The sequence below is a fragment of the Astyanax mexicanus genome, chromosome 25, assembly GCF_023375975.1.
Source record: "Astyanax mexicanus isolate ESR-SI-001 chromosome 25, AstMex3_surface, whole genome shotgun sequence".
Classification (NCBI taxonomy): domain Eukaryota; kingdom Metazoa; phylum Chordata; class Actinopteri; order Characiformes; family Acestrorhamphidae; genus Astyanax; species Astyanax mexicanus.
Genome location: NC_064432.1, coordinates 4,279,376 through 4,351,049, shown reverse-complemented (window position 1 = coordinate 4,351,049; position 71,674 = coordinate 4,279,376). Strand labels below are relative to the sequence as shown.

General features: G+C 38.8%; 4 protein-coding genes across 7 annotated transcripts; 2 read left to right on the top strand and 2 right to left on the bottom strand.

The window, feature by feature from the left end:
• The first annotated feature begins 8,589 nt into the window (after nt 1-8,589).
• Nucleotides 8,590-12,282, top strand: helt (helt bHLH transcription factor). The gene is made up of 4 exons (XM_007232801.4): nt 8,590-8,912; nt 10,138-10,242; nt 10,629-10,728; nt 11,621-12,282. Exons 1-4 carry the CDS (start codon nt 8,670-8,672, stop codon nt 12,157-12,159), a joined length of 987 nt encoding a protein of 328 aa, XP_007232863.3. The 5' UTR covers nt 8,590-8,669; the 3' UTR covers nt 12,160-12,282.
• A 5,157-nt stretch (nt 12,283-17,439) lies between these two features.
• si:ch211-197n1.2 (EF-hand calcium-binding domain-containing protein 6) lies at nt 17,440-53,756 on the bottom strand. 2 transcript variants are annotated; one of them, XM_007232792.3, is made up of 19 exons: nt 53,667-53,756; nt 52,254-52,535; nt 50,209-50,303; nt 48,603-48,703; nt 48,185-48,262; nt 47,945-48,073; nt 47,665-47,802; nt 46,545-46,690; nt 46,098-46,237; nt 45,173-45,369; nt 43,065-43,172; nt 42,570-42,635; nt 41,017-41,127; nt 26,330-26,450; nt 26,065-26,189; nt 19,720-19,963; nt 18,765-18,937; nt 18,458-18,623; nt 17,440-18,078 (listed from the first exon to the last, which is right to left on the bottom strand). In XM_007232792.3, exons 2-19 carry the CDS (start codon nt 52,522-52,524, stop codon nt 17,809-17,811), a joined length of 2,679 nt encoding a protein of 892 aa, XP_007232854.3. In that variant the 5' UTR covers nt 52,525-52,535; nt 53,667-53,756; the 3' UTR covers nt 17,440-17,808. The 2 variants fall into 2 exon arrangements, with proteins under 2 accessions (XP_007232854.3, XP_007232855.3); XM_007232793.4 differs by lacking the exon at nt 53,667-53,756 and having other exon boundaries at nt 52,254-52,737.
• Nucleotides 53,757-57,242: 3,486 nt separating this feature from the next.
• Nucleotides 57,243-60,740, top strand: slc25a4 (solute carrier family 25 member 4). Its single transcript, XM_007232796.4, has 4 exons — nt 57,243-57,429; nt 58,828-59,314; nt 59,514-59,654; nt 60,125-60,740. Exons 1-4 carry the CDS (start codon nt 57,319-57,321, stop codon nt 60,280-60,282), a joined length of 897 nt encoding a protein of 298 aa, XP_007232858.1. The 5' UTR covers nt 57,243-57,318; the 3' UTR covers nt 60,283-60,740.
• A 987-nt stretch (nt 60,741-61,727) lies between these two features.
• On the bottom strand, nt 61,728-71,392 carry cfap97 (cilia and flagella associated protein 97). 3 transcript variants are annotated; one of them, XM_007232794.4, is made up of 5 exons: nt 71,151-71,392; nt 68,792-69,822; nt 67,813-68,123; nt 63,192-63,318; nt 61,728-62,724 (listed from the first exon to the last, which is right to left on the bottom strand). In XM_007232794.4, the coding sequence occupies exons 2-5, from the start codon at nt 69,783-69,785 to the stop codon at nt 62,624-62,626; spliced, it is 1,533 nt and encodes a 510-aa protein (XP_007232856.2). In that variant the 5' UTR covers nt 69,786-69,822; nt 71,151-71,392; the 3' UTR covers nt 61,728-62,623. The 3 variants fall into 3 exon arrangements, with proteins under 3 accessions (XP_007232856.2, XP_007232857.2, XP_022537397.1); XM_007232795.4 differs by having other exon boundaries at nt 67,813-68,120; nt 71,151-71,390; XM_022681676.2 differs by lacking the exon at nt 71,151-71,392 and adding an exon at nt 70,496-70,659.
• Nucleotides 71,393-71,674: the final 282 nt, after the last annotated feature.

Here is a 71,674-nt window from a genome sequence, read left to right as displayed (position 1 = left end):
CAAGTGACAAGTGACAGTCATCAATTCATGCAGGAGGAGGAGAGGACGCTGGCGTGTACTGGTCGCCGCTTCTCCACACTTCCTATGGATTTAGTTTTATTGTTTTACCTTAGTACAAGTTAAATTAAATTAGATGAGCTGTACTCTTCACGCATTTGTTTCTTCAAGACTGGATTACTGCAATGCACTTTTTATTGGGCTCCCAAACAAGAGCCTTCAGAGATTACAGTATATTCAGAACAGTGCTGCTCGAATCCTGAAGAGAGTACGGAAACATGAACATATTACACCTGTTCTTCAATCACTTCACTGGCTTCCTGTCTCTGTCAGAATCGAATACAAGGTCTCCCTCCTTGCCTACCAGTGCATACATGGCAATGCTCCCCCATACCTGAAAGAACTTCTCACACCGCAAACCTCATCACGATCCCTTCGCTCTGCAAATTCAAACCGTCTCCTCCTCCCCAGAACTAAGCTCAGTACCATGGGTGATAGGGCTTTTTGCTCTGCCGCACCTCGCTTGTGGAATGTGCTACCTGATGAGTTGAGAGCTCCTCAGTCAATAGATAGTTTTAAAAAAGGACTAAAAACATTTCTTTTTAGAAGAACTTACCATTTTTAATTAATTGGTGGTTTTATAGTGTTTTTTTTTTTTTTTTTTTTTTTGAGATTTGTGTCCAAATGTAAAGTGCACTACAAATAAAATGTATTATTATTATTATTAGATATGGGATAATTAATGTGGGAGAACTACTTTTGTACGCGCAAACCTTTTAATTCCTAAAGAAATTATTAATTACATTTTACATTACCTTTATTAAATATATGAGACAACAATAATAATAAAGAGCAAGCGAATATATAAAGATGAAATAGCTATATGACCGAATTTCTAAATACATTACAAAAAACTCTTTAAATAAAATACAATACGAATAAATACATAACATGAAACAAAAATCTTTTGATTTATACTCAGGAATTATGTGGAACCTATTTGTAAACACAACTGTTTATACAAAAGTTTGTATACAAGTACAAATACATATATGTGCATATAACTAACTAACTATATAAATAAATAAATAAATAAATAAATAAACACACCCATAAAATTCTAGAGATGCATGTAAACGTAGATGTATTTAATATTTTTTTTGATTATTATTTACGTGTGTTTATTTATTTATTCTAGTTATTATTAAACATATATTTTTCTCGTTTATTTGTTGTCCCTGTTATTATTATCTAAATACATAAATACACCAATCACACTTACTGATTTCATTTCAAAAACAACACAGCAGTCTCTCTTCACTGATTGGTCTCTTTCTAGCGGGGATTCCTGCGGTGCCCTGGCGCCCTCTATCAGATACTACAGCACCATGCAGCCTCGTAGCCACTTACATCACTGACATCACAACAGTGAATCATTCAAGCCTGTTTTTAAGTCTGTAGGTTACATAGAGTATATATAGATTGGAGAGTTAATGGTACATTCTAAAACTATCATTTACAACTAAATATAACTATAATTAACTAAATAAAAGTAAGTTTAGTCAGGTCAGTTGTAATGGATCCTATTCAAATGTATGTTTATTTGTTATATGTAATACAACTAAAATAAATCACTTTTCTTATGTCATATTCAACGGTAGTGTCTTGTTTGAAAATGTTTTCCCATCACTGCTTCAGAGCCAGATTTGATGCTGGAGAGACTGTGTCCATTTGTTTGTTTCCCTCAGTCGGGTCACTGTGGGTCACCGCATCTCACAGGACGACGGACCGCCCGGAGACAGACATGCTGCTGAACATCAGTGGAGAATTGGCTGAAGTGACCATAGAACACACAATACTGGACCTACTCACTCTATACACCCTGTTTACTAACATAATTCTACAACCACAAAGCAGAAAAAGTGGGGAAAGTATAAAATAGAGCAAATTTAAAAGAATATAATGTTTCTAATATTTAATTTAACTTTAATTTGATTGTAGACCCCAAATATGAACGCAAGATATTTCATGTTTTATTTGGATATCTTCATTACCTTTATTAATAAACTCCCATTTCTGCATTTCTGGCCTGGGATCAGGCAATAAAAAGCTGAAAAATAAGTGGTGCTAATAATGATCAGCTACAAACGGAGCAACATGACTGGGTGTTAAAATTATATATTTTTTATATATATTCTCTTAGAAGCAAATATGGAGCTGGAATTTCAGAAATTATTCTGTAAGTGTAATTGAGAAGACTATGCATTGTAGATAGTGGATGTCCCTGGAGAAATCGCTTTGTTTAAGGGTCAAGTTTGACATTCAGTATTGGATGCTGGTGATCTCCGGGCCCTCAGGCAGCACTGCATTAAAAATAGGCTGTATTGACTTTGTACTGGAAATCAATGCATGAGCTCAAGAACATTTTCAGAAACCACTGTCTGTATACAAGTTAAAGCTGCATCATGCAAAAAAGAAGCCATGTATCAACACCATCCAGAAAAGTTGCTTGAAGATCACAAGATGTACTGATAACAGTCTTGATGGGCCTTTTCATCTGTGGGCAAGAGATCATGGCATCTCTTTTTCCAAAAAAAAAAAAAAAAGATCTGGAACAATTTGTTGGACCACAATACTGGACATGATTAACGTGAGGACAGTAAAGTCTCGCAGTGGAATTTGTGAATGTAACTCTGTGTTAAAGCTTGACAAAAGTTTAAAGTTTGCCAAAGTAACTTACCCTTGCCCATGTGGTTCTATCAGCTATTGCAGGTGTACAGCTTAGGCTTGTGCCCTTGCCCTTTTTTACACACTGAAATTTCTCCTTATTCATTTAACAATCATAAGTTAATTATATATTTTTTTTATGGCGTTAAGCTGATGCTCTTGTCCAGAGCAATTTACAAGGTTATTCCTATTACAGATGTAAGCCATTGTAGTGTTAGGAGTCTTGCCCAAGGACTCTGATTGGTGTAGTGCAGCATTCAGTCACCCAGGACGAGAATTGAACCGCTCGAGGTAAACTCGAGGTTCTTGTCATTGGTGTGTCTTACCAGCATATGAGCAGTTATTATTTTAAGTTCAGTTTTTTTTTCAGTTAAATTTGCAGTTATTCTCTATGTGTTCCAGATCTCCCCTGACCTCCACAGTTCCCTTTAATTGTAATTTCTAAATTATAAAGCACCAACTAGAAATCTCCATTCAGTCTTTTTCTGCCATGTGGTAATCTGAGCCTTTACCATGCTTTGGCTAACCAGACGGGGTCTGAAGTTTCTTGTAAGCCCCAAAACACCCATACCATAAAACAATATTTACATTTTATTATTTCAGTCCAGACAATATTAACCCTCTGACCTCCACAGGTCAATATCCGTACATTTTCTGCTGTTTTTTATTGTCTTTTGGCATTAAAAAGATTTTCTGATTTTTTTTATTTATATCAGTTTGATTTGGCTCAGCATGTGGAGTTAAGTTATATTTTAGTTATTTAAGTTTTAGTCATTATTATATAAAACTGTGGGCTGTAGGGTTTATGTAGTTGTACATTTACTGAACACTTTAATATGAATCAATAGTTAATGTGGCATTATATAAGTACGTGCTACTGTAAATGTAAACGGTAACGTTTGACCAGCGTTGCGAATACTTCCATATCATACTTTCCTTATTAAACTATAATTTAGTTGGATTTTAAGTAGTAAATAAGGGTAATGTTCCACACGGTGGCGCTGTGGGCTCAATAATTACACTCTAACTCAGGGAGATTACGCTGAGGGAAATTACGCTTTAAAAAGCAAAATTTAGAGGTTGCATATCTTTACCGTTATCGTAATCAATTTAGTATTAGAATAAAAAAACAAAATATTTTTTTTCAGGTTTTCAGGGTTTTTTTTTTTTTTTACTTTTTTTGTACGTAAACCAAAAAAACTCAATGCCTAATGAACTCAGTGCCACATTTTGATTGTTTTTGGATTGTTTTTTGTTGTTGAAAATCAGTATTCATTGTTACATTGTATATGTGTCATGTTATTTAGTGATATTTAACATGAAATTTTATACAATGGATTTTTAGTAAAATCGTTGAATAAAAAACTAAATATCAAATATGGGAATTCAAAATATTGATATGGATATTAATGAATGAATCCTTTAAACACTGTGTGTAGACCCACATTTTTACAATTTACAATTCTTCACTCTCATAACTAGACTACTGTACATATTATAGCATCCACTTCATGAACTCTAAAAAGGGGGGGCGATAAAATCTTAATCGCGCTAATCTCAACAGTTACCAAAAACTGAAATAATAATAATAAATAAATAATAAACCCATGGGGTTAAACATGCAAGCTGCAAGCACCAACTTATGAGCAAAATAAAGTGAGAAAAACATAAAAATAGCAACAATTACAATTATTTACGGGATTTATTTGCGGCTATTTGCTTTATAAATACGTAATAACAAACAACATTAATAACAGCAGTAGTAACAGTAGTTAATAGTGGTTAGGTCGATTCTAATAGTTTTTGTATTAAAAGTAATAACAATAGCAACAACAGCAAAAGCATGAAAACAATAGTATAGTAATACGACTTTTACTAGTATACTTCTACATAATATGTACTTATTTATATTATTTAACACATTTTCACGCAGAGTCTAAATTACAGTGCAGATTGTTTATTAATATTATTATATTATTATTTATTTGTTCAGTTTGCAACTAAACTTAAAGCAACTTAAGAAATGAATAAACCTTTTAACTGAAAGTACAGGCTCATTGGGAACTAAAAGAACCGTTTAAATGCATGTTATTTTTTGCCAAGTTATATTGCTAAACTTGTTTATGATTATTGGTAGAACTCCTTCAGCACTGCAAATGGCTTATACCATTGTATTATTATGAGATCATGATTTTTTTTTTTTTACTGTATGGAACCGTGCCTTTGCTTAGAGTAATGGTTAACCTGGCTGCTTTATCGTGTGTATTATGAAGGAATAAATGAATGTTTATATATTATAAACGAGATTATAGCCCGTAGTATTATTTATAAGCACATATAGACAAATAAGTATATACGTTTACAAACACACATTGTTTTAAAGCCTGGCTATACAGTAGCTCCGCCCACTCTCTGAGAAAGCCGCATAGGGTCACTGTGAGAAAGTTGTAAAGCCCTAATCAGACTGACATGCATGACTGTGCTCAGCTCCTCACACACTCTCACACTCTCAGGTAGCCTCTCCTTCTTTTGTGCTCTATTCACACTGCTAGACCCTTCGCAAGCTCGTGCGCGTGCATCATGTGTGTGTGTGTTTCTGTGTGCGAGTGTGTGTGTGTGTGTTCAAGCACTCCAGCTTTCCAGCGCTGCACTGTGTCAGTTCAATAAAAGTTTATGATTAAAAAGGTTTAGTGCATGTCTCAGGCCTTATTGATGCTCTGTTTAAACCGGTTTCATTTCCATGCAGCTAATTAATCCTTTTTTTAATTTAAGAAAAATTAAGAAAATGTGAACGGACCTAATTATGTAGCATAAACGTGCTAATTAATCGTCTTCTAAGCCTGTGAAAACAGGTTTCTAAATCTGTGAAAACAGTCCTACAACCCAGGGTAAAACGCGCGCTGACGCTCGTGCTGAAGCGCATTTTACGCACGGAAATATCACCAGCAAAACGTGTATTCAGCTGATTATTTCGTTTAATATTCAACAGTGCTGAACTCTGAGAGTCATGCCCGTGCACTGTGCTGAACATCCACGCACTTATCTAGTCAGACACACGCACAAAAGCGCACCGGATTTGGAGACGCGTTTGGAGACGCGTTTGGAGACGCGCGGGGACACTTTGCATTTGCGGCTTATTAATGCGAAAACACAATTAAATATGCACATATCATATATCATACGATTCAGAACGAGCCCGGGAAGACTTTGCATAGGCTTGAATCCGCATCTAATGCAGTGGTAAGACAGTAGATGCGCTTATTTGACCGGAGAGAGCCGTGCGTAATGGTTGCATGCTTAAACGCTCGCTCCCCACTTCTTAAACAGCAGACAGTCATTTTCCGAGTCAGAAGAGCACTCAAATGTTTTTCAAACTCAGTTGTACGTCTTCTCAAGGCCGTCTGCAACCAAATCCAACAATGATAGTAATGGGATTTTATGCTCTACACCCTTTTCTTTCCCCCTCGCTCTCCGTGCGCTCCACAAGCTCTTTTATTATCCCCCACTTTTTTAAAGCTTTCATTTTTCCTTTCTTCTCTTATTCTCTCTTTCTTTCTCTCCCTCTCTTTCTCTCTCTCTCTCTTTCTATCTCACATCGTGTTGCTACTTTAAAAGCCCCCATGCTCAGATTAAAAAAAAAAAAGAAAACGACACAGGAGCACCGAGAGCGCGTAAAGCGCGCGCGCAGTGAGAGCCCCCTTTTTGCGCTTTGTTTAAAGAAAAAACAGCCAATTGTTGCACGAAAATGTATTCAAGTATGAAAATAATGCCCTTTGTCGGGGCAACCAACACTCCAGCAACGACCCCCACCCCCCCACACCCGCGTGGCACGGCCCCTTTTGTGCGGAGCGCGCGCGCAATTGTCTCGTTCGCTCTGATGACGCTGAGCGTCGAAACGCGCCGTTAATTGGATCAGAAAGCCTCGCGCCCCCCACAACACGCTCGCCCCCTCCACCCAGCCAACCCCACCCTTTGGAAAGAGTGAGAGAGAGAGTGGGAAAAGTTTGTTAAGTCTGAACCCCCTTGAAATTAGGCAAATGAATAGCGTCGCGCGCAGGTGACGGGGAGACTGGAGGAAGGAGAATAATGCGCGCGCCGGGGGGAGGCCCCAGCTGCGCGCGCGCCCGCTTTTCTCACTCTTCTGGCGTTTGTTTTTTCACGAGCCAAACTCAAAGCACTGAATGGGACTGGTTTTGTTCTTATAATAGGATACAAATTGAGCCGTGCGTGGCTAAAACGGGATCCAGCGGTGGGGTAGCGTGAGCCTCCAGCATGCGCTCGCGCGCGCTTTGGGTGCCAGGGGGTCCGCGCAGGGCCGCGTACCACGCATGCACAAGCGTGCACAAACAGTCACAGGTTTTGGTTCCCAGAACGTTCTAGCAACGTTAGTTTTTGGTCTAAGAAACGTTCTTGTCTTTTGGTTCGCAAGTTAATGTTGCTTGTGCGTTACAGCCCCTAACAGCATGTTCCCGTAGCTGTGATATATCTGGCAACCCTTCAGAATGTTTATTAGAATGGTTTTCCAAAAATAATTCCCCAACAAAGCATTTGGAAACACAATATCTAACGTTCCTTGTTACTACATTACAGAAAGTTCTCCCAAAGATAACAGAGTGGGAACCATAATCTAACGTTCCAGGAACTGTGGTGACTTTAAAAAAAAAATAAATAAACAGTTCTACAAAACCAAAATCTACCGTTCGAGGATCTTCTGTGTTATTTTTTCATGCAAATAGAATGCTGTTATAACTGCATGAAATGGCCCCAAAAATAACAATTTTGGAATCAAAATTTAAAAAATAGACTGTTGTCATAACTTTGTGGAATGATTTTACAATAATAAGCACAGGGGAAACAAAATCTAACGTTGTACGAACGTCTTTGGCTTTTGTTGAACGAATATAAAAGAACATGATACCTTTGTAAAATGTTTCCAGTAAAAAAACATAGAGCACTCAAAATCTAACTTTCTGTAAATGTATGTGACTTTTTTTATGGATAACAGACTTTCCACTTTTTGGAAGGATTTCCCAAAAAGAATCATAGGGGACCGAAGTTTAACGTTGTATAAACATATGCGACTTTTTAGCAATAGCAGACTTTTTCATAACTTTCTGAAATGGTTCCTGAAAAAAAAAACTAATGTTCAAACGTCTTTGACTATTTTTAAATAACAAAAATCATATAGTTTATCGAACTGCAATAACTTTTAAACAAAAGAATATACAGTATTGTCATCACTTTACAGAATGGGTCCCAACAATAAGCATGGGAGAACTAAAATCTAACGTTTTTTGAAGTGCGGTGGCTTTTTAAAAACAAAAATAAAACGTTGCCATAACTCTATGAAACGGTTTGCCAAAACATCCATAAAGAAACCCAATGTTTTGTGATAGCTGGGTATACACACGCAAGCATGCACATGCATGCACACACCTGCCCTATACAAAACAGTGCTGCACACACTGCCGATTAGCGCGGAGTCGCGTGAGAACTTGAGAAGGGAGGGGAGGGAGACGTTCCAGCTCGCTCTGGCGCTCGCGCTCGGCGGAACAGCCTATTATCAGCTTTGCTTAATTACGTTAACGGGAGAAGACAGGGGTCTTAAACCGCAGACAAGGTTCTAAGACCCCTTGTTTTTTTTAACTAGGTGGTGTTGAGGGGACGGTATGGGAGGGTGGTTGAGTTTGGTTGGGTGCGCGCAGTTGGGCGCGCGCACCGGTTCAAAACTTTCCCATCCGCGCTAAAGGACGCTTTTCAGCACGATCACGTGTGTTTTCCAAAAGCCACGTGGGTTAACAAAACAGGTCTGATCTGACAGCACCCCCTCAACCCTTCAACCGACGACCCCCTTCAGGTTTGCACACTGTTGCTTTAACCGAGCCTAAGCGCGCGCAGCATCATCGCCTTTAATCCTCCCTTTGGAATAATTTGTGGGGCCATGGATGCGCGAGACGTCCCCCTCCTCAAATATACATACACACACACCCGCACACACACTCTTCACGCACTTTATAAGGCGAGCCAGGCGCAGACAGATTCAGTCTAGTGCTGAGAGACAGAAACATACACACACTCTAACACACACTGATACACACACACTTTCAAAGCTGGACCACGTGAACCTGAAGCGTTTTGCGCTCGTGCATCAAGCCATGACTTCCAAGAAGATGATGAAGGATGGAAAGGTAAGCGCGCTCTACGCAGAGCTTTTAGAGATTTTGTCAATTTTTATGAGTTTCTTTGCCTGTTGGATTTCTAATACGGAACTTTTAAGAACCTTAAAGCCCATAGAACCTAATACACTACTTGTGTTAATGTATTGGCAACAAGTATGGACTTTGTTATTTGGTATATTGGTATGAATTTGATTAAGCGCAGTTTATGAAATCCCACCAGGTTATTGTACTAATATAACTGTGACAAAATAACTTGTTTTATTGATCCTAATCATAACTGTGGGCTATAGGCTACATGGATTTACGGACCGATTAAGATGTCTGAAGAACTTCAGGTCCCTAGACGCGAATGTATTGTTTAATGGACAATGACACATTTGGTTCTATAGAGAAGATTTATTGAGAGCTTGTTATTAGGGATACACCAAATATTCGGCAACTGAAATGATAAATAATTCGACCGAAAACGGCAAACAAATTTGTTGTTCATTGTTGTAAAAGTATTTTAAGTCATATTCTTGCTTTTTATTCTTTATAATAGTTTTTTTATTTGAAAAGCAGGAAAATATATTTAGGCTATTTTATTTTTTATTCTATACGGTAGTCGGCCAAATGTTTAATTTTGTTCGGTTCAGCTGCGGTTACGTTTGGGTTCCTCGTAGAAACTTTTAGAGTCTTTTGAATTACTTTTGGTTTCAAGCGACCGAATGGGGTTATTTTGTAGAGATTATCACAGTAGACCTATTTTGGCTATTTTGGCTTTTTTTTTTAATAATCATTGATTTTAGATATCTGAAGCTTGGTTCTAATTCCACGTTTTGCTACACGTAGAACTTTAAGTTGATTCCCTTAATAACTTTTTAACTAAATTCTCATGGTCCAGAATTTTTTTCTAACGATTGGGTATCTACAGATCCTTTCAGTTGAGTTTTCCAAAATTATTATTTAAAGTGATTCAACGGAAGAACTAAAAAAACATGATTCATTGTACTTGATGCAATGGATTAAAAAAAGAAACACATTTGGTTCCTGAAGAAATCTTTTAGTTAGATACCAAAAGGAGTTCTTTGGAGAGATGAAACGTACTGGACATTCTGGAGAATTAGTGCGCGCGTGGTTTCTCTCGCGCAGAGCGCACCATACCCATTAATGTGATAAGGTAATGATGTGATGGTGGGTGGACCCTGCCTCTCTCTCGTGTGTAACCTGTTCGCTGCGCTCGTTGTGTTTCCAGAGGACCCCCGTGTCTCACAAAGTGATCGAGAAGCGCAGGAGAGACCGCATCAACCGCTGCCTGCACGAGCTCGGCAAGACCGTGCCCATGGCGCTTGCCAAACAGGTGCGTTAAAACCGCGCGCGCTGGTGGCGGGGGGACTGGGGCACTCAGATCAGTATATCTTTAAATTAAAGCAGAAGTGCAAGAGATTTAGACCTGTTTATTTACTATTTGTTTAAGCTGTTGTTTATGCTTATAGTTATTTATTTATAATATATTGTGTATAAATGCTATAATATAAAGTTTTATATGTATTTAATCTAACTTAGGAATATATAGTAATGATATAATGTAACAAAATAAAATAAACGCAAAAGTTATAACTGTATAATAGTCTATAACATTACGTAACGTATTGCAACAAAACGTTTAGTGATTTAATTAATACAAATATATATAAACAATATACTTATAATATAATAATAATAATAATTTATGTACTTGTTTAGAACTGTGGGAAGCTGGAGAAGGCGGAGATCCTGGAGATGACGGTGCAGTATCTGCGCGCGCTGCACGCGGCGGACTTTCCTCGCGGAGGGAGAGAGAAAGGTAAATAAAAAAAAAAGTTTAGATAGTTTAAGACATATATTTTTTGTTTCTGGTCTTACTGTTATATGGTTCTACAAACATAATCAAGTGTTAATTAACATTTTAGTATTTCAAATTTTCAAGCGCTCAGTTTCTAACTGGATGCAAAAAACTTTTTTTGGGGGGGGTTGCATTACTTTTTTTTACATTTTTACTATGAAACTTGAACAACTTGAACAATTTAAACAACTTTTATTATTCGTTGCCTCGTAGATAAGTGTTAAAGTGATAAAATTCTGACATTGAATCAACTTTCATTTAAAGGCTTTGAGTGGTGGCGGCTCCTCTACACTCTTATAAACCATGCTTTAATGTTATATGTCCTCCTTGTACAGTACAGAATATATTTAGTGTAGAGTTTAATACAAATAAGAATGTATATGAAAGAATTATGTTGAATCATTGTTGAATCAACTTAAAATCGATAAATCAATACTGACGTCGGAGATTAACTTTGTTTCAACACGTGGTGTGAGACGGAAAAATGAACTGCCATTCAACTGTTACTATCTGGGTTGTAATTAAATAAATGTAATGGGTCCAACAGCACTTTCAATTTATAATTTTAAGACCAAATTTTAATTCAGTTTATTTTACGGTATCAATTACATAAAAAATCTATTGGAAACAGTCATACATCCTGCAAATAGTGATCATATAACTGCGTCCAACGGCATTATCTAGTGGTTCATTAAGTTTTCTCCAACTTGTGAGGCAGTGGAGCTCTATTTTCTATTTGGGGTAGTCCTCACTCTGCTATTTTTACAGCACTGAATCCAATCAAATCCTCACAGCAATGTTACAAAATGTAGTATAGGTTCCTGATCGCTGGTATACTTCTTTATCCTTGCAGGTGAGCTGCTCGCGGAGTTCGCCAGCTATTTCCACTACGGCTACCGTGAGTGCATGAAGAACTTGGTGCACTACCTCACCACCGTGGAACGCGCCGAGACGAAGGATGCCAAATACGCCCGCGTTCTCGCGTTCCTGCAGTCGCGCGTGCTCTCCGAGCCCGTCTTCGGCGCCCTGGCGAGCGTATCCTCTCCAGAACGCGCTCCCCACCACCACCATCCATGCCCAGAGTACCAAAGCGAATACCAAACCTCGCCGGGACACTTCGCGTGGCACGGACACCCGCATGCCCTTGCCTACACGCCGGTGCCCCTGTCCACGAGCGCGCAACACGAGCAGCAACACCAACAGCAACACCACCCCCACCCTCACCATCACCAACAGCACCAACAGCAACACCATCAGCAGCAACAGCAACACCAACAGCAGCAGCACGCGGGCTTCTTCGCACCCACACAGGGACTCGAACATCACTACCTCAACCTCATCGGGCACGCAAGTGCTCTTGGGCTCCATGCCACGCCCCATGCTGCTCTGTAGAACTGTGTTGTTTGTTTGTTTGTTTGATTGATTAATTTATACATGTATGTGTCTGTGTATTCATTACGCCTGTAAATGATCTAATCTAGATTCTTAAAAGAAATAAACTTTTCTTTTATAAAATACTGTGGTTTGACTGTAGATTCTGACCAAACCCTGATCTCAGCCAACCCAGTATCACGCCCCTGTGTGAAATACACACGTTGGTCCACTAGGGGCAGCGTATCAGTGTCACGTTTTTGTGTGCCTGAAGCGTGTATTTCACACAGGGGCGTGATACTGGGTTGTCTCAGCCATGGTTTTATCAGACATCACTGTGGCAAGGTGTTCACTAAACTCGAAAGTACTAAAGCAATTTAAATCTCCAGACAAAAAAAATGTTGTAACTTTTGCAATGAATTTGATATTTTATGTTTCTTTGTTGAACTATCTATCAGTGGATCTTGCAGAGGGACATCTTTTTTTAAGCGTGCAAAATTGCATGTCATTGTGACCTCAATATTATCCAACACACATGTGTTTAGAATATGAATGTTTCTTATGTTTCAAAAAGCTGAACCAACCTGGCCCATCATAGAACACCTGTGCATACAAAATGAGAACAGAACATCTTGTCAAATACTCCCCAAAGAGAAAGGGGGGGGGGGGGGGGTAAAGCAGGTTTTATTGGCAGATTACCTTTTAAAAAAAAGGGTTCTCAAGCTGCTTAAGTTGGGATCAATTGATCAAGCTAATCAACCAATATGACCAAGCTTTGGTTAAGCATTGCCAATACAGCCAAAATCATGCTCATGTGGGGCTCACTTGGGTGGAAAGTGGGCTAGGTGGGTTCCAGTTGGGTATGGGCTCTGGGTGGGTCTAGAGTTTGGGGTTGTTGTTTTTTTTTAGCCCCTTAGCCCCTCAAACCAGTGGTTTTGCTTTGGCTTTCTAGCAATCAAGCAGTTTTTGTAATCAGTACATGATTACAAGTCAGTACATGATTACAAGGTCTGATTAGTCACTGAGTCTTGTTACAAGAGGGTGTTAAATGCTTTCCCATCTGCCTTATAAAAAGGCTCTCTCTTTTGGGTAGTGTACCTCTTGGTGAGAGATAGGCAACTGGTAGACATGCCTCTACCATGCACTCAAAAGTTTTAGCCATACCTTAAAAGGGGGTGCATCATCACAGTGAGCACTTTAATCCTTGCAGCCGTGCGTTGCTTTTAATTGCAGGACTCCAGCTTGCAATGTCCAGCAGGATAATGCTCACCCATACACAGCAAGTATTTTTCAGGAATGGTTTTGCCTTATTACAACACTTTTTTAATCTACCTGGTTGCCAGGTGTTACATACATCATCATTACATTCACACATACAATCTATCAATCCATTCTAACATCTCTAACAACTTCTTGGCTTTGGTGCAAAATTGTGTTGTGTTCTCAACAAGTAAACATTATGAACTGAGGGAACGCCCACCTGAAAACCCTTTGCTACTGTCTTTTATTCATCTCCTGCTTTGTGAACATCAGTTATTGTAATGTTCAGACTCCTGGGTAGCTACTTAGAGGAGCCCAAGGCTGCTGAGCTGCTGGAATAATCAAAGGAGTCATGAAATTTATGAAGTATTTATAAAGATTTGAAAACAACGAATATACAGTACATGTATAAATATCATCTTCTGCAATTAATCCAGGTTCTGTTTAAGAATTGGCAATGGTTGGGTTTGAGTATGGAAGCCAGCAGCTGTAACAGTGGGTCACCCCTAGTGATATATGGAACAAGTAACAGTCTGTCTGGTCATCAGATTTATTGCCAATCAACCATTAACAGGTTCAGCTGAGATGCCATATGGACCTAACTAACTATGGACCTAGACTTGAAAGTAGTTACCTGAGAGCTTAAATCTCTTGAGATGTTCAAGCTGTCGTTTTTACCATGTCTTAATCCTTCCAGTCGTGTTCGGTTTAATCTGACCAATTTACAACATAAAACACACATCAACCTTGTTACACCTGTGGTGTTCCAGGTCAAAAGTGACCGACAAAGGAAATGAACGGGAAAGTCCAACTTCCAACTCTTTTAACCAGAGGCCATTGAGAGAATTATACTGAAGATGACAAACCTGGAGGGGAAGCATGTTTTTGGGGACACCTGGATAGAAATCCACCTGCTAGATCTCCATGCCTACATAGGTCTGTTGATTTTAGCAGGACTATATGACTTTGTGTTGAGTTTGGTCTTTGGTTTCGAATATATTTTTTAAATTACCCGGTTATTTTGTAATATATTTTCAGTGCCTATTTGTATTTTCGCTTAAATTATTTTAAGTGTAATTCTAAGAAATCATATTACTAAACACTATTTTAAGACATTGACATGTTTTAGTGCTAATTTAAGGGCAGTTAAAAAAGACTTAAGTAAAATATAAAGTGAGGGGCTGGAGATGAACACGACAGAGGGTTAAAAGATCAGTTCTCAAACAGTTAATCAATCACAAGAGCAATATGTCCCCCATGGGTGCCTGATCATATCATTAATTAACCTAATTATTATCAGCATTTAACAAACAAAAACAACAACCTGATTGATAGCCTGATTCAACGTTCTTCCATCTCTGTCATTGTCGCCGCTTCTTACTCAGCCCACCCCAGGATGCTGGAGATGCTGGTTAGTTGGCCTAACACTCCTGGATTGACAATAAGCTCCTTTCCCAGAGGATTCAGCCGAACACAATGTAAGCGGCCCCTCCTCCTATGACATAGCCTTTTCCACCTATATTTAAATATAATGCAAATAATAAAAAGGGATTGGTCAACACTGACCGGTGGTAGAAGGAAGTGTGTTTAGCTTGAGGAGAGAGTAAGACAATGTTTGCTGAGGTCTTTGCCCTTGCCAACACCTACCAGGCCAAGTTAAACAAGTCAACACCCGCTTCCCTTCACAGTACACAGCAGCTTTATTAGGCTGACGCCGTTGAAAAAGGCTCTTTATCAAGGCGCTAAGGTTAAATTCTGGCTAATTTTAGTTTTTTAATTTTTTCCCATTCTTGAAGATGGATGACCAAAAGTTCTGGCAAATGGCAGCAGTCCCCTACGGAGCACATTACGACCCTAAAGTTTGGAGAAGATAAGTTCTGCTCTTTTCTATAGATGTATTTAGGCAAATGAGGCGGCCCATTCTCCACTGTGGTCAGGATTAGAGGTGGAAAAGCCAAGAGGAGTTGGCCACCAGGGTGGAAATGCAGGGTTTGTAGAAAGCCCCCCGCTATTTGCATATAATTTTACCAAGTTGCAGTCAGCCGTGACGCTGATTGTTTCTGAGATGTTGGTGGTTCTGCCTCTTCCTTTCTGACGGTATGGACTAAAACCCTCTCAGGCCTGCACAATGAGAGGAGAGAAAAAAGGCTTGGCTACACCCATCTCCTCCCTCCGTCTAGCCTGTTTATTTTTTTTTTACCTCTCGAACGCCCCAAACATCGTTCAGTGCTTGTTAGGAAGAAGAAAGTTACCACACTCTGTATCACACTCTTTACAGATGTTGCATGTGTTGGGTCGAAAAAGTGAGTTTAGAGAATTGTTTTTAGGAAAATTGGTTGGTGTGTAAGGCACTTTAGCTTTCACAAGAGAATCGATTCAAATCAAACACATCAAGGAAGGGAGCAAAAAGAAAGGGGTTAAAAAGTGATTCTTGCGGATGGGGGTGTCCCATTGAGGTTCTTTGGGTTCCTTGGGCTTCATCCTTGAGTGGCTCCAAAGGAAAATAATCAGGCGTATGAAATCAAAGCTGCTGAGTAAAGTGACTGAACTGAGCTTGAAGTCATGGCGTCACACAAGCTCCTCAAGCCCCACAAGCTTCACAAGCTCAACAAGAGTCCCAACCATTGGTCTAAATGGATTGTAAAGAATCGTGGCGATCCCTTGACAGGTCCTCCTCTACATCCTGAGAGGGTCTCCACATGCATGCCCACCCCACCTTTACATAGGGGCAAAGATAGGGCCGATACACAGGTGTCTGTCAATCAAAGAACTAAAAGAATCGATGAATAGATGATTGGACCGATAACACAAGGCCGCCTGCCAGGCAGGCAGTCAAACGAGAGGAACGGTGGGTCGACAAAGAGGGCATGCAGATGGAAAGAAAACCCATAATGCCATGAAAGGCGGGCGCTGTGAAAGAAGACCAACAAGCCAATATTGGTTTAAATCCCACAAGAGAACAGTGCGCCAAGTCGAGGGGAAAAAAAAGCTGAGAAAAATTAGAGTGTTTTAGCTTCAATAGGCTCTATGAATAATAACTAATGAAGCCCTGCTAAACGCACCCCTTGGAGTCGGCCCTTTCTCATGGAAACTGTGTTAAAACTGCTATAAAGAGCAGCCAAGACAAAGTAGCCTCCAAGGACACTCTAAGGTAGGCATCTGTGAAGTCTATACATCGCAATACACGAGGTTCTTCAGGTTCTTTATGATATATTTAACCTATACCATTCAGTTAATAAGCAAAATTAGCTCTTGTGCAGAAGCTAGCTTGTGAAGTCCCACAGCTTTATATTTAGGGGTCCACGTAACTGATGTTAAAAAAGGTGAAGGAATGTGTGTTAAAGGGTCTAAAGGTTTAGAATAGACATCTGCACCAGCAGTATGTAAATTATTGCCCTCTAGTGAATGTTTGAAACAATACAAGGAATAAAAAGGACAATTTGGCAATAAAAAAACATCTCACTAATTTTGAGGCACCATGTGAAATGTATATATATATCATATATTTACACTCTATTAGGACATAGTTTAATCTGAAATCAAGAGAAATAATAAGAGTCTGGATGGTGGATGTTCACCACCCAACCTGAACTTCTCGACTCATCCCAAAAGTGTTGAATGGTGCACAATCATCTTTGAAAACCCATTTCCATTAGCCCATGCCTGCATTATCCCTTGCTGGGTGTGTGCATTTGCCTATCTGTATCAGCAAGCATTAAGTGTTTTCATCTGAAGTAGTGTTCAAAGACATTTAGGCATATAGTGGACCACACAAACGAACTCCTTCGTACCATATATACTGACATAAAAAAAATAAAATAAAAAAGCAAAGAGCATTGCAATGTACCTTTCCCTTCCACTCCTCCATGATGGCATCACATTCTGCTTGAGGATGCCCCACAGGTGCTCAATCAGGAACTTCATCCACTAATCAGCTCTGATGAATTTATATCTGTATTTATAAACTTCTTTATGCAGTAGAAGCCATACTATGAAACACATCAAAATGTCTGTATAAAACGAAATAAGATCTCATTGTGTTTAAGGGGGTTTATTTTTTATTATTCATTTTTTTGGTGTGTATTTAACAATGTTTTTAACAATGCTAAATTAGCATCCTCTGTTCAAAACCAAAGAAGCATACACAAGATATAAAACATGTCGTGGTTAACTGACTGGTGTCTGGGGTGATATTACAATAAATCATGTTTATTAAATTTTTTTTTTATCACGTTTATCCTTACATTTTAGTATCTGCAAGGATTTTTTAAAAGGTTTATTAAATGATTTTGGCTTCAAAGCTTTTGCAGAAGCCCCATTATTTTTTAAAATACATTTAAATCATATAGTGGTTGGATTGATGAAAACATATATAACACCTTGGCTCAATCCCTGTTCAGGAAGGTGACCCTATATGAGTTTCTGGCCGTGGGACAGGTGTGGGAGGTGTTGCTGGTCATTCTGCGAAGTGTCTTGTTTTGTCTGGAGAAGTGGACGGTAGTCCAGATGTCCTGTTGGGTCTGTGGAAAGCACTGAAATCACACTCTTCAGCTCCTCCGGGCTTTTACATACTCCACACAGCTGCAAGACTGTGACCAGCTCTGCTGCCGAGAGGTGTCCACAACTTGAGGCATCCAACCTCTGACAGGCTTTACGGATGGCTCGGCGCTTTTTTCCGAGCTGAAACACACAAATGAAATATGAAAAACAACCACAACAAAAAATTCTACTCAAGTAAAAGTAAAAGTACCCATCTAAAAATCTAGTAGCAAAGTAAATTACTTGTGTCAAAATGTACTTGAGTAAAAGTAAAATTACCTAATTTAAAAACTACTTAAAAAATTACAAATTACTCATAAAATGTACTCAATTACAGTAATGTGAGTAAATGTAATTAGTTACTTTCCACCTCTGAAAACAACACTGACAGTATGACCAACTCATCATTAATTTGAACCTGCTGGACCACAGTCTGGTCTTAATGGTCAAGACTAGCACATAATATAATATAACTGCCTCTGATCTCTGAACGACACAATGATAATCTACAATTCTTTACCCTTTTTCTGATGTTGGTACTCAGAGTTTCAAGGGAGACCACTTCCATGTTCCTAGGTGAATCACCAGTCTCTCTGTGAGAGTGCAGAGCAGCAGCCATATTGAAACCATTCGTCCATTCTTGTCCTTGAGAAGCGAAAGGTCTGAGGAACTCCCTGTAGGACACTCTACACAACAACAGATTAAAATAGAGTGTTACAGCAGATACAATATTAGGAAAGTATGTTGGTCAATATTCTAACCCAATTCCAAGATGGTAAGTAATTTTAAGACAGTATTCTATATATTCTATATATTATGTAGGTTACCTTCCATCATTGTTCAGGTCGAACTTGTTGGCCAACACTTCACATTCATATTGGTTGAGAAGAACACAGAGACTAGTCAGGACTTCCTTAAACTCCTCACGACTCACTGAACCTGTACCGAGCATATCCATGCTGGTGAATTCAGCCCACAGCTCGGCTACTGAGAGCTCCACCTTCAGAGGAAAAGAGAGAAAGAGAATGAGATATTTGTACGTAACAGTCTTGATGTGTTATATGTACACCCCTAACCCTACTGACTACCCTAGACAAAACTGGCGAAACTATGTGCCAATAAAATGTGACATTAACTTTGGGAGAATATAGTGTTGATGATACTGGAGAGCAGCTCATCACCTCCAGACTCTAGTCTGCTTATTTATGGGAAAACATATCAATATTTATCTGCTGGCAGCTTGTCCTGTGCCAGTGTCCATAGAAGGGTAGTCAGGGAAAGGAAACAAAAGCCGAAAGAGATCAGACATTTGTGCTAGGCTAACAGCTAAAGCTAGCCAATGTTTGTTATTTTCCTTTTTCTAACGCTACTATCGTTCATTCACTCCCTCTAAAACAATCCGAAGTACCTCATTTCAACCAAACACATTAGAAAAGGAAAAGTTCTGAACAAGAAAACCAAACCCAGGAAAGTGAATGTCCTAGGTTAGGTGGGTGCTAGGCTAAAAGCTAGTATAAACAACCAGGTATAGTCTTTTAAGCTAACTAACTGCACACCAAGCAGAGATTTTTTATGAGTGAAAAGCAATATTATGCTGTGTCATGTGGATAAACGGACATGCTAGGCTCCACAGAATTTTATATAGAAACTTTTAGGCTCCGCCCAACTTCTAAAATGGAATGTTTCATACATCTATTGGTGTCCCAAGCTGTTCCCTAAGATAACATTTAAAGATCAGTTTACATTCTGCTGTTCTGTATTTTTCATTAAACTCCACCCTACCTTGGCCCGGAGGGAGTCCACCAAAATGTCCGACACATAGCTGAGATTCTTTGAGAGGCGCATGAGGTCATTGTCTCCTCGTTTCGGTGGGCAGCGTTTGGAATTGGGGTAGCGGCGCGATGTTGGAGAGGGGCCAAAATGCCGGATGAAATGCTCAAATTCCACCGTGCCATCCTGCCTGGTGAGCAGAGATGACCACAAGTGCCGAACCTCACCACGAGTTATCTCAGACAGCACAGGAAACCTGAGGGGACAAGTGAGGGAATAATATATCAACAATTAAGAATCACGTATAAATGAAATGTTCCTTACCTCCTTCCATATGAATACAGTTGCCACTTAAAAGAGCACATAAAATGAAGAGTTTCTTTGATTTTTCCAAATTGAAAACCTCTGGAATATAATCAAGATGAAGATGGATGATCACAAGCCACCAAACCAAACTGAACTGCTTGAATTTTTTAACCAGGAGTGCAGGCATAAAGTTATACAAAAGCAGTGTGTAAGACTGGTGGAGGAGAACACACCAAGGTGCATGAAAACTGTGATTAAAAACCAGGATTATTCCACCAAATATTGATTTCTGAACTTCTAAAACTTTATGTTTCCTTTGCATTATTCTTTGCATCTTTTTATTTATTTCAGCCATTTCTTAATTACTGCAAAAAAATGCTCTAAATGACAATATTTTTATTCAGAATTTGGGAGAAATGTCGTCTGTAGTTTATAGAAAACAACAACAATATATATTTTACTCAAACATAAACCTATAAATAGCAAAATCAGAGAAACTGATTCAGAAACAGAAATGGTCTCTTAATTTTTTTTAGAGGCTCTAGTAAAAGCATGAAAACACACCACAGAAGAAGAATGCAAAGGTTTAGTGATGTCAGTGGGTCACAGATTTGATGCAGTTATTATAAGCAAATGATCTGCAGCTAAATATGAAATCTTATTTAATTTAATCTATTTTAAGTTTAGTTTATATGTTCCAACACTTTTGCTCATATGAACATAAGTGCTATTTTCTTAACTGTGTATCAGTTCCAGATGTAAATACTTGGAAAAAATGCTGGTACCACTTTAAAATAAGGCTCCCTTATAAAGAGTTTATAAAGGGTTTATAAAGGAGTTTATTAATGGCTATTAATTAGGTTGTAAAACCATTAATAAGCAGTTACAACACATCAATAGCAAGGGTAACAGGCAACAGTGGTCTGGATGCTTATTTTAGTTTGTCATTCCCATATTCCACATTTCCAATATAATTACACTAACTTAATATGTTCACATACACTGCATTATGATTACTGGATACATCTTTAATCTGTGTAGTTAAATCAATAAAGTTGTGATTAAAGTGGAATTACTATTTGGCAAATGACAGGCCACTGTTTCCTTTTCTATGTATTTGTTGTAACTGCTTATTAGTTATATACTTATTTATAAACCATTTATAAACCCTTTATAAAGGAGCCTTATTTAAAAGTGCTACCACTGTTTTAATACTTTCCGCAGTGACTGTATTACCAGTTCTGGACCCATTTCTTGAACACAATGGTGAATTATAAGTTAGAAAATGTGTTAAAATAATCTGTTATCACAGTAAGAAAAAAAACATACCTATGAGCTTTTCCATGAATTGAACTATTTCATTTATTAAAAAAAAATATTCAGAACTGGATCTGGGATCTCATGGGTTAAGTAGGCCTAGTAAAAACATGGGGATCTTCAACGTTTTCCTCATGTATACAAGTGAGAACTACAAGTGTGTAGTTTTCACTTGAATAACAGTAAAAAACGAAATTCTCCATCTCCCTCTATCTCCCAAATCTTAGATCCTCCTCCACCCAAACGACCCCCTCCCCTCCCCTCCCTCCCAAACCCCCCCACCTTTGCCCAAGCTGCATCTAAGCCGAGACTTGGCAGCCGAAAGCATTGAAGCAACAGTTTCTCATCACTCACACACACTCCCAGGAGGAGTAATCTTAAGGCCTTGGCACCAACCGTGGCTTAAGAAAGGACGGCACCGTGAGAGAACTCATCTCTCTCATACACACACATGGACAGAAAGGAGAACAGCGTGTGAGAACAGACATGAATGGAGGTGCTCAAACTGACGGCAAACAAAAACACGTCTGTGTTGAACCGTCAGCGCGCCCGCAAACACGCCTGTTCTACATTAGAACCTACTGTACATCTTCTAGTCTACCAGCTTCAGGATGAGCTGAGCATCAGGTTGAATTTTAACAGTGTGGACCTGAGAAATCTACTTATTTTTCCTTATTTCTTACACTGTTTCTCTATGTGTGAAATTCTCAAATTTTCTAGGGGCAGTTAAAAATGTCAAATAAAGGATGTGATGTTTAAAAAAAAAAGTTCTACCAGGAGACTCTCCTCTTTCTGTTGTAGCTTCCCGAAGCAACTTTGGGTTAACCTATTTATATGTTCAAAATATCCTATTGAAATGAAAAAATAGAGTCGTTCTGGTAGAACTGTAGATTTTCTGCAAAGTTGGGTGTGGCCTTTATAGCACCCAAGCAAGAAAAACTTTCAAACCTGCTAATGTTATTAAATAAATAAATAAATAAAATTTAAAAAATAAAATTAAAATTAAATTAAAAAAAAAACTTCTGTAATTTGTCCAGTTCAGTAAATCTGACACTTTCTCAAAGGGTGAAAAAAAACCATTTATTTAAAAGTTAAGTTGGTTTCCTTTACCTATGTTAAGAAAATAAATTAATTCATTAATAATAATACTTGTTAAATTTGTCAAATAAACAGCGAATGTGGAATACAGAGGTGTCTTATAACTTCAAAAAATCAACCTATAGTACCCAAATTTACGACAGCTTGTGACCTAATTCAACTATTTAAAGCTGTACATAACTATGTGTAAGTGTAAAAATAGACAAAAAGACAAATAGACCACTGTATGTTCAAGCAGGGTTCAAACAAACAGAGGAAATAAGGATATTTCTAATGACTCTTCCACAAAGATCATATGAGTGCAGATGCTGCTGCACAGTAGAAGAGTGCACCAATGCAACAGAGTCTGATCAATCTTCCTGAAGATGTTTCTTAATTACTGGAGTAAACTGGAGTAACGGTTATTGAAAATGCTGATTACTGAAAGTGATAGGAAGCTGCTTAGAGGAACCCATGGCTGCTGATGAGGTTTTTGAGAAGTCTGGAGTCTAAAGTCTAAGAGCTGTATTTTTTTCACTCTAAAGTTTCACAAAGTGACAAAATAATTGAAAAGAATGTTCATTGTTTAATTTTCAACCTTTGAAATTCATCTTTTACATTTCTAACTCCTTACAGTTATAGAAACATATGCCCAACCTTTTGCAATGGCACTGAAAAACAATACAAAAATTTAATGTAAAACAGTTTCTTTTCAATATAAAAATATTCTTTATTTCAAATTGTGAAATATTTTCACAATGCATGTTTTTGGTTGTGTAATAAATTATACATTTACTACACAATCTATTTATTTTAAACATGGTTTCTAATATAAATGTATAACCTGAGGTCATAAAAGGTCCCCTAACTGAAGAATCAGTCTTATATGGTATATGAGATATACAGTATATATGACCCCATAATACAGTAGAGTATATGTGTGTTTAAAAACAAACCCACTCCCATTGTTGGATTCAATCAAAGGAGCAACAGTTTCCCTCACGAGTGCGCGTACACACACACACACAAACACACACACACACTATTCACTGCGGGAACCAGAGGCGTTGGCACAGATCTATCAGCCAAACCTTCTGTGAACTTGGCTGCTCCAAAGCCTATTAAGAGTCACTAATCTGAAAGCTGGCGGAGGACACTCTACCTTGGCCTGGTTGGCACCGTCTCTCTCTCTCTCTCTCTCTCTCTATCTCTCCCTCTCTCTCCTTCACTCTCACTCTCTCTCTCTGCCAGGGCCACGCCACAGATTATGCAAATCCAATCGCGATGCCCCCCCCACCCCCGTTCGGCACCCCATTCCTTTTAGGCCACATCCCAGCACCCAAGAAAATTGAATAAAGAGATAAAAGAGGGTGATGGAGAAGAGAAGAAAAAACAAAACACGAGAAAGAGAGAGAGCGAGTGAGAGAGAGAGAGAAGTAAACGACAAAAGGGGTCAAAGGAAGAGCCAGGGGGGTCAAGAGAAAGCGAGAGAGGAGGTAAACAAATAAATAACTGGTTTGTGGAAGCTGGGTGTATCAGGTTCTCGTGAGAGAGAGAGAGAGAGAGAGAGAGAGAGAGAGCTGCTGCTGGAGACACAGATTAAGTTACACTTTCAATAGAGATTATCAGCTGAAAAGACCCCTGTTTTCTGGCCCGGGACTAGTCTGTTAATCTGTGCCCTGAAAAAAGAACAACACCAGCCCAAAAATCAGCACCATTTGTTTATCTGAAGGAGCAGCGTGTTGTGACAGCAGAGGAGAGGGATGGAGTGATGGAAAAAATGAAAAGAAAAGAGGAAGCAAATCGACAAACTTCAACAACAGGGCACAAAAGAAAAGGAGAGAAATATAAAGAGATGAAAAAGAGATAGAGACTTGCAGACTAGAGGTAGATAGATAGACAGACAGAAAAACAGACAGACAGACAAATAGTCGGACAGATAAACAGACAGGCAGAAAGAAAGATGGACAGAATTGCCTAAAGACTAAGAGACAAATGTCAGACAGAAGGTTGGACAGAAATACGGAGTATATGTGGGAACTTCCCAATGGATGGACAGAAACACAGACAGAAAGAAAGAAAGATGGACAGAATTGCCTAAAGACTAAGAGACAAATGTCAGACAGAAGGTTGGACAGAAATACGGAGTATATGTGGGAACTTCCCAATGGATGGACAGAAACACAGACAGACAGATGACAGAGAGACAGATAGTCAGACAAATAGATAGTCAGACATTTAGACAGAGAGGTACAGACCAATTAACCAACAGACAGGCAGATAGACAGACAGACATACAGACAGACAGACAGACAGGGGGTATATATGAAGAGTCATTAGAAAGACAGATGAGGAACATCATGGGAATGTGTATGAAGACGTGCGGTGCAGAGACACTGAGAGCCTCAGCGTGTCATCCGTCATCAGCTCAGTACATTGTTATTCATTGGGGGGGAAAGAGAGCAGGCTTGTTAACTTGCACAATTAAGGCATCATTTGCCAAGAGAAAGGGCCTACTTTCCGATCTCATTGTCTTAGAGGACAAAAGAGCCTGAAAGCCCCCTGATCTGTCCCGGAGAGAGTGGGGGGGGTTGGGGGGGGGCGACTGTGAGCTGCACAAGGCTTGCTTGTGTCATGAGGGCTGACTGTGAGAGACACTGCGCAGAGGAACGCACATATGAGAGAGCTGTATTTTTTTTTATTGTCATCATTCTTGCCTTCGCCATTAGTTAAATTCTGCTACGTAATTTTAATTGTGAATTTGTATTAATGTTTACAGTTTGAACATAATTGGTCTATTAATTGTCCTTTTATGACCTAAAGTGCTGTAACTGGCTTACTTTGAACAACTGCCTCCCTCTGAGGATGGGCCTGCAGACAACTAGAGAGAGCTTTAGGGCCCACTGGTGTTTCCCGGCCCATAGGTTGAGAAACCTTTGGCTAGATGACTGGGTCAGAACATCTCCAATACATCATAGAAGATTTTGTGGGGTGTTTTCGGTTGGTACCTACTAAGAGTGCTGGCATATCGTATCGTATGCAATAACATTGCCAGCATTTTTGAATATTTTGAACGATATAATACCCTAATGCCCTAATACCCTAATTATCACATCAGGGTACTACATTTTTGCTGTTTTTAGCAAAAAATATATATATTTCTACTAGACACAGATTATATCTGTTCAGTATCATTTATTTTACTTTAATCCTGGATATATGGAGATATTTGGAGTGCATTATTAGTATCATGACATTCTGGATCATTGACTTCTATTACAAATCTGAGTTAGGGGTGTGCAAAATGTATGCAGTAATAAAAAAAAAGTTTTTAATTCAGTAAAATATTATATGTTATATTATTTTAGGGGCATATCGCCCACCCCTAGTACCTACAAACAAAAGCACTCAAAGGAAGGACAACAAATGCACCACCAAGGAGCCAACTACTGCTTTGTATATTGGTAGTTTGAACAGTTAAAACATGTTTGAACACTGTAAAAAGAATGTAAAGTAAACCAAGTAATTAGATGAAGAAAAATTACTTCTCTTGTCAGGTTGGAAAGATAGAAGGACATTTGAATCTAATTTTGTGCAGTTTAATGTTATTCAAAGGTTAGTGTGTGTGTGTGTGTGTGTGTGTGTGTGTGTGTGTACCTCTTGAGCAGTTGGTACATGTCTTCTTGAGTGAGTCTTCTGGTGTTTTTCTCATCAAGTTCCTCAAACACTTTCACCACATCTCTGTAGTGCTGGGCTACTGTGTTCCTGATCAGTTTTGAGAGCTGTGACACACACAAATACAAACACAGTGTGTAATTGTTCAGTTTATTGAGTTTAATATTTAGTGGGATATTTTTTTTTACTATACAAATCCACTGGCTCCATCAGTGGACAAACAATATGTCAACAATCTTAAGCATACCTCAGTGACACCTCTGCCATTTCCCACCACAGTTTTCTCCTCTTCTTCATCTAGAGCTTTCTCTGATAAACCTTGATGTCCAGCAGTTGTACCAGCTTCAAATAGACTAGGAACTCCTTTTCTGGGAAAAGAGCAAAAGAAGAAGTCTTAGATTTCCTCTAAAATAAATGAAAAATAAAAAAGAGGTCACTGCAAAAGTGGCTAGTATACATCTTCCTTCATAAAGCCAACCCTTGTCCTAAAATTCCCAAGAAGAAAAGAAGTAAGGAATTATGGCATGGTAAAGGGCGAGGGGGGGGTTGTCTTTCTGTTAGAAGTGGTTAAGTTTGATACTGTCATGGGGCGATTTGTGCTTTCAGTCTAGGAACATCATCATCTTTCAGCACTGGTTTAAATGAAGATTACATAAGGGTATCCTTATATCATATATGCAATAAGAAGTCGGTGTCTTAAGCTTGGGAGAAAGGAAAAAAGTAAGCTCCAAACAAAAAAAGAAAGATGAAAGAAAGAAAAACGTAGATCAGAGGTTCAGACGTAGGGACGTTTTGAAGGAAATATGATTGGAAATAGAGGTTCAGAAGGAAGTTTGGAAGGAACAAAAAAAAAACATAAAGGAAGGCTTAAAAGCAAGGAAGTTTTTAAAAAACGTTGCTTTGATTGGGAAACATTGAGAAAGAAGATTGGAATTTTTGCAAGAATGTAGTTCAGAGGGTCAGAAGGAAAGATGTTCAGAAATAGCCATCAGAAGGTGGTTCGGAAAGAAGGAAAGAAGGTAAGCTTGAAAGGAAGAAATTCAGAAGGAAGGTAGAATAGAAATTTGGAAGGAAGGGCATTTAGAAGGAAGTTTGATTGGTAGAAAGGAGGTCCTCAAAGAAGCAAAGAAATTTTGAAGGAAAGATGTTCAAAAAAGGGAAAACATTTTAAGCATGTTCAGAATGTTGGAAAGTAAAAACAGGGAAGTATGGAAGAAAGGACATTCAGAATAAAGGAAGTTCTAATGGAATGTACAGTAGTTCAGAAGTTGAAAAAGGGAAGTTTAGAAGGAAAAGATTGGAAGAAAAGAAGAAAATACGTATGTTTAAATGGAAGAAATGAAAGAAAAATGGTTGGAAGGATCTCTGGATGGTGTGTGTTCAGAGGCACGTGAGAACTGTTGGTCTGGGTTAATATGCTCTGTGTTCGCTTGGCTTGGCTGATGCGGAATGGTGAGACTGACCAGTAGATCTGGGGTCTTTTGTCCTGGGATAAGGTCCAGCCACTCCCAGGCCCAAGGCCAGCGTCCCGGGACACTACAGGGGCCGCTGCAGGCCGGTGTGGGCGAACTGTGGTCTGGAGAGGTCACGGATTGGAGTGGGGAGAAACGTGCTTGGGGAAAGAGAGGCAGAGATGGCAGGGATGGAAAGAAAAGAGGAAAATGGGATAAAGGGAAAAGGGGAGTGGAAGGAAAATGCAGAGGGAGGTAGATCAGAGGAGGACAGTGATTGTAGCTGAGTGCAGTGAGAGGCAGTGACACTGACTGACCCATGCCACAAGAGGTTTGTGTGTGCTTGTGTGCATTAGAGAGCAAGTGTGTTAAAGCTTAGAGGTCAGTGGGGAATGGTCAGACTGGTTGGAGCTGGCAGAAAGGCTACAGTAACTCAGATAACCACTCACAGTTGTGGTGTCGGGAACTGTACAAGTGTGGAGAGAAGAAAAGCCTCTCATACTAAACAAAACATCCAACCTAGAGGAGGATGAATGACCAGAGCAGAAGACCAGATTTTACTTCTGTCAGCCAAGAACAGAAAGCTGAGGCTGCAATGGACACAAGTTAGAAGCCAGTAGTATGGTCTGATGAATCTGGACTTCTGATGGGAAACCTCCCACCTAGCAAGACCATAACACCCACCTAGCAGCATAATAGCAGCCACCTACTAACTACACAGCAACTAAATGGAATACCACATCAACTACCAGCAAGCAACATGGCAAACTGTAAGCACTTCCACCAGCTCCCATTATTACAGAGTTAGATTTAGGTATGAACGCATGAATCTATGGAGTCAAATTGCACTGCATTGCATTATGTCATGGTGTGGGGAAAGTTTTCTGCACAAACTTTGGCTTTATTGACACCAAACACCCATTTTTCGAAGGCTACAGACTATTTGAGAATTGCTGCTGACCATGTGCATCCCTTCATGACCACAGATTACCATTTTCTAATGGCTACTTCCATCCACCATAATGGTGCAACATGTCACAAAGCTAAAGTTGTTTCAGACTGGTTTCATGAACAAAACAATGAGCTCTGTTGCTCTTCCCAGTAAAATGATCTGGAATAAACAGAATGTCATTGAGATGTAGCAGACTAGGAGATCCAGGGAGTGCCATGAAAGCTTTGTAGGAACAGTAAATCACATCACAGTCACAGTCATATTAATATTGTGCTGCGGTAACCAAGTGGTTCAGAGCTTAGCTTGTTAATCCCTCAGTTCTGTAGTCATGGGTTCAAGTCCCTATCTGGGTGGAGTTTCCATAATTATGCTGCATCCACGTGGGTTACTTTTAGGGACTCTGGTTTCCTTCAACAGTCCAAAAACATCAGGCTAGTTGGGAACTGTCGTCCAAATTTTTATATATACTTGTTTGTCCAAAAATGGATTGGAACTCTCAGTGCCAAATGCAGTTCTGCAGGCGGACAGTTAAGAGTAGGCTGTGCAGAACTTATAGCTGCTTCTCATCAGTGTACATTGGATACGTGCTGAGTGTAAAGGAGCATAATAGTAAAGCATTCTAGAAAGACAGTATTTAAAGCAACATTCCCTAGGGTTTAGGGATTTAGAGATTTACAGCAAAGTGACATTATTAATTACAATATCATGTCCCCTCCCCTCTTATGAATACTACTGCTTTCAATTTAAGAAACAAAATCTTAAGGAAGGCTGTTCTGACAGGGATATTGAAAAGGGAGACCCTACTAAGTATTAGTATAGCGTTCCCAATGCAACTGGTAAAAAAAAATATTCCTACCAGAAAATTATATATGGTATGTAGTGGATTTTATGGGTTTTATGTAGGTAAGCATCTCAATTTTTCCAGAATATGCTCAAGATGTCAGCCCTGAGGTAAACCAGGCTGCTTAATGGCAGGGGGTCTCAGACACTGCTGACCCACTACAGCCACCACAGCAGGACACCGCTGTCCAACAACACTGCCACAAAACCAGCACAGCAGGGTCCTGTAAGGGCACTAAAGTCATCTCCAGACCACCACTGAACACACACACTTACACACACACACTCACAGTCCAGTCCTTTCCCTGTTCAGAATAGGAAATTTGTTTTTTAGCATCTCATCAGAAACAGCTACCCCTAAATTAGCCTTAAGCCCTATTGGGACTAGAATTAGTTTTACATGGGGATTTGGGGTAAGATTCTAAGTGATTTTTGGGCACATCTGAAACTTCGCATCCTGTGTAAATCACTCATATATTTTATATATATTTTATATTTTTGTCTAGGCTTTTTCCAGTCAGTTGGGCACCCGTGTTTTCCATTGCCAAGATAGCAATACACCAGACCAGGTAGATATATTCACATTCACAAGCACTGTTGCTATTTAAATGTAAAAATAGACTGTTTGCATGGTGTAAGAAATCAACAAGCACCATGGTGCACCATTATTGTCATCATCCATAATGGATCAGTTTGGACAGCATTCTTCACTCAGCCACCTTAACCACAAAGTTCAGTTCCACCTTAACAACTGATGCCTCATGACTGGATCGATTAATACACATTTCTTAAATAAATTGGAGGAAATTAGATATTCAACACCACATTTCACACTTGATATCAGTTACTACATCTTCACAGACACAGACTCTGACATAAAAAATAAATAAATAAAATTAAAGAATAAAAAATAAAATCTTATAAACTCCTTCCATTACTGCTCTGGGAAGCTCCTTACCACTTTGTTTCAATATCCTAATTCAGCCTTTTGAAACCACTTATTGATAAAACAGTGAAATTTCATGGGATAAAGTTTAGACCACACCTCCCTCCCTCTTTGTTTAAGCATTCAGAATTTTGCACAGAACTGAGACCAGCATATTTTCTCCAAATGCAGTTCTAATCTATGGAGAAAGAACCAGTAAATCTGATCTGTGGACAGTTTTAAAAAAAATGGAATATAGTGCCAGATTCAGCAAGGCTTCGCTCACGACCTTCCTGTCAGGTTTGTCTCTCCCCATCACGTCAGAGCATCAGGAATGTCCTCCGCCAACACAAACCTCTAATCCCATCATGCTGCCATTAACCCCGCGTAGCAGTGATTACATGAAAGAGCGTAGTGTCAGTGCAGAACGAATGTGTGAGAATGAAGGTTGGCTGCAATAAAAGGCAGCCATTCAAACTAGTGGAGGTAAAAAATGCCACAGAAGCAACGACATGAAGGCAAATTCGATGCGACATACGAACCGTGTGACTGCCTCAATCTTCTTATCTTCTTTCACATCATTTATGAGCCAGAAAGCTTCTAGATTTTGCACAACATAATATAAAGTATCTAATATTTCAGCACAGTTTAAACATTGAATGTTACTAAGGTCAAATAATTCAAAAATGATACAAAAAGATACCAAGCAAATCAAACTGAATCCAATGATTTTGGATCCATCTAAGTGCAAAACCTCACTAACAGCTCAATGTGAGAACTATTAAAAGGTAAAGAAAAAAAAGGGAAAGTGTCCTGACCTTTGTTCATCATGATATCATGCTCGATCCACTTCACTTAATCATTTATAACAATTTATTGTTGTGTCACTGTAACAGCGTTACTTCTTACAAACACTAGGCCTAAGGAGAACATTGTCACTGTCCGATGAAAAACAAGTATCTTTAAAACAGTAACTTTATGAGTTAAAAGAGATAAAAATGCCTTAACTTTTAACAAAAGTTAATTTATTTCAGGTAATTTTGGAAAATTAAATGTAAAATGAATTTTTTTTTTTAAATTACAAAAATGTAAAGAAAAAAAAAACACACTAAATGAGCAGAGGTGTGTACAAACTTTTGGCTGGTGTTGTAAATTTTCACATTTTACTCTTTTTCAATACATTTTAGAGTACGGATGTTCATACTTTTACTTGATTAAACAATGTGAAACATATTTTAACTCATACTTTTATTGCAAAAACAGACAGGTTCTATTCTTTAGACATAATTTTAGCTGTTTTTGCAAATGAACACTTCATTTGTACTTTTCCTTAAAGCGACAGTCTGGAAGGTTTTGGGGATTAAGAGATCTCTCTGGTGAGTATGTGTAACTGCACAGATCACGAAGCACAGTGTAAGAGTACTTTTAATGCAGGCTAATGTAAATAAATTGCTGTATGAGTGCGTTTTTCAGTATTTTGTTTCGTACATTTTGTAAATTTTTGCTGAAATACTGTCAAGAGCAAGCCATCAAACTGTGCCTGCACGATATATGATTTAAGCATCGTCATCGCGATGTGCAGATGAGCAATAATCACATCGCAGGACGTGCAATATCACTTAAAGGAATTCAATCAAACAGGTCATGTTGCAACGTTTTGATTCTTGACACAAAAAGAAGATACACAGCGTTGTCTCTGTGTCTGTTTGAGTGGCAGGCTGCTGCTGCCTAAGAAGCGCGAGGGGGAGGGGGAGCACGAGGTGAGGGGGGGCTAAGGAGTAAACACAAGGTAACCGCATGGCCTCCATCCACATGGTTGGGCACGTGCTTGTAAACGCACTTGTCGAAAGCTGTGCACCTCAGTCCAGCAAAGTTTTGCAGTGCAGATATTTTTAGTTAGATCTGAATTCACGCTTTTAATCCCAGAAAAACGCTCAGAATTATACCTTTTTAATTCTAGAGAAAAAAAAAAATATCCTATGCACTGCTGCTTTAAGTATGTGGCTTGTGTGTTTCTGCCGCCTCTGCTATCTTCTATCTAACAGATGATACGCCAGTCAACAGACACTGGGATCATGTTCAAGCGCCACTCCAGCTCACGCGTATCTTCTATTAGTCCTAAACAGCATGTTCTGCAACAGACGAGCGACGGGTCTCACTCCTCACGTTCCCACTGTTCCCCACAGGCTGAGAAAGAGGGATTTGTGGGAGGACAGAGACAGAGAGACGGATCGGGAGAAAAGAATGATCCCCGTCACTCGCGGAGACAAGACACCCTGAGAGATAACGGGCGGATGAATGAGTGGCTTATTTCTCTCTTTCTTTCGTCCCGTGTGAGGATAGAGGGATAGATGGATGGATGGGGAGAGGGAGGGAATAAGCCATGGGAGGGAAAAGGGAAGAATAACTAGATGCACATTTATCTCCTGTCTGCCTAATCTGGGCCACCATCTGAGAGTAGAGAGGTGTGTGTGTGTGAGAGAGAGAGAGAGAGAGAGAGAGAGAGAGAGAGAGAGAGGAAGAGAGAGAGAGAGTCAGTGAGAAAATGTGTGAGTGAGAAAATAAGAGCCACTATATAAGAGCTCTATGAGTGTGTGTGTGTGTGTGTGTGTGTGTGTGTGTACACAATTGTTTGTTTGTACAAGTTCACATGACATCATAACTATTTCCTTGGGCAGTACAGGTAACGTCTAATAATATAAATGAAATACATTTAAAAAATACATACATAAAAAAAATCTAATATCAATACATTACCTGTACTTTTGTGATTTTTTATTCATCATTGGCTATACATTTGTACATTTTTATTGTCTATTTTGTAAATTTCTAATGCTTCTATTGAATAATCATACATGTTTTTCAGAGATAAACAAAAAAAAAAGTTTTATTTGTTATAAAATTGTATATTATTAATGACTATATAGTTGTAGATTATATTTGTCAATAATATTATAAATACAAAACTGGATGCCATTATAAGCAATTATAATGCCATTATTATTTTTATTTTGAATGACTATACAATTGTGATTTTTTTTTCAGTGATTACACATTTGTAAATCTTTATTTGTGAATAAATTGTAAAATTGTATTTATCATTTATTAATGACTACACAAGTGTAATTTTTGTCAGTGACTGAACAAATATAAATGTACGTTGTCCATGGCTGCACAATTGTAATTTATGTTCGTCAATGAGTAAAGAACTATAATTTTTTTTTTATTAATTACAATTTTTTTTTCAATGACTTAACAACTATACATTTCTTTTGTCAATACTGTACACTTGTATACTGCATGATAACACAATTGTAAATATATATTTCTAATGAAAACACAATGTAAAATGCCTACTGTAAACATATTATGATTAGTGATCAGATTAGTGATGGTAAGAACAGATGAGCTAAGGAAAGTAAAAAAGAAGAGGTGGAATAATACATATCCCCAGTTTTAATTGTCAATGACTGCAACATTTCATATTTCTATTTTTAATGCCTGCACAATTACACTATTACACTGATTTTTTTTTTTTTTTTTTTTTTTTTTTTGGCCCAACCACCACCCCCCCTCTTCGGAGGACAATTAATACTTTATTTGTATTTATTTATTTATTTATTTTATTTTTTATTATTATTATTATTATTATTATTATTATTTTTTTTTTTTTTTTTTTTTTTATATATATATATATATATATATATTTTGTGTGGATATAGTTGTGGGAGTTCAGGGTTGGAAGGATCGGAGTGTGAGGTACAGGAGGGGGGTACAAGAAGAAGAAAAAGAAAAAAAAAAAAACTAAACAAAAAAAAACAAACAAACAAACAAAAAATAATAATAATAATAAAATAAAATAAACATAAAATAAACAAACATACATATATACACATACTCACATATCTAACTATACATATGCTTATACATATACACACATACATAAATATACATACATATTAATACATACACATAAATACATACACACAAAATTTCACAATTTTCAATGACTATGTTATTAACGCAGATTTGCATATGTGTATGTCCAATTACAAGTATAAATGTATGTTTTAAACAACATTATAACTGACAGATTTCTATTTTTAATTACTACACAATTGTACACGCTTATTTTTGATAATTTTGCTATTTTTAATTTCCTTTCACTGTAAATTTAAAACAGTCATCGACAGCACAGTTGTACATTTCTATTTTCATAACTGCACAATTAAACATTTCTTTTTCCAGTGACTTGTTAATTACTGTGTTTTTCAATGATATTATTACTGTAAACTGCATTTCCAGTGATTGCTCAATTTCTTTTCACATTTCTTTTTCCAGTGACATTTTATATGTATATATAATGTATTTTTACATATTGCATATTTTAAATATAAGTGTATATTTCCTACAAAATTATTTCTATTTCTATAAAGTCAGTGACTTTACAATTGTACTTGTTAATGTATTGTTTTGTCAGTAACTGTACAAGTGCACATTTCTATTCCCAAATAATGTATAACTGTACATTTCTATTTTGAATATATACATAATTTCAGTTTCCAATGTCCGTATAATTGTGAATTTATATTGTCTATTGCACATTTTCTTTTTTTTTCTAATTTTGTCCCTTTTGAAATTATTTCCCATGTTTGAGAGGTCAATCACTCAACCCACTACTTAGTCCGTCCCTATCACTAGTAATACCCTCAACACCAGGAGGCTGAAGACTAGCACATGCCTCCTGTGATACATGTGAAGTCAGACTCCGCCTCTTTTGCAACTGCTTCTGATGCAGCATCACTGGGAAGCATCACAGCACACTTGGAGGAAAGCGCAATGACCTTTCTCTGATACATCAGCTAACAGTCACCTGTGCTGACCAAAATCACACTAGGAGTGATGAGGTTAGAAAGGGTCATCTACCAACCCAGAGAAAGCATGAGCAATTGTGCTCTCTCTGACTCTGGCTGCTGAAGGCGAGCAGCATGATCCAGGATTCAAACCAGCGTTCCTTGAATCATAGTGGCAGTGCCTTTATCTGAAGGATTATCTGAATCAAAGCAAAATGATGACTTGCCTGAGTTGTGTTGAAGAAACTAATATATATATTGAAGTGAAACTAATATAATATAAAATACATATACTGTATAATGCACATTCAAAAAAGGGTGGAAGAGTAGTTTTAGGGGACATACAACACACTGATGGTAAGCAAGGAGGGAAGGACACTGACTAAAGCACAAAATCACTTTTTAACGTGCATTTGTCTACGTGTGTCTATGTTTGTGTGTGTGTGTGTGTGTGTGTGTGCAGGCCACCTCCCTACAGCTGCAGGCTGGGAGGATTACCCGTCATACACACGGCCACTTTACACAAGTCGCTCTTTGAACAAAAGTCATGGATGGTATTAATGAGATGGTAATCCAGAGCCGTTTTCCCCCTGACAGAGGCAAAATGTGTTGAGCCGTCCCGACCCACCCCAACACTGTGGCCATTGTGTCGGCCGCTGGGCTGAGGCCTGGACCCAGTTTAAGCGGTTATCCTCTCTGTCGCTTGAGCCCGCCTCAATATCCCCCCGGACCCCATGAATAAAAATTAAAGCCTTGAATGGGTGGAGAGAAAAAGAGACAGAGAGGAGGAAAAAACAAAATGTTTCTTTTGCGGACATCGCGGAACACGGTGGGCTTTCTGAGGCTCGGGGTTCCCACAAGAAAATCTGACAGAGTCCCTACTGACCAAGCACTCTCTCTCTCTCTCTCTCTCTCTCTCTACAGAGGGACCACACAAACACTGAGGGGGGTCCTGAAGAATTAAGAAGTGAGGGAAGATGCTTGTTTAAGAAATGTTTAAGAACGGCTAGAAGAATAAAAGAAAAAAGAGGTAATGTAAAAAAAGCGATGTCCGATGAGAAAAGTAGAAAAGAAGAACTAAGATATGATAGAAAGATGAGACAAAGAGAGACATCAGAAAAAAGAGAGGCGTGAGGAGAGGAGAAAACGTGTGGATGAAAAAGAAAAGAAGAGAAGAGAAAAAAAAAATGATACGAGACATATGAAAAGAGTAAAGACTATTAGAGCACCAAATAGACCAGTAAGAAAACATGAGACATGTAATGTAAAAGAGGAGAAAAAAAGATCAGAGAAAAAGAGTTAAGAAGAGCAGAGAAAAGAAAAGAAGAGAAAGGATATATTGAGAAAAGATGAGGATAGCTGAAGAGTGAAGAAAAGAAGAAGTATTGAGAAAAAAAGAACAGCTGTGCTGTAAAGAAGTAAAGAGAAACATTGATAAGGGAAGAGAGTAAAAGAGAAGAGAAGAAGCAAAATGAGAAGAAAAGAAAAGAGAACAGAGGAGAACAAAGTGAGAAGAGAAGAGAAGAGAAGAGTCAGTGGTGTTGATAAATATAATGTACCAAAATAATAACACAAAAAAATATGATGATTCATATTTTCACTGAGAAACACCTTAAAACCATAACCATCAAAGTGCTGGTTACATAATATATAAACCTTGTGTGAATGACATTTTAAAGGAAGCTAATTAACATGAAGAGTTAATTTACATGGAGCTGGAAATGGTTACAAAGTTATCTCAAATAATTTATTAGTAGTAATTAGTAATAAATTAGTAATAAATATGGCACTGTAACTACTTTGTCAAGAAGTGACCAACCAGCTAAAATTACCCCACGAGCACAACAGAGACTCATCAGTGAGGCAAAGAAACAACCTTTAATGACAGACAAAGATATGAAGGCATCATTGGAACAGAGTAACATCTGTGTTCATGAGTCTAGAGTCCGTCAAACCTTGAATAAACAGGTTGTCTATGACAGAACGCCACACAGAAAACTTCTGCTTGCTAAAAAAAAAACTTTTGTTCATACCTGAAGTTTGCGAAAGAACACATTGACACTCCAACAATGGTTCTGACAAAACACCATGAAATCATTGTCCCAAACTTAAAGTATGGTGGAGGGAACATCATGATTTCAGCCAAGAAATCTACAAATTCTACAGCACACTGTGAGAGTGTATGTATGTCAGCGGAAACTCTGTAGGAGTTGGGTGTCGCAACAGGACAATGACCCAAAACACTCAAAGAAGTCCACAAACAGAGTGGCTGAAGAAAAACAAAATCTGCCTTTTGGAGTGGTCAAGTCACTTGAGGCATCAAAGGAATATGACAGAGCTAAAAGCAGTTCTGCCAGAAAGAATGGGATAAAATATCTCCTCGATGATGTACAGGTTTGAACCACAGCTACAAGAAGTGTCGAGTTGAGGTTACTGCTGTGAAGGGGGGGGTCAACCATCTATTGACTCCAGGGTTCCCTTTTTTCACTGCCAGAAATAAGTGTGTTCAATTAAGACCTGCAATATTATAGATTTTCTGTTTTATTATTTCAGACATATTATTTTTTGCCAATTTTGTAAAAAAGGAAGAAAAAGGTTACCAGGAACTGACTGATGATGCTATCAACACTTCTGTCCCAGAATCTGCGTTACCATTTGGAACCTCTTCAACTCTATGCCAAGATGATGGCATGATGTATTACACGTATGTACACACTATTTACACACTACTTTGGTTATACACATGTGTGTAGCTCAATAAATATTACTCATATCAGCCTAATTATTTATAGTTTCTGGTAACATTTGTCTTTTTTCTAAACAGCATTGCAATTCCACAACTTTTCATTATTTATTTTGTAAAAGGGAACTAATAGTGGGTTTACAGTGCAGGGTCTTCCTGGACACATTTAACCCTCCTGTTAACTCAAATGAGATTGTGAAATTGTGCCCCAAGTAACATAAATCTGAATTCACGCCAAAACTGGAGTTGAACTGGAGCTTACATGGATTACATTCATTTAACTAGAATAGGATGATATTATGGGGAGAGATTTGGGTCTTGGATTTAGAAAGAACTACTCAATATAAAGTGTTAACAAATTATTCAACCTAATCAGGCATTGGCCTTCACATCATAAAATGTACAAGATGTTCTTTAAACTTAAAATAGCTAACTTTCCTTTATATTGTAAACATTGTACGACATTGCAACTATGCTGAAACACAAAAGACGTGTTTTATTGATATCAAACTAAATAAAATGAAACCCATTTAGCCAGCGGTGCTACATTTAGAGCATTGTGCCCCGTTTAAATCTGTCGCAGTGTGATGCCTGACGGCTTAAGATGTGTTAGACAAACGTCAAAAATTCCCTCCAAAGGAGAGAGAATGCCACACAGGAACTACTGACACTGGGATCAGCCAGTTTTAGCATGGCAATGATTTAGCATTGATTAGAGGCCGAGAGAAAGAGAGGGAGAGCAGTATGGTGGTGTCACTGGTACGGCACCGAGGGTCTTTATAACTGTTCTAAAGTTTCCCTTTCTCTCCATTCACGGGGTCCCTTGGTGCCCAGGCTTTTTCCCCCACTGTTGGTATTACAAAATCCCCATTCAATATAACCCTTGTCACCTGTCAACTAAGCCAGGCTGGTTTTATAGGTCTTTATCCTCTACACACACACACACACACAGAGGAAGAAGAAGAAAAAAAGTGAGAAGCTAAGCTTATTCCCTGCCCCTCCACCCCCAACCAAACCAATGCACACAACCAACACACACACACACACACACACCAGTGAAACCACATGTGTAGGAGCTGTTACTCTTGCAGATTAAAATTCATTACCCTGTTCTTTTTAAGAAACGTTTACATTGCATTGGTTATTGTTGGTCTTTCATTGGACGGTTGGGGGAGTTCTCATGAGCCCCCCACGGGTGGCCAACACCTAATCCCCAAATCCGACCTTGTAAACTCGGCTACTCCATCACAAAAAATAACACTCTAAATCTAATCCAACTGCTACATAAAAACTATTTCCCAATTCCCAATTTCACAACATTAACTGACATCTAGTTTTGGAGTTGCATATTTCTCCAAAAACAAATTTATTTGATGATCCAAACAAAAATGGGGAATTAAAAAGGAACCAGAAGCCGATCTTGATTTAGATTTATCACCAACGTCAATTTCCTTTATCCATGACTGGAATTGAGTGTATTTATGTTCCTCTTAAAAATAAAAACAGTTCACTTTGAAAACTGAAGAGATTGAAATCATAATATTACGAGATTAAAGTCGTTTGTACTTTGAGGGAAACGTAGTTCCAACTGCTTGGGCTGCGGATGGAGGGAAAGGAGCATGATCTGTTACAGGGCTGCATGATTACCATCAGTTATCTAAATTTCTAACATGCTGATTTTAATGCTCTAGTGTTACAGTTTTTTGCTGCCTTTTAGATTGTTTTTTTTGCGACCAAAGGAACATAAATACAGTAAATTCTAGTCGTGAACAAAGGAAATAAAACTTGTACTGATGCAGGAGGACTGTCTGTGTGTTACTCCAGTAAGCATTTAAGGTGGAACAGAAATTCAAATAGGATGATGTTAAAAAAATCTAAATCAAGTTCGTATTCTGGTCCGTTTTGTTTTTTTGTTTTTTTGACTTATTGTCTTGACTTGTTATTGTATGGTATTATTGATGACTCTAGATATTGTAATAATTAACTAAAACAAAATGGTTGTGCAGCTGAATTGAAGGAATGAGGGATGACAAATCAGAATGCAGATCAATATGGGTGAGAATCAGAGCTGCCCTTGGTGGTACAAGCAGTTTGGTGGCTAACAGGAAAATTATACTTTTATAATTATAAATTATATATCATTTATCTGGCCATTTTCATTTTCAGTATGACATTTGATTAGAGCTTAATTACCTGCGTTATAGGAAGTGGATGTCAGGACACAAAAACTCTTTGGCTTGGGCATGTGTAAAATAAATGGGTGTGAATGGGATTAACAAGGAATGAAATAATAACAATTTGGTGAGTTACATGTTCAGATTGTTTACACTGTAATAACAGTGTAAGCACTGAAACACATTGTTACATATTAATTACAGCCATATAACTAATTACACACACACTATTAAAATGTTAAAATTCACAAACACTATTACACTTGTAAAAGTACACACAAGTCAAAACTTTTCAAAACCTTTACAACTGTAATAAATCATTATCCAAGCATATTTCACCAGTAGTTAGACTGTTATTACATAATTATTCATGTGTAACTACCCAGTTATAAGAGTCACCTATTATAAAGGGGGAACCAAGTATTTTTTGACATTTCATAGTTTTATTTTCAAGGGAATAAAGAAACTTTAAGGTCACATGCATGCATGACAGAAAAAAAACGTTCTTCACCTGGAAGTCTTAAAGTCTTATTAATATGATAAATAGTAAAAAATAAAGTTTTGAGGGCCAAAAGACACAGGATATTACTTATAATGATCCAGGGCATAGATTGGACCCATGTGAGATTATGGTGGGCAAACCGTGCTTACAGAGAGTGTTATAAGAATGTTTAGCAACATTTTGAAAAGGTTCCAGGAAGGTTAGCCTCTAATGTTACAGAAATAAAGTTTCAGGAACATCATGAAAATGTGTGATGTAATAATGGATTGCATCACAATGTTATTAGAATGTTCCCAGCTAGACAAATACTCATGTAAGTGTTAAAAGTAACTTTCCCAAAACTAAAAATTAAAACATTCACACAAGTGCATGTTGCAATGAGAAAACATCCAAACATGAGAAACCTTGACAGAAAACTTCTGAAAATGTTAACTTGGAACCCACCTAGCCCAGTTCTGTTTTACCCATGTGACCCTAGGTTAGTAATCTCGTACCTCGTGTCAAATCCTGCCATGAAAACTCCATACTGCACGTTTCCGGATCGGTCCAGGGGCAGCCTGTCCACCAGCTGTCCAAACTCCCAATCGGAAATCTGAAGGCCAAACCTGCGGACAGAGTTGGAGAGAGGTCGGTGAACGGTCACCGAGAGGTCAGCGCTAGGCCCGGGTGTCCACTCATCTGATCTGGTCAGCTAAGAAGGCCATTAGAGCATACGCCACTCATTGACCCTCTTACACACTGCAGGGTCGAGAGGTTAGGAGGTCAACTGCCCTTTCCACCCAACCATGGCCCAGAGCTGGACACACACTGACTAACCAATCTCTCAATCACACACTCAACTCACACACCTCTCAATCACGGGATTAAAACTCTGCTCTCTCTCCCACACACACACACACACACACACACACACAATCATCTATACCTACACTCATTCTGCAAACTACCAAACAACCTTCACTCGCTCCAGAAAACACAGATAATGACCAATTGATTTATCAAACATTATGAATAACATCGCCTGGCTCTAATAGACTCACTGCTCAGAGAGTGACCACAACTGGTCAATGTCCAAACTGGATTATAGAAAGGGATGGGATTTAAAGAACACTAGAATTACAACCCCAAATCAAAAAAAGCTTGGGAAAGTATGGAAATAAAGGCAAATAAAAGCAAATTACACAGTGTTTCTTACATGTACTTTAGAGCGACTATGTTCGTATTTTAGTATGGTGATTTTCTGTTTTCTGTTTTCTTTTATCACAAGCTTTCTTCAGTCCAAAATCTGCATTTTATTGGTTTAATGATGCATAAATTACCAAACTTTTTGATATTTTAAATTTCTGACATCACCATGTTTGCATTAGCCCTTTTTTCCTCACCATTGGCTCAGGTAACCAGAAAGAGCTGCTATGTCCAGAAAAAGGTCCTGGGATCTACCAGAGACTTCTGTTTTTAGAATTAACGTACACATTTTGCAAGAATAGTTGAGGAAGCACATTGGTATCATATAGTATTTTATATATAATGCCCTTTTCCCACTCATTAGTATTGTGGTCAGTCAAATCAGTATTTCAGATCTTTTTTGGACAAAATGAACCTTGCGTGCTCTGGATGAAAGATTAAAAAGTCACCTGTTGTCAACAACAAGTCCAAAAGCTGGGGTCCATCATAGTATTGGTATGTATCAGTACATTGCTGTGATGCAGCAATATTAAGACAAAAGAGTACACTGAGATCTTAGAGCATCATACACTATAAGTATATGTTCCCCTGCCTTTTGATTGGTGATGTAAAGATTGGATGCAGCTAGTAAAGGTTTCCATGGAAACCTATTCCATGAAGCTCTATGTACCTCCCTTCCACTGTGCTATAATTTCACTGACAGTTGACTGTGGAATATTTAGTAGCGAGGAAATTTAGTAGTGAGGAAACGACTGGACTGGCATCGATACTATCTATTCTATACTATCCTAACTTTTTTCCAACTGGCTGGTAGAAAGCCGTGTGATTTAATTATTTAAATAAAATAATTAAAAATGTGTACCTGTTTTCCACAGCTGTCTTAAACTCCTCTTGAGTAATGATTCCTTTGTTCAGCTTATCGATGTTCCTACACACACACACACACAGAAACACACACACAACACACAAACACATTTGCATCTTCTCACTGCTATTAAAAGACATTGAATGGACACTAATAGACAATGCAGTACTAATCCAGCAGATGAATAGGCTTTAGTATTAAAGGTGTTGAGCCCAGGCCTCTCAGAAGTGTCTACTTCACATATATGGGATGGCATTCCCAGTTTAAAAACACTCCATAAGCGTTCCATTCATTTGGCGAGGTTTTAATTAAACACCTCAGAGGGTCTAATCAGCCTTTGACCTCCGGGAAACAATGTCTATATGCAATGAAAAAGGGTAAAGCACCTGTAATTACTTCTGAAATGTGCTAATGGTCACTTATTCCCACACAAAATGCAAGAGAGGTTTAAAGAAAGAAAAGAAATGGAGAAAGAGGGGGCAATGTACTCACTGAAAGGCTTCTAAGAGCGAGAGATACTCAGAGTGCAAGAGGCGAGTGAGCTTGGCTTCTACTTCAGTCACAGAGGAACCGTGAAGGAGCTTTCCTTCAGAGTGAAACCTGTCCAAACACATACAATACAGTCAATGGATACAATGATTAACCACCTTCTTGTTTCTACACCCACTATCCATTTATTCAGCTCCACTGAGAACATGGGACACAGTGCATGTACTGAAGTGGATCAGACACAGCAGTGCTGCTGTTTTTAAACACCGCAGTGTCACTCTGTCTACCAATGGAGTCCTGTCTCTAACTTTACATGTGATTTTGTAAACAAGTTTTAAAACATTTGGGTGGGTATATTGTAGTGAATAATTGGTGGAGTAGCGTAGTGGATAAGAACACTGGACAGGTTGGGCTCTTCTCAAGTAGCTTGGAAAATTTTACAAATTGAAGGTCTAGTATAGAATCTAAGGGCAGTTTAAAAAAGGAGTTAAAGTTTGGATCATTGGTTTGTTGAATGCTGTCAATTCTGGGCGTTTCCTTGCCAAGGGTTGTGCCAAATTTCAGATAGTGTATGTTTATATACAAACATTTATTTTACAGTTACAGTAGATACAGGAGTCACAAACATAAGTACATTGCATCCATACTGTGGTGTGATGCACATGCTCATGAATAAGAGTCAGATTTTGGCACCAGTTCTTTTTCCAACTTCCACTAATTGGTCTAAATGTTTGAACCATCTACAGTACAAAAGTGTTGGTTTTATCATGGTTCAGTAGATCTGGAGCAGGACGTTTTTTAGACCAAATATTAGTGGGTTGGTCCAGACCATGGTTGGAAGTTGTGCAGGTGCCCCAATATTGAGATTTCTCACATTGAGAAGAGACAGTAAGAAACCAGTTCTGAAATGAACAAAACGCGCTTTACCAACCCATACCCACACCCCTTTTGTCAACCCATAAATCCTTCAAGCACACACACATACACATGAACACACTCGTACAGGCCTTTTAACACTCCTAACCACCCCGGTCTGTCCCTCCCCAAAAAAGAAGCCCCAGCCAACAGCCTCAGCAACTGTCTCCAGGGTGACCGAGCCTTTTCCTGGTCGCAGTGTTTGCCATTTTTCCTTCAGTTGTCCCCAAATCCCTTAAGCTGTGGACATCAGCTGCTGGCCTAGCCTGACCCGGGGCACAGCAGAACTATGGTGGTAAGCCTGTTACGGCCACATTTAGTTTGAGTACAAGAGTTAGCAGCCGAAATCTCTGAAGCTGTGTGTAATTTGGGAATCCTGTTAGCAGAGATGCGGCTTCATGAAGTGAGGAGAATTTCTCTTTTTTTGTGGCAGTTTGCTTTGTTTAAGATGAGCTCCCTTTTCTGTGTGGGGAAGGTGAGAGAGAGTTTGACCTGATGTGATGGCCAACAGTCTGTAGACATCTGACGATCTTAAAATTAAAGCTCCTACAATAGGCTACATTTCTGTGACTGTTATCCAAAGTTTTTGTGGTACAGTTTCAAAAAGTAATAATAAAAGCATAAAGTACTGTGTATTTCTCTAACTGGCAAAGATGGAGAGGCGGAGGTGATGAGCTGCTCTCCAGCATCAGCAACACCATATAGTAGCTGTCCAATGAAGAACAAGTATCTCCATTTTTGTTGAGTTTTCGTTTATTACATAATCTGAACCCACAAACTGTCCCTTACACTGTGCCAAAATTTCCTGATGAATTGACCAATATAAATACTTCAAAATGATCTGAAATAAACTCTGAATTTTTACATTGACTTGCATTGAAAGTTTAGAAGTTCAGATTTTTTTTCTCTCCTGTAAAGTTGCTGTTTTGGAGATACTTGTTTCTCATTGGACAGCGTCAATTTTCTCCTGAAGTTGTTAAAATGCAGATTTCTTCGATTTCAACTAGGGTTTTCTCTATTCCACCCCAACATTTTAAATTTAACTGTCCAGGCTGTGATATAACAGTTCAACGGTTATGGAATTGGTTCATTTTTCACCTCTGTTTTTGGTTCAGCTGGATAAGTAGCAGGAGCAAAAGCATAAGAGGTTCAAAGTTTGCAATGCTATTTCAAAATGGGCTATAATGATATCCAACCTGTGTTGGGGGTTGGAGATAATCTTGTGTGTGACGCCATCCTGGCTTCGGTCCTGAAATGTGCGGAGGAAGCGAGTGTAATCCACACCACCCTTCCGGAACCCCAAACCACAGCGGGACAAGAACAGCCCCAGGTGCTCTCTCTTCAGTTTCAAGTCAAAGGTCGCAAGCACCTGTAGGAAGTCTTCATTGCTTACCTGTGAGGAAGAGGCATGAAACCAAAAAAAGACATTAAAACAAGTGTATTAAACAACCATATGGGAACACCAGTATTGGAATTACCTATACAGAAACACTTGTATGTAATCATCTGTATGAAAACAACTGTAGAGAAACAACTGCAGAAACATCTGTATAAAAACAACCATATCAGAACACCAGTATTGAAATCACCTCTATAAAAACACCTGTATGTAATCACCTTACACAAGGACCTGCATCTAAACATCTCTACGGAAACACCTATAAAAACACCCAGTAGCTATTGTGCTATTAATTCATAGTCTTCCATAAACTCCATAATCTATCTCACTACTTATATACTGTATCTACATCCCTTACAATTTTAAACTGGACCTGGACTTGTATAATCACAGCACCAATTTCAGCTGAATCCAACCTATATCCTATATTTTTCTTAATTTTCTCAGTATGTGTCATTACCCTCACTCCAGTCTTTTCACGTTTCATTAGGCACACTTTTAGGCATTAAATATTACTATACTGATAGAAAGGAACATAGTGTAATTAGTTGCAGCAGTCACATTACAAAATGAGCCCATTACGCAACCCTACATGCAGCACTAGGAGCGGATAGGTTCCACACTGCAAGTGGACCAACCACACCAGAGACCAGGGTCTCTAAAGGATCTATTTGTACAGTAAATACTGTACAAATAGAAAATCAGTGAAATCAGCTCTGTACCTTTCCGCACCCATCAGGGTCTCGCTTATCAAACTCCGCCTTCATCCTCTGAACTCCTGTCCTGAACCTGTCCTTCAGCCACGCCTCCATGGCCATGGATGCCTGACGCTCCTCCTCTGCTTTCAGTGTTCTGTCTGGGACTTTGTAAGAGCAAAACACCATGGCATTAAAAAGAACAAATATTGTGAGATTGTATCTCAAAAGGTTTCTATGAATTTGCTAGGTGGTAGCTGTGGTCTTGCTTAATTGCTGCTATATCTTGCTATGGGATTAGTTGCTAGCAATGTTGCTAGGTGGTTGATTTGGTACCTAATGTTGTTACTAGGGCGTTATTAGATAGTGTATTGATATTTTCTTTGTAAGACAATTCTGCAACTGTTGTAACATTTTTTTCATCATAGGATTTCTTCATTTTTATTAAGATTCTAAAGGATCTGCAGTATTTACTGTTGTTAACAGTCTCCTGTATGGCTTTGGTTGGTGAGGAGCACTGGACGTTTTCGTCTGAACTTCGTAGTTTGTTCTTCTTGTCCAGTCCCAGTTTCTGCAGCAGCACACTGACCCTCACAGCTCCGATTCCATCCGAATCCAACCTAACAGGCAGAAAAGAAACTCTGTAGCTTTTGGGTTTGTTGTCATATTGTTCTACATGTTTTACAAACTGAGTAAAAGTTCTCATGGGCTTCTTGTTCACTGTAGGGCCAAATGGTTACCAAGTGTTAGCACGCCTGTTGTGGACCTCATGCCACAAGCTTCCTGGCCTCAGTACTGCAGTGATAGCACATACATTATGGAACATGTCCAACATCGCTACCACCACGTTAACTTGCCAGCAGCTGGCCTCATTCAACACCAGTACCATCCATGATGGACTGCAGCGTTGGTGCACGTTGGCTATGGACCTCCTCCCACGTCTCTACCAGCCTCCCAAAATCAGTACTGCAGCGTTAGCACATCCATTACAGAACTTTTCCAACATCGCTACCACAGCGATAGCACGTTGGCTATGAACCTCATCCCACATTACTATTGGCCTCACAACAAATGTACTACAACATTAGCACATATTTTTCAACCTTGTTCCATATCACTACCAGCCTTCCAACATCACCTACTGGCATCAGTACTGAAGTGTTATAGCATATATGTTATACTACCAGAAACCGGCATCCTAACATCGGTACTGTGGTGTTAGCACATCCGTTAATGACCTTGTCTTACATCGCACCTTGTTTTACATTAGCATATCAGCTATGCACCTCATCCCACATCCTACCAACTCCCAATATCAGCATTGCAGCTTTAGCACCCTTCTTACAGACTTTACCCAACATCGCTGCCACAAAATTACCACGTGGGCTATAGACCTCATCCCACATCCCTACCAGCCTCCAAACATCACTACTTCCTTGTCTTACTTTGCTAGCCAATGAACAGAGCCCACTAAATGGTTCAGCCCAGTTTTTACAAATTGTGTCCATGTGGAACACCACCAGAATTTTTTGGCCTTGCAGTGGAAAAGCAGCCACGGTTTTGAAAGTGATCTTCATGTAGAGTTGGGTTCTACCGTTTCCATAACTGCTCAAACACAGGCTCCTGCAGACGAAGCCTCAGTTTCTCCAGGATGTTCCTCAGTTGGGGAGCAGATATCCAACTCTGGCTGAGTGATCCTTCATCCATAAGGTTTTCCACATTCTCCATAAATCTACCAAAACAAAACTGAGTTTTAATTTTTATTTTTGATGCCACATATGAACGCTGTCTGGCAGTTTGGACAAGTCAAAATACAAGTGTGTGTATTTTAGAAGATGATCATGCTGATTTTGGGTCAGGTAGTCAGTGCTCACCTGGTGTGGGCGACTCCACGGAGCAGAGACAGGGTCTTCGGAAGAGTCAGCATAGCCGGTGGGTCTGGATCTCTCAGAGCACCGTAAAACTCTTCAAAGGAAACAAGGGCTCGATCGGACAGCTGCAGACTAACGGAAATATTTTGAAAATATAAATTTGTACAGGTACTGGTTTTACATTTTCCTTTATTTTGACCAATAAGGCTCTCCCTCCCTCCCCTATCTCTCTCTCTGACTCACCGCTGTAGGAGGAGTTTAAGCTGCTTGGTGGTGACAAGTCGTCTCAGAAACTTAGTGAGGATCATCAGCAGAACAGACCTGGAACAGCAAAAAACACTTTTGATCTCAAGTTTATTTATCTCAGTATATTTCTAACATACTAAGATGCTAACACTCTAAAAGCTGCATCATGGCTAACGTGCCCAGACACTGTCGACACTGGCCACTGTGTTTGGTAGCATCATATGTTAAACCAACCGAGCTGATAGCTACATGACAGTTAATTCAGCAATAAATCCAGTAAAAACATCTTCATTTTCAGTAAGCAATTAGTAATTTTATATATATTTTGTACATATAATGTATGTTGTAAAGGTAAAAAAAATTATAAATGTTGGCCATGCCATCCAACATAACAGAGTGTTATGTGTGTGCGTACCTGTTGGCCACTGGTTTGCCATCAGGATGGTTATTTTTGAACATTGTTTTGAGGGTGAGCGCTCCGGTGCTCTGAATCCGCTCTTTTAAACTTTCCTCCAACTACACAGAAACAGAGAGAGGGTAAGAGGTTGGTAATAAATAAATAAATAGTTTATGCTTTTTTTTCTCTACTTTTCTAAGTAAACAAAATAAATGAATAATTTACTAATTTAATTCTTAATATTAATGTTCTTATAATTTTGCTTTAGAATAATGGAAAAAAAACACTGTGTGTGTATGTTTGGGTAAGTGGTAATGGCAAGGTGGGCTGCATGTCAGTTTGTGTGTGTGTGTGTGTGTTTGGACGGTTAATGCATAAATGTGAATGTGTGTGACCAGAGTGCAGCTGCCTTGTGGGTTTGTATATGTATATGTGTTTAAGTGTGTATGTATGTATGTGTGTGTGTGTGTGTGTGTGTGTGTGTGTGTGTGCAGAGTGTGACTAAGCGCAGCTCTCGTGACTGGGAGGGTCTGTCTGGCGGGGGTCATACAGAGACAGACACACACACACACACACACTAGCTAAACTAATCCCCTTGCTTGTAAAGTTTTAGCAGAAAAAAAATATTTTAACAGTCAGTCTCTCCAGTGCCATCATCTGCTCAGGTTATCAATAAGGAAACACAGACAGACAGACAGACAGAGAGACCGAGAGATATGTTGGCTGATATATAAACAGACTACAAAAAAAAAGAGGCCACTTCAGTTTCTGAATCAGTTTGACTGATTTAGCTATTTATAGCTACATGTTTGAGTAAAACGAACATTGTTGTTTCATTTTATAAACTACGGACAAAATTTCTCCCGAATTCCAAATAAAAATATTGTCATTTAGAGCATTTATTTACAGAAAATGAGAAATGGCTGAAATAACAAACAAGATGCAGAGCTTTCAGCCCTCAAATAATGCAAAGAAAAAAAGTTCATATTCATGAAGTTTTAGGAGTCCAGAAATCAATATTTGGTGGAATAACCCTGGTTTTTAATCACAGTTTTTATGCATCTTGACATGTTCTTCTCCACCAGTCTTACACACTGCTTTTGGATAACTTTATTCCACTCCTGGTGCAAAAAATTCAAGGAGTTCAGCTTGTATTGATGGCTTGTGATCATCCATCTTCCTCTTAATCATATTCCAGAGATTTTCAATTCAATTTGGTAAAATAAAAAAAATCATCATTTTTAAGTGGCCTCTTATTTTCTTTTCTAGAGCTATAAACATGCAATGCAATCTAAAAATGGAAAACATGCTGTAAAATAAGTACTTTTAAACAGATCATATTTATTATTAAAAAAACTAATGTATAAACACCTCTAGTTATTAATGCATTGTAATTATGCACCGTGTACATTAAAATTGTATATATTGGTGAAATGTTCCCTGTGCCACTGGCTGAAATAGCATGATCCATCCACCCCCATGCTTAACAGTTAGGAGAAGTTCTTTACATACATATAGTTTTATTTTCATTTCATTTCATTTCAATTATTTTCACCAATTGGGCTTATTTCAGTCCATACAGACAGACAGATTGACAGAAATAGACAGACAAACTCCTTATCACCTGATCTACTTGTTCTTTTAGCAGTGGGTTATTGATGGTTGAGGAGTTTTCGGAGACTTGACTCACTGCAGGACTCATTGCTGCCACCCTTTGACCTACACATGAAAACACACACACACACACACACACACACACACACCATAAATGTCAAACTTTGCCATTACAGTACTGTTATTGATTGATATATAATATTATAACATCTCACACTGAATATGAGAATGAGCCCCATAATAGACAAACACCTGACTGTCTACTGCCATATTTAAGTACTGGTAATGTGTTAATAACTGGCATAACAAAAGCATCCAATACATAGTCAACTATTGGCCTCAATCCCATATTCAGTGTGAGATGTTATAATATTATATAACATTGTATTTCTATACAACTTAATGTGCGACCAGTATCTACCTTTAAACTCCGTACAATGACTTCTACACTGTAAAAAGTGAAGCATGGAGCTGTTCATTCAAGCTAATAAATATGATTGAACACATAGTACAATTATTGACTTTATTGTGAAACTCAACCTTTTTGAATTTTGATGTGTCAATTTTGATTCAGACTAAATTAATTACAATTCTGAAGGAAATAAACCAAATGTTTTGGTTCCACTGAAATCATACTCGAAGAAAAGAGATAAGGATGTAATATTTTTAATTTGAATCAAACATGAAGTGCGCATGCACACTGTGGAGCACGGGAGAAGTTGTAGAGAAGTGCTTCAGAGCACTGAGGGAGAGAGGGAGAAAGTGCCTGAACGCGCTCGCGAGAGAGAGAATGAGAGAGGGAGAAAGTGCCTGAACGTGCTCGCGAGATAGCAACGCATGCTTATGGTATTGTGGCGTCGGGACTGGAGGGGGGGCGCAAGGAATTATGGGAGCTCACCCTGTTGGGGGAAGTGGGTGTATTTCTGCATGTTTATGTTACTGTTTATCCCAGAGTTTCATGTCATGTTTTATTATCACTGTTCTAGTATTATTCATGTAGTTATCAGTTATGTGGTTGTTTTGTGCCTCACCCTTTGTGTGTTTTCTGTGTGTGGGAGTGGGGTTAGCTGCGTTGGAGCTGTAGTTAGTTTTACTTTCAAAAGTGGAATCCCACGTAAATCCAGCTCTTAGTGTCATCCTCAGAGCAAAATAAAAAGAGTAAGAGAGCACTGAAACGAATCTCGCTGGTAATCCGTCCTCTTCCATGCCACAATAACTTCTGGAACTTCTGAATATGCTGCCATGTTTTTTTTTTTTAAGTTCGGTTCAATTTAAATGTATTAGTTTGGTTCCGAAACTGAAATGTAAAGAATTTAACTTGGATCAAGGTGAATAATTAATATTGGGTCGAGTGAAGTAATATGGTTTATGTCAAAATAAAATAATAAGGTTGTAACAATTGACTTTATTTAGATTGAGTGAAGTCAAATAGTTTAGATGCAACAAATGGACATCAATTTTTTTAATTTGAGCAGGGCTACACTTTTTACAGTGTACTTCTACTGAATGCTATCTACTGGATATAACATAAATGGTTGATAGTTGATACTTGTCATTGCCTTTACATTAGGATGAATGCAACAGCTTGTTAGAGAGCGCCCTCGTGTGGCAGTACATTTCATGTTACTGATTGATTTTCATTGAAGTCATTTTGGGAAGAAACCCTTGCTGTTAAAAAAATATAAGGACCAGACTTTGGGGGTGTCACAATCTTTGAGTGTGAATTATATAGTATGAATAAAAGTGAAAAATTCAGCTACCGGTCAATGTCACTGGCATCCTTGCTCAGATGGAATTTGTCCTCCGCCTTTAACCCATCCTTGCAGTGTACACACTCACATACAACACAGTGAGCACACTCAGAAGACACCCAGAGAGCGGTAAGGGTTAAGGGCCTTGCTCAAGAGCCCAACAGTGGTCAACATTACAGCCCAGCTTAATCGTAGTTATATGGTTTCCAGCTAGACTCCATGTGCAGTCACTGACTGATGGAACTGACCAATCACTGACCTTCCTGGTTCCCAGGTACTTTTACCAAGAGTACCATATACTGACCTAGCATGGGCAGCTCTGTCCATTGCGCGTGGTCTGGATCTGGGTGGGCACGCGCTCTGGCACCCTTCTCCCCCGCGAAGCTGAAGTCCGTGGCCACGCTCTGGCTCCGAAAGGGCGTGTCCAGGCTGCCGGTGAGCAGCGATAGAGAAGTGGATGGTGCCCTCGCGCCGTAGCCTGTCACAGAAATGTGCTCAGGGTGTCCCATTCTGGATGAGGGGTGCTGGATGGCTGGGAGCCACATCCGGGCAACCGAGGGCGCTCTAATAGCCATTATAACAGTTCCTTTTAAACGCAGAAAGCAAAATAAAAATAAAATAAAATACCCGCGTCTTTCGTTCCTTTACGCACGACTGTGGTGCGTAAAATGTGGCTTGTTTCTCATTTAAACCTGTTTTAATCTGAGTGATCCTGAAGCAGACCCTCGGTACTGATGCTACCTGTGGGATCCACCTCGCGCTCGCCGCTGTTTTGGCTGAAGGTTGCCCGTGGCAACGCCGGGAGCGCGCGTAACGCGCAGCGTCCTCCGCGCACCGCGCTTAAAAGCAGGCGGGTTCAGCGAGCGGAGTAATTTTCTAGTAATAGTCTAGTAATATCCAGAGTAAATGTTAAATAAAATGTATATCTGGGGTAATATTTCTAATTATGTTGAATTCCAGAATTATGTTTTAATAAATGTAACATATCGATTGAATTTCTAATAAAGAATATACAGAAAACAATTTCTAATAAATATTAATATCCACAATGTATTTCTAATCACCTTAATATCCAGATGTAATGTATTAAAAATAGTATAGAGTTTGATTTTCTAAAAAATGTATCCAGCATGAATCTGTAAAAACATTAATAAGCAGAACACATTTTTAATAAATGTAATATGCACAATGATTTTCTAATAAATAATATCAGAAGATTCCTACTAAATTCCTTTCTAATATTCAAAACATTTTAACTATTATCATACAGAGTGAATCTGTAATTAAACTAATCACTAGAATGTATAATGTATAATACAATTAATATTTAGAGTGTTTGCAATGTTCACAATGTAGTTCTAATGGAAGTAATAATCAGAATAATTGTAAATTAAAATATTGTCTAGAATCAACTAGCAACACTTTTATCCAGAATAAAGCTATGATTAAATCAACATGCAGAATATATATTATTGCAATAAAACTTATTTTAAAATTAAATATTAATAAAGTCTAGATTTAGAATGTGTGAATGAGCTCGTGATCAAATCTAAAGGTGAATAGCTTGACTGTAAATAGTTAGTTTATAATATTTTAGTTTAATTTATAATATTTAAATACTCTGCATATTTCAGCACTATAATAACCCGCCTATTAATGATTGCAAACTCAGTTATGAATGTTCTGTAGGACAGATGCAGTAATGGATCACCTGTACCTGAATCTGCAGAAGAACATGCTGCTCTTCAGATGATACATGATGTTCTGATGATCAGTGATCAGTGATTAAGATACGCCTCATCTTGAGATTCCGTGTTGAGCTTTACTTTCTATTGTGATTTAATTACAGACTTCAGTAACACACCCAACCAGACTGGAGCCCCATTACCAAGCAACCACTTCAACACAGCCAGCTCAGGCCCTCTGCTATTGTTTAAACTGGTGCTCACTGGTCGGCCTCCTGGAGACCAGCTTTACTGCCCAGTTTAGTCCCAACACGCCCAGTACTGCTCTTCTTTATAAATGAGGCAGAACTGCAGCAGATCTCACGACTTTTCATCAAATATAGAACAGCAGTCTGGAGTCTGTTCATTTTTAACATTTCCAATGACAAAGTCATCAAGTCTTTTTTAAATTTCTTCATAATTCAGTTACCAGAATATACAGTACTAATACAGTAGATTATTAAGTAAACAAAAAGTTTTAAACAAACCAAAATATGTTTTATATTTTAGATTATTTGGCTGTTTTTTTCCCAGTTTCTCAGCTTTTTGAGGTAAAGTCACCTGGAATGGCTTTCAGTTAACAGCTGTGCTGAACTGTGCAACAAAGGTTAATTGATTGAATTTCTTGCCTCTTAATGTGTTTGTGAGCATCAGTTGTAATACAGGGAATAGCTCTATAGTAATGTTCTAATCCATATTATGAGAAGAACTACTCAACTAAGTAAAGGAAAAATGGCTTAAAGAAATGAAGCTCAGTCAATTAAAAAATATTCAATAACTATGAACGTATCCTCAAGTGCAGTCGCAAAGACCATCAAAAACTTTATGAAGAAACCGACACTCATCAGGACTACCAGCCTAGAAAAGAAAGAGCAAGAGTTACCTCTGTTGCAAAGGATAAATTCATCAGAGTTACCAGCCTCAGAAACTGAAAGATAACAGCGCCCCAGATAACAACCCCCAAATGCTTCACACAGTATTTTGGTTTGTTTAACACTTTTAAGTTTATCACATGATTTCTTATGTGTTCCTTATTCATCTGGATGACTATAATAAAAAAAAACACTGATTGAGAAGTTGTGTTACATTTTTTGTTGACTGTTCAAATTCCAATCTGTACTGATGTTGCATCACAAAATTGTACTAAAAACAAAGACATACCTTGACAGGTTCTGCTTTTTGGACTTGTTGCTGATAACAACACTCTGAATGGTCCTTTTCCTCTTTGGTCCACATATGGGAATACATTGAATAATAGTGTATGCAGCCATGTGTGGTAATAGTTCTGTTCACCAAAGTTCTCCAGGAGGCGCTGTTGAAGAGATTTTCTGCTTGGACGATTCTTATCACCACAGTGTTACACTTTCACAGCGTTATTATTGTATAATGAACACATTCTTTGTATAGGGTGTCTGATCGTTTAATGTAAAAAAAAAAAAAACAGAAATTAGGTGTGGTGAGAGTAGTAAGGAAGAAATATTTTTCAACCAATTTCAGGAAAGATACCTTTAATTCTTTCAATATTGCTTATTGTAACAAAGGTAGGTTGGAGTATACCATCAGATTTTTGTCACAAGATGCAGAAATGGAAAAACTGTCAAGGGAAGCAATAAAAAAAAAAAACACCCAATTTTCTATTTGCCAAATTCAGCCTCAAACGGTCCAGAAATTTAACTTAGGCTATAGACAAACATTACTCTGACCGTGTAGTCAATTTTGCTCATGGTAACAACTAGGAAAAACAGAACAAATAATTTCACATTTTATAAAATGTTGTACGTTGTTCACACAAGTGGGTTTATTACTGAATCTATGTTCATTTTAAGAGTTTAAAAGGTTGGGGCTCTAAACTCTAAGCTTCCCACAATATTATTATATTAATATTAAATATTATTATTTAAATGTATCTTACTACATTGTAAGAGCACATTATAGGATATAAGAATATAATTACACAAGATACACATATTTAAGTAAATTTAAGTATAATATAAACCATACATATAAAACCATAAGATTGAATCAATGTTGAATTCAATTAAAATCGATGTTCACGCATTTTAATGCATTAGCAAAAAGTATTAAAACAATAACACTAAAACAAAATAATAATAATAAAAAGAAACGAACAAAAAAAGAAAAGGAAAGAACAGCAACATCCAGGTTTAAAAAAAATATTAACACGCTCAAAACGCCGGTACAAATCGTGTGTTTTTTTTGGACGCGCTGTGCGTAATTACGCCTTATCTTGCAATGCTGCATATGACGCTTGGATTGTTAATGTTTCTATATAGATCTTTTTCTTTATATATAAAAAAATATTTTTAAGTAAATAATACTCCATGATTTCTTTTTTATTTAACGTTGTTCAAATTTAATAACTTCCATTATTCCAACCACATGTCATCGTTGAAGGTCAGCCAAGTGCCAGCTTGGTAATCATACTCTATTTTCTCTTTACCTCTATCTGGTTTTAATGTTATGGTGCAACAGCTAAATTGCTGTGCAATGATCTTTGGCTATCGTGCGATAAGACGCAGGAAAAACAACCAAACAACATTCAAAACCACGGTAAAAATCGTACGTATTGTCTGCGCGCACTGTGAGATGTACGATATAAGTACTTTCTTATACCCAAAGGTATACTTTTCATAATTGTATCCTCAAATGTATTATATTGGTCTTGAGAGGGTCAGATGTGTTTCCATTGAAGAACAAGGTCTTTCCTAACAGCAGAAAGTACAGGTTTATACCATTTAACTAGACAAAAGGTACATTCAGTATTCTGCATTCATCACTGGACTAATAAACAATATATATTTTAATTATACTTTTTCATTTAACAGCCAGACAAGTTTGGATCATCAAGTTTCTGACACATAATCAGTTGATGATAATGTTTATAATCTTTATATAAACTTAACTGGTACAAAAACATGGGTACAACACGTTGTACCTCAATATAAGGACAAGCTTTGCACTCTTTTAAGTACAAGTCTGTACTTATTTTTTTTTAGTGCGTAATTACGCAGTGTCTTATAGTGCAGATCTGAAACCCAAAGCAAAGATGATCTCCAGCCTCCATCATCCAAATAAAGGCATCAAAAGGCACCAAAGATGTCTTCATCACTTTGTAGTGGACAGTTATAAATTATTAAAACATGTATATCATATAAATCCCTGTTTTTCTTTACTAGCAGAACCTGGATGCGCTGTCAAATAGATGTTTCCATTAAACCGTTAGTTTTGCACCAAACAAGTCCAATCACTTCACGTTCTCCCCTTTCAGAACGCTCGTGCGTAAAAAGCAAGTGTCACACGATTACGCACGGTGCAATTAAGCCATATGTCTGCAGAAATGTCAAGAGAGGAGACCCCACTGAGACCCCAATTCGTCCTTTAAACGTCCCCAAATCGTGGCGCGTTCACGCATGGCGCAGGGGGTCGACCCCTGCCCTCGGAAATTTATTCGCGCTCGGCTCGCGGTTCGACATGCCCACGCGTCCGTCAGCGCTGCGCTCTCGCGAGACCCGCCCTTGCTTTTATTAGGCGCGCGGAGGGACAGGGTTCGTCCATTTGGAAGGCGCTGGGAATCTGGGAGGGAGGCCTCTGCTGGATCTGTGTGTGCTAAAAGACTAAAGAACCATGGCTGAAGGAGTGGTGAGCTTTCTGAAGGACTTCTTGGCCGGTGGCATCGCCGCTGCCATCTCCAAAACAGCTGTTGCGCCCATTGAGAGAGTCAAGCTGTTGCTCCAGGTGAGGCAGAGTGATGGTGTTTTCTTTTTCTGTTTTATATGCTGGGGGAAGTTTCCAGATTCATCTATTTATCTTCCTATCTACACTTATTACTGAGTGGCGTAAAGAGGCAGACTTCCAGTAGGTAGGATTTTGCCTAGTAGGTCAGGTTGCTGGTACAGGTAAGATAGAATAGGTTATAACAGTCCATTTGTTGGGATTAAACAGGTACAAGTATTAGTAAATGCTACAGGTATGCTGCCTTTGCAGTTCCAGTGCTCCTCTTCCAGAGTAAAACTTTGTGATACACTTAAGATGTAGCCTATCAGAACTTTTCTTGTAACTTATATCCAGACTGCACAAAAACTTCCCTAAATAAAGGTATAAAGCATACTTTCAGCGACCCCATAGAAGAATAAATATGGTTCTTCATGAAGCCGCTGTAAAATCCTTATATCCTTATCCAGGTCTCTCAAGAAGAGGTTCATCAAGGTGGTTTTGAAGCTTCAGTCTTAAAGTCAGATCTTAACTTTCACTAAACTAAAAGCTAGGGTGGTACTCTCACCCACGCTTGGTTTCCCAAGGTTTAAGACAAAGAGCCTAAGTAGAAATGTTAGAAAAGTAGTCTTGTTTTTCTATGGTGCAGTTATATTCTTACTTCTTTCCAGTCACATTTCGCCTGCAAGCAGTCATGTGTGTTCAGATCAGTGAAAAACGTGTTTGGAGCTAAGAATAGTAAAGGGTTTGCAATTTAATACTTACGCACCCTGCAAACCCCAACCCCCCCAACCTTACCCTACTCTTCCTTCCCCAGCTTACTCCCGCTCGTGCAGATCAGGGCAGATCTAATTCTTGGAATGAAAAAGGGTAATGTGGTCATTACCACAGCAAAACACGCCTCTGGAAGGTCAAAGAAACCTTACTTGATCCAGATTCATCAAGTTTGTTCTAAGAGTCACAGGTTTATTACACCTGTTTAACGGAAGCAGGTGAAGCAGATTAGGTTCTGCAGGATGGTGGGTGTCCTGGACGAAGGGTTGGAGACACCTGATATCCAATAGCCAGTGTAGGAATGTGCATTGAACAAGCATGCAGCAGCTGATGTACATAGTGTATATAGCCTAAGCATTTAGGGTCAGTTTGCAGGATAGGGATTCAATCAAGTCCAAGACCATGTTCTTTTTTCAATGATAAATCTCAAAATTAGTTACAAATGCTGTACATACAGCCCAAGACTAGCTTAATCTAATCCACTGCCCAAAGTTATAAAAACTGCCCAAAGTTATATAGGAACCTTTGTAGACTTTGTACAACCTATACAACTTAGCGAACCTGAGTAAAAAGCTGTGATAAAACGTTAACCGTCATAAGTTTAAAATGTGGGCGAATCTAACACTATCCATTGTTCTCCTGGCGTAGGTCCAGCATGCCAGCAAGCAGATCACGGCCGATATGCAGTACAAAGGCATCATCGACTGCGCCATAAGAATCCCCAAGGAACAGGGCTTCCTGTCGTTCTGGAGAGGCAACCTGGCCAACGTCATCAGGTACTTCCCAACTCAGGCCCTCAACTTTGCCTTCAAGGACAAGTACAAGAAGGTCTTCCTCGGTGGCGTGGACAAGAACAAGCAGTTCTGGCGCTACTTCGCTGGTAACCTGGCCTCCGGTGGTGCTGCTGGTGCCACATCCCTCTGCTTCGTCTACCCTCTGGATTTTGCCAGGACCAGGCTGGCCGCTGACATTGGAAAAGGTACTGCAGAAAGAGAGTTCACTGGCCTTGGCAACTGTCTCGCAAAGATCTTCAAGTCTGATGGTGTCAGGGGTCTCTACCTCGGCTTCAACGTGTCTGTCCAGGGCATCATCATCTACAGAGCTGCTTACTTCGGTATCTATGACACAGCTAAAGGTAAGTGGTGCAGGATGCCACCAGACATCACACCCAACTGTCTTTGCTACACTGTAAACCAGCTATTCCCAACCCAAACCCAAGATTGGATTGGGGAACTCCACACAATGACTTTTGTGTGCAGTTCATTTGTAAATATTTTTGTTAGTGAATGTCTAAACAGTAAGGCTTAACAATGGTGGTGGACCTTGTCTTCCAGGCATGCTGCCAGACCCCAAGAACACGCACATCGTCGTCAGCTGGATGATCGCCCAGACTGTCACAGCAGTGGCTGGCATCATCTCCTATCCCTTCGATACTGTCAGACGTCGTATGATGATGCAGTCTGGACGCAAAGGAGGTGAGCCAGACAGGTTTTCTCACAATATGTTTCACTAGTTTTCAACAATAGCCTTAGAGTATCTTTGCTCTGCAACTGTTTAAGGTACCTTAGTGTAGAAGTTGTTTTGTTGGGCCTCTATCCCTGTGTACTGCTGGGACCAAAATCTGGACCCTGTAGGACCTGGGTCATCAACCCTACTGCTGTAGACCTACCATCTCACCCCTTATCTAACACACTATCTATTCAATTGATTATGCACTCTTTGGGTCAGTATTTTGATGGATCCGGTGGGATTAATTGGTGATTGGAGTTAAAGTTGGATGGAAGGTAGTTCTCCAGGAAGAGGTTGGTCACGTAGGCTGGCATACGAGTTCCCTAATGACTGGTATAGGGTACTCTTAGGTCAGGGTTGGGATATATCTTGATACATTCCTAAAGTTACATTCAGTTCCATATTTTAATACACATGCATTTCTCTCTCCCAATAGCTGACATCATGTACAAGGGCACAATCGACTGCTGGAAGAGGATCACCAAAGATGAGGGCCCAAAAGCCTTCTTCAAGGGTGCTTGGTCTAACGTGCTCAGGGGCATGGGCGGTGCCTTCGTGCTTGTCCTCTATGATGAGATCAAGAAGTACACATAAACATTCTCTATCCAAATTTGTCCCACTGAAGGAGGAGACCCTTAACACCATGTTTTGTCTTAACCGTGTAACGTGATACCACCACCCAGCACAAGGAGAGGGATAAAAGCACGTCCCACTACTAAACTAAACCAGCCCAGATTGTGGCGCATGTGTGAGTGTTTGAAAGAGCGAATGTGAGCAGCCACTTCATCACCCACTCCTAGACCTGTGTAAATATGTTTAAACCCTTACCATCGTACCTCAGATGTTCCCATCTGTTCCGACTACTCTTGGTACTTTTGGAGATCTTTAAATTAGTTTTTGGGTTATTTATGTTTTTTGTTCCATTTAGAAACCATGGCTAGTGCTAGAGCGGAGGGCTCTGCAGCGGCTGTACACTGGAAGGTCGACTGTTTTTCGTGGCATTGTCCACCTTATACATGTTCTTTTAATAAAAATAAAAATAAATAATTCCACTTTTTTGCTTTTGTGGGTTTTTCTCACTAGTAAAAAAAGGTACACAGTATACACAATTGCAATTCTCTGAAGTGACTAGAAAGGCATGTGTTTTCATATCTGTGTAATCCAGTAATGGCAGCAATTATAAAAGGGGTGTCGACAAATATTTGAATTAGAATATCATTATAAAGTTAATTTGTTTCAGTAATTCAGTTCGCAAATAGATAACTTTTATGGAGATGCGGATTTCATTTTCCAGCAGGACTTGGCACATTGCCTACACTGCCAAAAGTACCAATTGGTCTTATATAAAATTTAATTTAATATTTTCTGAGATACTGACGTTTTCATTAGCCTAAATAGATTACTCTGTGTGTAATACTGTAGATCTTGTAATATATGAGTTTTACACTTTGAACTGAATTACTTTCAATTAAATCCTATTTTTTTAAATGCACCTGTAATGTACACTTAATTAACCAACAACTCACAGGGTGGTGTTTCCTACAGGACACTGTTGGTGGACTATTCTCAGTCCAGCAGTGACACTGAGGTGTTTAAAAACCCAACTGCTTCTATATAATCAGTGAAGCTGAAAAAATGGATAATGGATGTAGAAACAATTGACATTATTCTAGACACTAATTCTGAAGGAGGAGGGTGTGTTACAGATATATCTAGTGGGTCAAACTGCATTACAATGCAATAACCAGTCACTCTCTCCACATGCCAGCAACACCAATGACTTTCGTCTGTCAGCAAGTGTGTGTAAGTTAATGAGAGTCAAAGGGGTCAGCATTGCCTGCACGGTCTGGAACACCAACAGCACTGACACATCTATTTATCACAGCAGGTGGGAGACTGAGTGTATGCCTGTGTGTGTGTGGTATTGAACTGATTCAGGACTCGTGCCTCGTCCAGAGGCTACTCCTGCATTTCTCCTACAGATTCCAGATAGATTACCTGACCAGAAGCAAACGAGAATATAAAAATTAATAAACAGATGACATTTAATAAATTACTTTATTTTATTATTTACTTTTCAATACCAAAACAATATCAAATATATATTTTTGTCTTTTCAACAGTATTATCAACACACATATGCTCTAATGACAGTCAACACCACAACGTAAACTCATGTTTAAACTCATACGTCTATATTTATCATATATTCAAACGTCAAACACGCCAAGGGTAAGGATAAAGGCTCTGTATTAAGCTGCACAAAGATAGGCACAGTCTGTTTAGCTCTTCAGCTCTTTAGGGAATGTATTTTAAACATCTTTGAGCTGTGAAAACTATATACTATACTCTACATATGTTTCTAAAACAGTTAGAGTGCAATGTACAGTGCTTTATAGCTTCAATATAAAGATCTAGGATCAGTTAAGCCATGGGTCTTTGTCGTAATCATATGGTAGGCCTGTAGTAGCTTTGACACATCTAAATTAACTCAGCAGCTGATTGTCAAGTCCTTTATGAGTTGAGCTGTGAGTATTATGTGTAAATCAAGGACAGCTAGGACTTATGTTTGAGAATGTCTAATATGCACTCATCATTAAAGAAAGAGTGTTGGATGCCAGACATTTAATTTAATCCCATGCAGCTCAAATATCCTCACACATTTCCTGCAGATTTTGCAGTAGACAAGCCTATAAAACTGCAGCAGTGTGTGGACGAGCATTGTCCTGCTGAAATGCACCAGAGCAGAGTGTGTGTTCAAAAAGCATAGGGCCACTGCTTGCAGGACCTCATTAACTTAGTAACAATAGGCTCTCAAAGTTCCTGTAATGACAATCAAAAACAATCAAGAAGGTTAAGAGGACTTCCATGTACCTAAAGATAAATGCTGGAAACCTACACTTATGATTTACACCTAGCATCAGTCAACATAAATTTAGGACCAGGCCGGCGGTGAAGCTGTGGATCTACTGGACTTCGCCGTTTCAGATCTTGCTTTGCGAGGGCTGTTTGAACTACAGGGTCTGGATCCTTTTCCTGTGGAATATAAAAAAGCAACATGGCAGATCATCTTATATCTTCAAATGCCAGCTGAAGACCCACCTCTTCTGTGAGCACTTAGGGCACTAATATCTATTAAAGCTTTTAAAACAGTGGTGAGTTTGTAATGTGTGTTGTGCTGTTATTAGTAGTTCGGACACAGCAGTGCTGCTGGAGTTTATAAACACTTCAGCACTATTGAGCCTGATTCAATAATTTGAGCTCAATGTATCAAGTTTAGTTTTATCCAAAAAGGGCAGGCAGGTGTGGCTGTGATTTTCCATTCCAAATAACCTGAGAGCAACTGGCTTCCAAGTTGGATCACATGTGGTTTTTCTTGGTTAGAATAAAACCCTGAAGTCACACCAGCCCTTTGCAGACAAGATTGTTCCATTGAGATTAATTAATGGAGGCCAATATAACAGAATTTTGTGAACTAGTGATGCAGATGGGCATGTATGTACCTGAAGGGGGTCTGGAAAGTGGGGCGGGTATTCCGAGATATCCTGCCTGGCGCTGATAGTCTGCTAGCTGCTCTGCTCGGGTCATTCCTCGAGTGGGCTTCACTGACTCCAGACGCTTCAGAAGGGCCTATCATACAAACACATATATATGCACAAAAAAGAGAATCAGATTCAATTTTCATTATTCATGATGATTTCATTTTTAATGGTTAAATTACGGGTACCACCTACAGGGTTATATGTCCCTCTTCTACCAAATAGTACAGAAGCATAAAGGTTAAGAAGAGTTATAGTAGTAAAATATATGGATATAATAGTCTAATAACTGCAGCAAAAGCACTTACTTTAACAGGATGAAAGCAGTATTATTTTAAAGCAAGTTATTAATCCTGATCTGTATTTAGGGTGTATTGTTTGGTTTACAGCAGGAGATGCTATGCTAATCTTGCTAACAACACTGGACCAATCTCATGTAATTAAAAATACATCCAAAATCGCATTTTTTTTTGGATTTGGGGATTTAGCGACCTCTCGGGTGAGAGTACATTTAATTAAGGTTATTTTAATTTTTTTTTTTCAATATGGTCAAAAACAATCAATCAAACACCCAACAAACCTACCAGACCTCATTATTTTATGTTGTTTTTTGTTTGTTTGTTTGTTTTTTTATGAATAAATTAGACGTTGCAAGGATGTTGTGCCAGTATGCGGAGACAGGGAAATAACAGCACTCATTTTTTTTAAATCATGATTTTAATCATGATTAATCACTAAACATTGTTGTGATTAATACAAATACATTTTTATTCGATTGACACCACTAATATTAATCCTAGTGTTGAGTTGAGTTGAGTTGAATCTACGTACAGAAAGGCACAGAAGGGGCACGTCACTGGGACTGAATGCCCCTAACGACTCCCACACTTTTAGGACTTCACAGGTCAGAAAGTGTGTATAGGTCAACAGCCAGTCTCTTTATAGCCTGGACCAAGTCCATGACCCTGGCCTTATAGTAAATAGACTCTACAAGATCATTCACAACTCTTATTTCAACATCAAGCCCAACACTGACGCTAACCTTTACCCATCATTAGTTGCTGTTTACTTCTCAATCTGTTACCTTAAATCTTGCAAAATCCAAAACCACAACACTATAGTCCAATATACAAGAGGCTGGACCGATGCAAAAGGTCTGTAAGTAAGTTTAACGTGACCCATTGAAGGTATAAATAACCAGATGCTCGGGATCAGAATGTCACCAGCAGTCATGCCTCCTCAAGACAGACTGAGAAGTGCTTTGGAAACCCTACAGTAAGCAGAAAGCCGCAGAGGAAAGCGTCACTGGAAATAGAGCAAGGGTAAGGGCTAACAGAGCTTCCGTAGAGACATGAGGAACTCAAGAGGCCTTCAGTGGAGTCCCAATCTTGCAATTCACTACAATTCCTTAAAAATAAAGAGGTCACAGTGAAGGTTGGATTACTGTTTCAGAAACATATTTTAAATCACTGATAAAAAAATGTTATGAACAGTTTATAGTGTTCGAGACAACCATGCACAAAAACATGATTTTGTTATTGCCACTGTGCCTGCGCACATCTCCCCAATCAAGGGGGCTTCTCTATCAGCATTCTGACTCTCCTTGGCTATCAGCAAAAAAGCAAGCTGATTAGCTCTTTTTGTTGGAGGGTGGGACTTTATTCTTAAACGGACGAGAGTGGTCAGTGGCCTAGTCTCCTCATTAATAAGAAAATGAACAAAACCTATACTACAAAAGCTATTTATTTACATTAACCTGACTTAAAAGTACTTTTTCACAGGTCTCTAAATCCCCAAATCTCCTTAACTTACAGTTGGACAATTAAAAAAGCCTAAATTAACTTTTGCCATCTAAACAATTACAATTGAAAATATTTTAACATACGCTTTTGACACTAAATATCTGAATATGCCAGCAGGCATACATACAAATGAAACAAAACTACCTAAAATAAATAGTTCCTATTTCAGTATAAATTATTTGACCAAAAAAGTTCTTTGCCTATTTTTGGATGAATAATTATATTATTAATATAGGTACTAGATGTCCAAATGTTTGCAGACATCTGTTCTTTCAGTGTTTGTATTCTAAAATCAGGGGTATGAACAGGGGAGGTTTGCTGCAGTAACACCCAGTACTCTTCTAAGAAGGTATTCCATTACATAATGTAACACGAGAATTTGGAGCAAGAATTTGATTGCATTAAGCCCCACAAGAGCATTGGTGAGGTCAGGTAAAGATGCTCGATGGTTACGCTGGTTCTGGAACTCCGGCTTCAGAAAAACACCTTACACTCATGTGTTGGGTATTGTAGAGAGTCTTATGCTACTGGTAGTGCTTTTTATCTGTAGAGCTTATACAAGCTGGAATGCCTTAAAGTTGCTGAACTTGTGCTGAAATGAGCTGAGATGCCCGGATATTTTTTTGACAGTAAACTGTATTACAATTTTCACAGATAGGGACCAAAAAACAAGATCAAAAGTGTGTATGTCTAAGAGTGTCTGATAGAAGGGGGTTAAAATGGTCAGAGGGTGGATCAGGTTATTCCTTGGAGCTAAGAATAGAGCAAGAGTGAGAGAGAAAGAGACAGAGAAAGAGTAAGATAGACAGAGAGAGAGAGAGAGAGAGAGAGAGAGAGAGAGATTACACTGTGACTGGGTACAGTCTGTCCCAACTTTAAGAGTCACTGCAGTTACTCAACAACGACACCACAAGACTCTGAGAACTTTCAGAACTTTAACACCGTCCGTAACCTTGACACAAATTTAAGCCCAACACTGATTGTCCAAAGAAACTCCTAATCCCAACTTCCCAAATTATTAAAAGCCAAAACCTTGTTATAACTGCATATTATAAACTATAGTCCTGTATCTTTTTCTCTCTGCACACTTTATTATCTTCCTTTCACCCTATTTTTAATGGTCAGGACCCCACAGGAGAGAAGAGCAGAGCAGGTTTTCTCTCCTGGGGTCCTGACTTTAGAAGAACTGAAGGGCGAAAGGATGATAATTAAGAAATATACAGAAAAAACAGATACAGGACTACAATCTGTAATTATAGACCTGTAAATTGCTCCTATATGATAAGTGGAGCCAAAACAAATGAATAGTACAGAAACAAGAAGGTGATGTTAATATTATAGCTGATTGCATAGTTTAGATATTATAACTCTATTTTTGTATCAGACCCTATCCCTTCAAGTGCACTCACACTCTGCAATCAAGTGTACACTCTTAAATGCTCAGTGTGAAGAAGCAGTAGATTAGTTCCTGAATGAATACTGGGTGTGAAGTGTGTGGGGAGGGGGGGTAAGGAGGGTGGTGAGCACTTTCACTGGCAGTCTCCCCCCACCTGTTTCTGCTTGTCTCTTCTCTAAATCTGCAGTTCCTCTGTTCAACCACTCCTTACATACACTTAAAAAGATATCCTCAGCCCAAGACACAGGGATAAAACGATATTAATGTAATAACAGTGAATAATAGCCCTGTGTACCAGCAATCCTATTAACCCAAATGCTGATGAGACATATCGATTTGAAAATATGAAGATAATAACACTGCCAAAACACATGGGAGCACTTAAGAGTAAGGCTAAAGTCCCTCTAGTGGACAAAAAAGAACAGAATCTCAGTGTTTCACACACTTTAATGGCCAAGATCATGATCTTTCATATATGAGCCATAAACCTAAGCATTTCAGGGCATTTAGCAGGAAGAGCTGTATGTGTAAATGAAAAATGTGACTTTCTTCTGTTTGGATGTTGTCCGTGTGCGCCCATCAGAGGTGTGCCATATCGTACCATACACAATATATTATTGCACAGTAAAAATCCATATCGTGACAATAGCATTACACTGCCTTAAAAGCAGTCCGCTCATCATTTACTATGATGATTTATGATAATATTTGTAGAATATACACATGCACTAAATATGCTGCACTTTAGTATTTTGTATGATTGTACACAGTGCAAATTTACCTCAGTAGTGTTATTCTAATAATAGATTTACCTCAGAAGTGCTACTCAGGTCACATGTTCACAGAAGGTTAGTAACATGTAACATTCACTCCATTACACTTTTGTCCTCTGAAAGAGTAGTTGCACATTTTCTGTTGCTTTATTCATACACATCTTTGATAGTTTTCTTTACCAATCCAAATGACCTTGCGCAAGTCCGTTCACCAATCAAAACGTGACTTAATTTAACAAATCAAATGTAGCTACAGCAAATACTGTAGACATCTGGTGCTTAGTCATTAACAGCGGTGGGCTTAGTGGGTTGATTTCAGCACGTTGCAGGACTGTGATGGCAAAAACTATTTTTTTATTTCTATTTTTACTACTTTGATTATTAAATGAGATTGAGTAGTGTCTAACCAAGTTTGATAGGTGATGCTAAATGCTTCCTTTCACTTTATTAATTAATATTTATTTTATAGTAGTAGACAGCTCAACACAGCAAAACTGTCCCCTCTCTATTTCAGTGGGTTGGATTTAACTGATAGCATCATGTGATAGGATAAGTCCTTGGTAATGAGTGGGAACTTGGGAAAGTGAGACTAAATAAAATCTGAAATCACTGACCAGATTCTCTCGCTGGATGCGCTGTTGCTCTCGCTGCCTATTGAGAGCACTGTGGTACATGCGAGCAGTGGGGGGATCACCATGTTGGGTGACAGCAGCTGCTGAGCAGGCGGACCCTTCTCTTCGTAAGCGTGGAGAAGAGCGAGAGAGCTCCCTCAGAAGTCTCTGATTTTCACGTTCGATCCGCTGCACCTCATCGTTGGTGAAGGAGTAGTTCTTTTGACGGTGGCTAATACAACTACTGCTGGACGCACTGCTGGGGCTGGTGATGACCAGGGCGCTGTCCACCCTTCTCCCTGCACTCAGCACTGCTAGAGCAAGTGAACAAATCAAGCTTAATTAGAATGTATTTCTGATTTAATGTTAATTTCATTATTATATAACATATCCAACGACTACGCTGATGATCCAAAACATTATGTTCCCAGCAGCATGTGCCACCTAAAACGGCTCCTTCTGAATGACAGAAGATAAAAGGTGAAATCTGTGGAAAAGAGCACTCCAGACATTCTAGCAGATTCTGTAATTTGTGCTGCAAGTTGTGAAATGGAACTGATCAGGTGATCTGTGGGAGGTGATGGAACATATTCCTGGTTGTTTCTTATGATACAACAAAAAACAGAACTCACCTGACCAGGCCACCATTTTACATATTGGCTCAACAGCATACAGTACACTATCTATACAGGCAGTGGAGCAGATCCATTGGGAACAGGCCTGTGTCTATTATTACATTACCGATTTATTATACAACATATGGACATAACCTCTATAATTTTACATATTTTCAATATATCGCTTATTCTTTTTTGTTTGTTTTAATATTATTATATCAGTGGCATATATTAGTCTTAAAATGACAATAATAATGTATATATCAATTCTTTCTGGGACAATATATATTGTCTAATGAAAATACGTTATTTTGACATGCTATTGCTTTTTGCTGTACTGTTTACATATGAACCGTAACACTGACCTGATCTCTCTTCTCCATCCGTGTCTGAGCTCCTCCTCTTTTCCGAATCCACTTCAGTCACTGACGGTTCCTTGGTAACAATCTCCTGCTCTTGCACAGCAGCTGTTACCGTGGGTTCAGTGAGCGAGGTCAGATCGAATGACTGGCCTGGACTAATGTCTGGAGTGGAGAGAGGAGTAACATCGGTTACCGTATCTTCAGATTCGACAGTGTCTGACACTTTCACTCTCTCTCTCTGATTGGCCGAACTTGACCTAGGCCATCGGCGTGGTGAAGAGGTCGCCTGGGTGAAAGACGGTTTGTGTGAGAGACCCGGTCTTCTTCCATCACCACCGTTGGAACTTTCACATTCGGAAGACGTTGACGATGATGATGGTGAATGGCTGCGACTCCTGTTTCGAAACTTTCCTGGGGACTTTCTGGAGGTTTCTGAATGGCGTTTTATGAGCGGACGTTCCAGAGTTTTCTCTCTTTCATCACTCTCACTTTCATCATCATTTTTCAAAACAGCCTCATCTTCTCCATCCTCAGGCGAGGAATCAGAATGCGAGTCTAGGGAAGAGTAGGAGCGGACGCTGGACAAGTCATCTGACCGGCTTCCTTTCCTGGATTTCGACCTATCAGAGCTTGGCAATGATGAGGATTTCCTGGAAGAGGCATCAGAATCCTCTCTTCCAGATTCCGGCCCTTCTTTATCTTTCACAACATTGTTCCCAGACGGATTCTCTTTTGCTTCACTAGTCCATTTAGAGTGACCATCAGGTTCACTCTGAATGCGAAGGTGGGACAAATCTTCCTTCAGTGTTTCTTCTTCTAACTCCTTGCTTTCTCGACCCTGGTTTTCTGCTTCCAGCTTTCCATCCTCCTCAGTGCTTCTTTCTAATTGGGGGTTTTGAGTCTCCTCTGGACACTGATGTACCACCTTTCCAGCCTCCCCATCACTGTCAAAGAAGGAATGATCCACCTCCCCCTCCAGCTCTTTTGGGCTAAACATCGCTTGATCCTTCTTTCTGATGGACCCTCTTTCGACACTGGAGAGGGAAAAGGACAGAAATTGTTCATAACCTACAATATACATTGATCAAGCATAACATAGTATGAACACCTCATTCTTTCTACATCTGATATCCATTTTTCAGCTCCAATGATGAGATAGGATCACTTTGTTCTTCTATAAATTACACAGGACCGTAGTCTGTCTGTAGTATGGTAAGGCCCACAGGACCATTAGTAAATCAGACACAACAGGAGTTTTTAAACACCTCATGATTCAGTGGGCCTCCTGTGGGCCACGCCCTATGGGACAGATGAAGGACTAGAAGACATCCAACACAAATTGTGCAGCAACAGATGAGCTTCTTTCCCTGACTTTACTTCTACATGATGGAGAAGCAACCTTGGAGTGTCTAATAGAGTGAACAGTTAGAGTTACAGTGTTTAACACAGCAGCACTGATGGTCTGATCCACTCATATCATCACAACTCACACTGTTTACTGTTCACCACCACTATGTCAGTGTAACTGCAGTGTTCAGAATGACCCGCAACTACTAATACTACTAATACTAGAACTACTAAACATTGCAGCTTTTTGCAGAGTGTGTGATACAGAACCAAGAATCAGCTAAGATCAACACATGCCCCTTAATAATTCTAACTGGCTAGCTAACATGGCTGAATACAATCAGATCAGATCTGATTCACCTCCCAGCAATGGTCCAACGTTTTCAAAATTGAGGGGAAATAAAGCCTTTTAGGAGAGAAGATGGGGTCAAACTCCTTTTTCGTACAATGTGGACTTCCTGAACTGGAGCTGGAGACACAGGTGTAATAATAATCAGAGTGATGGAAAATTAACCATGACAGCTTACTGAAGCATGGAAACCCACGGGACTGACTTGTTTCTATGTTGGCAAGCAGGTATGGCTAGCTAACTAAATGATCCAGGTTGGTTGTCTAGCTAACATACATCAAATACGTTACACGTTGAAATCAAAACAAATATTTTAAAGGACAATAAGAATTAATGTATTATGTGTATTGAGTAATATGTGACGTTTCTAACGTATTAAATCTCTTAAAACAACTAGAAAATAATGCATAATCATTTTTGCAGTGGATCTTTCCGTTCCACCTTAAATGAGGCGCCAGAATGGAACCGCTGCACCATTTAAGGTGGAACGGAAAGTTTAATAACAAGCTGATGAAAATAAAGCTAATTCAGTCACCAAAATAACAGCACAAAATAAAATACAACAAAAGCTTTATATGAACATCTAAAACGCTGAATAAATTATATCAAATTACATTAAACCACATTAAAACAACAAAACGTATGAAAAACTAGCATTTTGCCCACCTTTAACCCTTAAACCATCATCCTATGTGTTCTGCCGCGTCCAGCTTCGCAGAATAACCACGTATAATCGTCATTTCTGCTCGTTTCTCCTTAAAACAGCTCAGAATCGCAGCCGTCTGGTTTGACAGGGCTACGCTTAGCCTAGCTTAGCTTAATTTAGCCTAGCCTAACTTAGCTCGTGAACTCTCAAAGCAGCAGAGTGTGTGGGTTGTCTAGCTACGGTAACTAAGCAACGTCACTTCCTCTTCTCCCCAGGCACGCGGTATAAATGCTGATGTTTTTAAATTGAATACAGCTCTGGAAAAAAAATTAGATCAGTTTCTAAATCAGTGTCTCTGATTTTGCTATTTATAGGTATTTGTTTGGGTAAACTGAACATTGTTGTTTTATTCTATACACTACGGACAACATTTCTTCGAAATTCCAAATACAAATATTGTAATTTTGAGATTTAATGGTTTAATAGTGTGAGAGCACCCATAAAAAATAATTTAAAATGTAAATATTTAAATGAAACAATTAAT

Coding starts and splice junctions, on each gene's coding strand:
- cfap97 (XM_007232794.4), bottom strand. CDS start 69,785: ATGTTTAGCCCAAAAGAGCTGGAGGGGGAGGTGGATCATTCCTTCTTT. Junction 68,124..68,791: donor GGATGGAGAAGAGAGATCAG/GTCAGTGTTACG, acceptor CACTTGCTCTAG/CAGTGCTGAGTGCAGGGAGA. Junction 62,725..63,191: donor ACTTTCCAGACCCCCTTCAG/GTACATACATGC, acceptor TATATTCCACAG/GAAAAGGATCCAGACCCTGT.
- slc25a4 (XM_007232796.4), top strand. CDS start 57,319: ATGGCTGAAGGAGTGGTGAGCTTTCTGAAGGACTTCTTGGCCGGTGGC. Junction 57,430..58,827: donor GAGTCAAGCTGTTGCTCCAG/GTGAGGCAGAGT, acceptor CTCCTGGCGTAG/GTCCAGCATGCCAGCAAGCA. Junction 59,315..59,513: donor TATCTATGACACAGCTAAAG/GTAAGTGGTGCA, acceptor CTTGTCTTCCAG/GCATGCTGCCAGACCCCAAG.
- helt (XM_007232801.4), top strand. CDS start 8,670: ATGCGCGAGACGTCCCCCTCCTCAAATATACATACACACACACCCGCA. Junction 8,913..10,137: donor AGATGATGAAGGATGGAAAG/GTAAGCGCGCTC, acceptor TTGTGTTTCCAG/AGGACCCCCGTGTCTCACAA. Junction 10,243..10,628: donor CCATGGCGCTTGCCAAACAG/GTGCGTTAAAAC, acceptor GTACTTGTTTAG/AACTGTGGGAAGCTGGAGAA.
- si:ch211-197n1.2 (XM_007232792.3), bottom strand. CDS start 52,524: ATGGCTATTAGAGCGCCCTCGGTTGCCCGGATGTGGCTCCCAGCCATC. Junction 48,074..48,184: donor CTTAAACTCCTCCTACAGCG/GTGAGTCAGAGA, acceptor TATTTCCGTTAG/TCTGCAGCTGTCCGATCGAG. Junction 18,079..18,457: donor GTACCAACATCAGAAAAAGG/GTAAAGAATTGT, acceptor TGTGTGTTTCAG/CTCGGAAAAAAGCGCCGAGC.